Source organism: Arvicanthis niloticus, chromosome 19 (genome assembly GCF_011762505.2).
Source record: "Arvicanthis niloticus isolate mArvNil1 chromosome 19, mArvNil1.pat.X, whole genome shotgun sequence".
Lineage (NCBI taxonomy): Eukaryota > Metazoa > Chordata > Mammalia > Rodentia > Muridae > Arvicanthis > Arvicanthis niloticus.
The window spans coordinates 29,278,656-29,336,206 of record NC_047676.1 but is presented as its reverse complement, the minus strand read 5'-3'; the positions used below and the strand labels follow the sequence as shown (position 1 = coordinate 29,336,206).

The 57,551-nt window shown below is 39.3% G+C and overlaps 1 protein-coding gene across 1 annotated transcript; it reads left to right on the top strand.

Annotated features, from left to right (window-relative positions):
* Positions 1-1,111: 1,111 nt before the first annotated feature.
* Nup155 (nucleoporin 155) lies at positions 1,112-50,882 on the top strand. The gene is made up of 35 exons (XM_034523421.2): positions 1,112-1,674; positions 4,630-4,767; positions 7,097-7,193; positions 9,024-9,094; positions 9,711-9,803; positions 10,604-10,770; positions 11,430-11,535; positions 12,616-12,689; positions 13,505-13,596; positions 14,775-14,872; positions 15,309-15,461; positions 19,233-19,333; positions 21,747-21,917; positions 22,967-23,077; positions 24,105-24,199; positions 26,472-26,560; positions 27,154-27,216; positions 28,278-28,425; positions 30,714-30,780; positions 32,166-32,281; positions 33,527-33,624; positions 34,981-35,111; positions 36,670-36,861; positions 37,749-37,887; positions 38,777-38,912; positions 40,253-40,406; positions 40,511-40,615; positions 41,448-41,602; positions 43,751-43,880; positions 44,713-44,826; positions 45,920-46,040; positions 46,463-46,573; positions 47,451-47,587; positions 48,795-48,901; positions 49,733-50,882. The coding sequence occupies exons 1-35, from the start codon at positions 1,311-1,313 to the stop codon at positions 49,869-49,871; spliced, it is 4,383 nt and encodes a 1,460-aa protein (XP_034379312.1). The 5' UTR covers positions 1,112-1,310; the 3' UTR covers positions 49,872-50,882.
* The last annotated feature ends 6,669 nt before the right edge of the window (positions 50,883-57,551 follow it).

The following is a 57,551-nucleotide window of genomic DNA, read 5'->3' as shown; positions in this document are numbered from 1 at the left end:
CCTCCTGGCCATATAACCTTTTGAAACAAAGTAGGGTTGCAAGATGATTATAAACAACTTTTTGAAACAAAGATATGATTGCAATTCCTGGAACAGGTGGGACAGAACCATTTTTAGTTAAGGCTGGGGGCGGGGGAGGAAATGGAGCCTAGTGTAATCGTTGAGAAACTGAGGTTGGATCATAAATAGGAATGAACCTAATTTTTTAATTATTATTATGAGATGGCTTTTAAGCCTAAAATGGAGGCAGGCTGATTCTTCAAAAGGTCTCAGTACATAGACCAGCCTGGCTTCCAATTACAGGTGTGTGCCCTTATACCTGGACTTCATGATGCATTTATTTTGTCTCTGCAAAAGTGTATTCGTTTGATATTCCTAACAGTAGGCATGATGCCTGACAGTACATATTCGATCTCCTAGAATCAGATGATCTGTTGAATGCATACATTATTTAATATCAATCCTTGTGCTCTGAGATGAGAACAGATGAATTAGGTGAGTTTTCTCCCAAGGCAACAGGGGACAAAGGCATACCGCAAGAGCAAATACTTTTTTTCTTCTTTTTGAGACAGAGTCTCAAGTTTATTACAAACTTGCAACACAGCCGAGAATGATCTTCAGCGCCTTATCCTCCTGCCTCCACTTCCTAAATCCACAGGCAGGACCTATCACACACTATCTCCCTCCCTATCCCCAGTTTTGTTTTGTTTGAGACAGGATCACATTCTGTACCATGCTATCTAGAACTCACCAAGTGAACTCTTAGTAATCCTTTTTGCCGCAGCCTCCTAAGTATGAGTACTGACACCGCCCAACGCTCACCTCCAACACACACACACAAACACACACACAGTCCCAAAGATTAGCCACAAAGCCCATGACAGAGATACGCACATTGGAAAAATCCAGTGAATTTTTAATTCACCCCATTGTTTGAAATGCTGTGAAATTTTGGCCCACAGGTAACCTTTTTCTAGAACCAGGGATCAATTTCTAACTACTGTTAGAAGTCATTAGAGAACCACGGTAATGGATGTGTGCACTTTTAAGTAGAGGCAGTCGCCGTGTTCCAAATTGGGGGTGGGGCTCAAAGGCAAAGGATCAGCACGCGCGAGGTCACCATCGCACAGCCGACCGTAAGGGCCCCGCCACCCTACTCCTGCAACCTGAGTTCCTCCTCCCTTTCCCCTTCCTACCCCGCCCCGCCCTCTCCTCCCGTCCCTTCCCCTTTTCCCCTCCCCTCGCTCCTTCCCCTCCTCCCTTACCCAGGCAATCTACAAACTCTAGTCTCCTCCCTCACTCCTTCGCCAATGTCCAACCCTCAACTGCTTCCTCTTTCCGCTCCTGAAACGGCGTCTTCCAGGGCCCAGGGGGAGGAGCCGGAAGTGCGTCTTGATCCGGCGCCCAGTTATTCGTATTGCGCGCGCGTCCCCGGGAGCGGTTCTGGACTCTCTTCGTTTTTCTCACGGTTCTCCGCGGGTTTGGAGTATTTTTGTAACGCGCTGACCGCGATTGCCGACATGCCATCTGTGCTGGGCTCGATGATGGTGGCCTCTACGTCGGCCGCCTCCCTGCAGGAAGCTTTGGAAAATGCGGGGAGGCTTATCGACCGACAGTTGCAAGAAGACCGCATGTACCCGGACCTTTCTGAACTGCTCATGGTGTCGGCCCCAAGTGAGTGATCGGTCCATTGGACGCTCTGTTTCTCCGCCAAAGGATTCTAGTCTGATTCCCCTGTCTTAGTCCTTCTCTGCACATTGGTGCCCGCGTGGACATTCAGAGATTAGGTCTCGGTTTCTTGAAAATCTGACGAACCGCGACCACCTTTTAGGTTTTTAAAAAGACTTATTTATTTATTTGTTTAGTGTATACAATGTCACTCAGCTCTCATTACAGATGGTTGTGAGCCACCTTGTGGTTGCTGGGAATTGAACTCAGGACCTTTGGAAGAGCAGTCAGCGCTCTTAACCACTGAGCCATCTCTCCAGCCCCACCTTTTAGTTTTTATTGGTTATTTTTTCTCGTCTACCCTTTGTTCACTGTAAGATACTTGGAGAGGTAGGAGCAAGCTCACTGAGTCCAAATGAGAAGAATCTTCTGATCCAAATTCCATTTTTGTACATGTCTTGCGTCAGTTATGAGCCACGCAGAAACGAGTTAATTTGGAAATCTGGCGCGTTCTCTCAGAGTCATGTCACATGTGTAGCGTTAGTAAATTTGTAAGCAAAGAAATATAGGAGTCAGAACGTTGACTGACAGGGAGAGTAGAATCTTGAGGAGATGACTTGGAAGTTTTTGCCTTAACTTTTAAAACTTGTAACCAGCTAAAGGTTTGTGGAGTTGCATTATTTACTACAAAATGTTGCTTGTGAGATGAAAGTTGGAGGGAAATATACGATGCAGATGAGACTTGGTAAGCAAAAAATGGGGGGTAACGGGCCGGGCAGTGGTGTCGCACGCCTTTAATCCCAGCACTTGGGAGGCAGAGGCAGGTGGATTTCTGAGTTCTAGGACAGCCAGGGCTACACAGAGAAACCCTGTCTCAAAAAATCAAAAAAAAAAAAAAAAAAAAAAAAAAAAATGAGGGGTAACTTAAGCAGAATAATCAATGGAAAGTAGCCCAAAGTATATGAGTAATGACTTATAAATAAATCTATTAAGAGATTTTTAACCAGAAATACTAGAAGCAGCCAGGTAGTGGTGGTTCATTCCTTTAATCTCAGCACTCAGGAGGCAGAGGCAGGCGGATCTCTGTAAGTTCCAGGCTAGGCTGGTCTACAGAGAGAGCACCACAACAGCCAAACCTACACAGAAAAACTCTGTCGTGAAAAACAGAAAAGAAAAATCCCAAAAGCAAAGATATTGTTTGTACGTGACAACTAGTAGCAAATGAGCTTACCTTATAAAATTGTTTGACCTATTAGCCACTATTTTCTTCATTTGTCCCTCCATGCGATGCTCTCTGATACTCTTAAGTGTGTAATGTCTTTAATATACTTTACTCCTCACACTAATTCCTTTCCCAACTAACTTTTTTCCCCCTCTGCCTAACAGACTGCTCGCAGACAGGTTTTCTCTATGTAGCCCTGGCTGTCCTGAGACTCTGAGATCTGCCTGCCTCTGCCCCTGAAGTGCTGGCACCGACATCACAGCCTGGCTCCATCCAGTTCTTAGTGAAAGACTCCAGTTATAAGTCAAGCATGTTAGTACATGCCTTTAATTTCAGTACTTGGAAGGCAGAGGCAGGAGGATCTCTTTGAGTTTGAGGTCAGTCTGTACTACATAGTAAGTTCTAGCCTGACCAGAACAATAGTGAGACCCTGCTCCAAAAAAAAAAGAAAAGAAAAGAAAGTCTTTAGTTTCTTTGAAATTTTTCTTTTCTTTTTTTTTTTTCCCCCATGAGACTTGGGCGTAGACAACGGGACGGAGTGGGCAGATAGAGAGAGACTGCAGAGGGCCCTGCACCACCTCCGGTTTGCTTGAAATTTTTCTTGACCATTCACATTCTCATCCGTCAAAGAGTTATTCCTCCCTTTTGTATTTCTGCTTCATTTCCTATAGGCATTGTTCTATTGGAATTGTATTTTAGGATTAAGATTTATATTTAGAAAGGACCCAGGTGGAGAAGTGAACAGTGTTACATGAGTGAACCATGTTGGGGCAGGCATGCCATGGTAATCAGCCATGGTAATCAGTAATTTCTTTAAAGATTTATTATTTATTTATGTATTTATTTAATGTAGATGAGCATACTGTAGCTCACAGTTCTGGTGTGTCACACTGTAGACACACCAGAAGAGCACATTGGATCCCATTACAGATGGTTGTAAGCCATCATCTGGTTGTTGGGAATTGAACTCAGGACCTCTGGAAGAGCAGTCAGTGCTCTTAACCACTGAGCCATGTCTCCAGCACAGTAATCAATATTTAATGTCAGTTCCTCTAAGATTCATGTATTCTGAACTAGGCCCTGATAAGATGCCTGGGATAATTAGTTTGTTGGTCAGGTCTAGTGTTCAGTGTCCTGAAGGACAGGTCAAGTAGACCAGCCCACTCCTGCCCCTAGGATCTGAGTCATAAAGCAGGAGACAGGAAGCACAGGAAGAATTCTTTATTGAGAGCAGTGTGGATCCCCACCAACCTCCAGTGATGTGTTGTGTTTATCAGTATTTGTATGTGATGTATTGCTCTGGGGGAGAAATCTAAAGAGGAAAAATGGATTGTTTGGTGTGAACCTTGTTTTGTTGTTTTTAGGAAAGGATCTAATGTAACTGGGTCTGGTTTCTAATTGTAGTTAGGGATAACCTTGAATTTCAAATCCTCCCAAGAGCTATGAATTCAGGTGTGCACCACTCTGTTCTGTCTTATGCTCAGCTAGGAGTCACACCCAGGGATTCATGTCTGCTAGACAAAAACTGCTGAGCTATATCCCCACTCTTGATAACTTTCTCTCGTTTTTGAAAGCAGTAATTGTCTCATCCTGTAATAGTGAGATTTCTTAGGTCCAGTTTGTGATGGGTCAGAACTCAGAGACATCATAGGCACTGGGGTGGCTTGACTTGCTTGTCTATTCCTAGTTGATGAGTGGTACTTTATTGTTGTATATAAATGTTTTATCTTTTTTTGTAGACAGTCCTACTGTTTCTGGAATGTCCGATATGGATTACCCTCTGCAAGGACCAGGTTTACTGTCAGTACCCAGCCTTCCAGAGATCAGCACTATCCGAAGAGTTCCCCTCCCGCCTGAGCTGGTTGAACAGTTTGGACGTATCCTATTGCTTTGTATTTAGCTATTTGATAAATATTAAATTAGTCATTTTCTTTTTTCTTTTCTTTTTCTTTCTTTTTTTTTTTTTTTTTTTTTTTTTTTTTTTTTTTTGTTTTTCGAGACAGGGTTTCTCTGTATAGCCCTGGCTGTCCTGGAACTCACTCTGTAGACCAGGTTGGCCTCGAACTCAGAAATCCACCTGCCTCTGCCTCCCAAGTGCTGGGATTAAAGGCGTGCGCCACCACTGCCCTGCTAAATTAGTCATTTTCATTATTATAATTCTTGTTCTGTTCACATAATGTTTGTAAGTTATTTAAGAGTTTTCTATTTTAAGATTTATTTATTTTATTTACATACATACATATGAGTAAACTATAGCTGTCTTCAGACACATCAGAAGAGGGCATCAGATCCCATTATAGATGGTTGTGAACCACCATGTGGTTGCTGAGAATTGAACTCAGGTCCTCTGGAAGAGCAGCCAGTGCTCTTAACTGCTGAGCCATCTCACCAGACCAAGAGTTTTCTTATTAGCGCCACAGGTCAAGCTCAGTTGTCTAGCATGCCTGAGGTCCAGATGTTCAATCTTTAAATTTTTAGCCTTGAATGCTGGTATGTACCTGTAATGCCCATACTCCAGAGGACTTGGCACTCTTGTGGCCTACCTAGGCTATATAGTGAGTCCTTTCTTGAAAAGAAAAGTGCCAGGTGGAAGCAGAGAGGGGCCACCCAGAACCCAGAGGCTAAACACTGCAAGGGAATATAAATAAAAGTTAAAAATATGTTTCTGGGTTCCCTGAGGGACAAGCCTGACTGCATAGGAGTTGATGTCAAAAGTATCCCCCTCTCCAGGAAGAAGACATCGGGATGGGTATGGCCCTCGTGCCTCACTGGACAACGACAGGAGGACCGGAGCCATTACAAGGTCCCCTTTAATTACTGGAGGTCAGGCCTCTATCCCAACCTTGGCAAGATTAGAATCGCCACGGCTCTTCTATACTTGGAGAAGGGAAGAGATGTCAGGGGCAGCCCTGCTTATACACTGAAGGCCTAAAATCAGCCATAAGCCTAAAAACAGCAATAGGCCTGACATTCATGCCTGCTAACACAAAGTCTTGGGTCTCTGTGCAAAAACACTGAAACAGATGGCTATAAGCTATTGTAAACAGGCAGCTTTTGTGGAAATTTACCATCCTGAGTAGTTGTAGACCTTGTAAATAGGCAGCCATGGCAGATAGTACCAACTTAGATAAGGACAAGTGAATCTTAGGCAAAGTCATAGTGACCTGACCCCTGAACCTTCACCCAGCTGGTACCCTGTTCTGAAAGATATCTGTACTCCCCCTGAACACCTATGCTCCTGTGTCATCCTCTTCCCCATAGCCTGCATTTTTTGTTTATAACCCCTGTGTTTAAAAGTAAAAATTATGATTTGATTAAAATTATGATTTGGTGGCGCACGCCTTTAATCCCAGCACTTGGGAGGCAGAGGCAGGCGGATTTCTGAGTTCGAGGCCAGCCTGGTCTACAGAGTGAGTTCCAGGACAGCCAGGGCTACACAGAGGAACTCTGTCTCAAAAAAACAAACAAACAAAAAAAGAAAATAAGAGTGCCTGGGTAGTTTGTTTTCTTTCTGTTAGATAACACAGGGGCATGGTGGTGCGCACCTTTAATCCTAGCACTTCGGAGGCAGAGGCAGGTGGATCTTTATGAGGTCAAGCCCAGCCTGGTCTATATTAGTGAGTCCAGGACAGACAGACAGAGCTACATAGTGACACTGTGTCTCAAAAAAAAAAAAAAAAAAAAGGAAAAAGGAAAAAAAGAGAAAGGAATGAATAGATGATGGAATAGTTGGTGTGGGTAAATATGGTGGTACATGTGTGTCACCTCAAGTCATGAGGATGAGGCAAGAGGACTGCAGCTTCCAGGCCAGCCTGCGCTGACAATGAGACTGCCTCAAGAAAAAAGAAAGCCTGTTGGAAACTGGAGAAGATTGAGCAGTTAAGAGCATGAGCTGCTCTTGTAGAGGACTCAGATTATAGTCCCAGAACCTACTTGGTGGCTCACAACTGTCTGTAACTCCAGTTCCAGGGGCTCCAGTGCCCTTTTCTGACATCCACGGGCACCAGGCACGCAGATAGGCTTGAGGACAAAACACATAGTGTGTGTGTATATATATGTGTGTTTGTGGACAGAAGCTCTATATCACTGAGTGGTAAATCTAAAGCATCATTTTAAATCATAAGTTTTAAGTCAGAAGCTATTGAAAAAATTGAGGGAAAAAAAAAGTAATTAAACTTTTTGCACCTTACATCCGTGCTTCCTCAGATATGCAGTGTAACTGCATGATGGGTGTTTTTCCCCCTATCAGCAGAGCTTGGCTGACGATTGACAGTGACATATTCATGTGGAACTATGAAGATGGGTATGTATGGAAGGCTGGTTTGGCATTCTCCTAACCTCTAGTGCTTGTTGCATCTCGTGTTCTACTCACTAGAAGTCAGTGTTTGCCAGTACACACCAGTCATCTGGGGGCATTGAAGTGTGGGTTTGGGGGCTAGGGAGATGGCTCAGTGGCTAAGTGCTTGCTATATAAATGAGAGCCTGTGTTACTGGGCAGCTGGCTTAGCTGAAACAGCGAACTCCAGGTTCAGTGAGAAAAATTGTCTCCAAAGTAAAGTAGAGAGTGAAAAAAGACACCCAACATTGACTAACATGCATACAGACTAGCTCACCTATGCATTCTCATTCACACATGTGGATTCTGTTGGTAGCAATTTCTCAAACAATGTTCTTGGTCTCAGTACTGCTGGAGCCTTCTCATGGCCAGCACTCCACGGAGGGAGCTACATTCCCCAATACTAAATACTGCTCTTGGTTTTTTGTTTGTTACTGTTGGTTGGTTTGCATGTTTGCAGTCCTTGGGATTAAACCTAGTGTCTCATGCATGCTAGGTAAGTATTCTTTAATTGAGTAATATTCCCAGCTTCTGCAGTACTTCTCTTGAGAAGCAAGCATTAATTCCAAGTTTGTAGTCTGTGGAAAGATTATACACTGGTATTTTTGAGACTTTATTTGGCATTTTAATTTTTTTAATTATATTTAATTCTTTTGTGTACGTGAGGGGGAGGTGGGTTTAGGTGTGTGGGGATGTACCACAGTATGCATACATGTGAAGGTCTGAAATTCTCCCTTTCTACCATGTGGGTCCTGGTCATGGTCCCTTATTTGACATTTTAAAGCCTTTTTTTGCATTTCTATGGATTATGAATCTGATAATTAATGAAATGGATATTTGGTTATTTCTTGGTTTTTGACTTTGTGTGTAAATTAAATATTTAGAAAATATAAAAGCCACAGACAGTGTTCCTTAAATAGAGTAGTATGTTGATCTGGCTGCTCACTTGGCTTAGAGGTCATTTTTGTTTTACTTTGCACTTTATATTTCAGTTATTCAGTTCCCTATTTTGAGTCACCCATAGTATCCTTATTGAGATAGGAAATGTCATAAGAAGGGCCCATGTAGCTAAGCTGTTACTCTTGCATTGAATAACTGATGCTTTTTTTAGAATCATGCATGTGCACAGGAATGCACATTCAAAATACTTAATTACCTCACAGTTGATACCGTATGACCACTTACATTCTGTAGAAAAGATACTTCCAGTTAAAACTGTTTAGATGTTTCTGTGGCTGTTTTAGTTATAATAGCAATGGTCTGTGATTGGATTGCTCTAAAAGGTCTTCACATGTGTGGCGTTTTTACTTTTCAAATCTAACATAAATTGATTTCACAAATACTTCACTTGAGACGTGGCTATGTCTTGCCTCCCCTTTGGCTAGGGTACAATGGGTAAGCCTTTATTATAGCAACAGTTGGCTTTTGGATTTGTTGCTGTTGTAATCTCACTAGCTTGGGTTTCTTTAGAATTTCCCTGTGTTGGGATGGAGAATTAACAGTAAGCTTTCCGAGCTCCTTCCCAGAGTCTAGCCCCTGTGTTAGCAGGAGATTAGTGTTGACTTGATGGTCATTGCTGGCAGCCCTGTTGACAGTTGTTCAGAAGGCAGTATACCTTTTCCTGTTTCTCTAGCTTAGCCTTACACTGTATATGCCTGGGTACTAATTTTTCCCTAGTTTTGTTTGCTGTTGTAGGTTTTTAGTCTGTGTCTACATTTTTTTCAACTAATAAGGAGCATTGTAACTATGATTTAATATATTTATATATGTTAACATGTTTTCTTTACTTCTGGGCAGAGGCGACCTTGCCTATTTTGATGGACTCAGTGAGACAATTCTTGCTGTGGGGCTTGTGAAACCAAAAGCTGGTAAGAAGTAAAACTATCATGATGAAATTATGACTGTACAGTCAGTCTCACCATGTTTTAGAGCTGAATCAGAAAAATTCTTATTTTTCTAATGGCTGGCAGCAACCATTCTACTTTTATCTATATGAATAAGTTTTTCCCAGTAGTATTTGTCATTTTGTGTCCAACTCACTTCATTTAATATGAATCTTCACAGATACTATATGTATCTGTGATCTGAATTTCCTTTTTCAATTGGGTGTGGTGGCACATGCCTTCAATCTCAGCACTGAGTGGAGGTAGATTGCTTTTATCTTTTAGGCTTTTATGAAGTGTTCCTGTTACTAAAGGTATACAAATACAAATGTTTATAGTTCAATAAAACAAAATAAGTTAAGATACTTTTTAAAATGACAGTAACTGTTGAGCCAGTTATTTCCTGAGTTAGTTTTTCTTACTGTTTATGTACTTTAATACTTTAAACATAGTACTATTTAAACATCAGAATTTGCTGACCTGGATTCAGACTTTTACTGGTTAATTAGGAGGTCACTTTAATGGTAAAACCATATTTTATTCATGCCTAAATGCTAGGTGTTTTTCAGAAGAGAATTAGCTTTTGTCTGCTTTGCCATAGGCATCTTTCAACCTCATGTGAGACACTTGTTGGTTTTGGCAACCCCTGTGGATATAGTAATTCTTGGACTCAGCTATGCTAATGTACAAACAGGTATGGTAACCCACTCATATACTAGGTTTTAAAAATAACATTGTATTGAAAATTAGTATTACAATGCTTACAATACCAGATGCTCACACTAGTTTGAGTTTTTTTCTTGGATATTTTACTGTGTGATATATATATGTGTACTATAGGTACAGTTTAAGATTACCAAATTATGCCAGGCAGTGGTGGCACACGCCTTTAATCCCAGCACTTGGGAGGCAGAGGCAGGCGGATTTCTGAGTTCGAGGTCAGCCTGGTCTACAGAGTGAGTGCCAGGACGGCCAGGGCTACACAGAGAAACCCTGTCTCAAAAAACAAAAAACAAAACAAAACAAAAAAAAAGATTACCAAATTATCTTCAGTGAAGCTATGCGTGCATGAGTTGCTAGGAATTGAGTTCAGAGCCTTACATTTAGAATGCAAGCAATTTAAATATTCATTTGTATTTTATGTGTGTGAATGTTTTCTCTTTGTGTGTGTATCCATATGCATATGCATTATATATATGGAAGAGGAGGACAGATGACGTTAGCTCCCTTAGAATTTAGAGGTGTTTGCGAGCAGCCATGTGGGTGCTGAGAACTGAACCGAGGCCTTCTACAGTAGCATCAGGTGCTCTTTGACCACTGAGTCTGAGTCATCTCAGCCCCTCAAGCTTTTATGATAACTTTATGTATATAACTGATGTAATTTGGAATATTTTAGTAAGCATTTAGTAAAATTATCAGTTTTCAAGATAATGTTAAAATTATTTAATCTTTCCAAAAGCTAAGAAACTGGTTTTTCTTGTTGCAAACATACAGGTTCTGGCGTTCTTAATGACAGTATGTGTGGTGGCATGCAGCTGCTTCCAGATCCTTTATATTCTCTTCCCACGGACAACACTTACCTTTTAACAATCACTTCCACGGATAATGGCAGAATTTTTTTGGCTGGCAAGGACGGCTGTTTGTATGAAGTAGCATACCAAGTAAGCCTTAACGTTTACAAACTTGTTTTTGTCTTTTGCTCAGTAGCAAAGGAAAAGAAAACCTTTTCTTTTAATTTTCTAATTGCATAGCATATATTATTAGGGAGAATATTCGAGCATAAATTTAAAGTATAGTCTTCCTTCACTGCTCCACACTTACAGACCCAGTCCTTCCTAAATAAAAGCTGTTTTTCTTGGCGGGACAGTTGTCAGTGTTCTGGAACTCAGCTCAGACCGTTACAACTGTTAGATACACAGTGTGTCTCTGAGCTGCATCACCAGTGCTGTCACATGTTAACCTGACTGGTGTATGTTGTTAAAGGATTTCTTCATGATATATGTGTATACACATATAAATACCTGTGTACATGTGTTTGGATGTACATGCAAGCTGTACACTTTTGTAAATGTATGTTTTTACTTTGGCTACTGTTACTTATTTTTATAATTGGCTTTTCATTGAATTATGTGTCTTGAAAGTCATTTGTTGTATTTAGTAGTTCTAATAACAAAATAAAACTCCGTAGGTAGTTTTGCAAAGGATGTTTCAGTGTGGTCACAATCACTGGTGAAGCATGGAGACTTGCAGGCTTTAGTAAGCCTGCATACTCTTGTTATGCTATGTGGCATTACAAGTGTCGTGCTGTCTTTCCTTCAAGGCAGAAGCAGGCTGGTTCAGTCAAAGATGTAGGAAGATAAACCACTCCAAAAGCTCGCTCTCCTTCCTCGTGCCTTCCTTGCTGCAGTTCACATTCTCAGAAGATGGTAAGTAGGAAACACATTTGACTAGTAGAACAAAACTTTCATGCTTCAAGACTTAACGTTTTCTTCAAAACTTTTCAGTTTTAGATAAAATGCTTGTCATATTAAATTGCATTTGTTATATGTCTATGAAGTCACTTAAAGACCAGAGACATTATAAAATGGAAAAAACATGGATTTTATTCTCAAGTTAATTATTTCCTAAAAACTTGTCGTTCCTGGATCATATGTCCAAAATAGCTTCCCTACTTAAACCAAAAGGGGTGTATGTGTGTGTCTGTTTGTCGATCTGCATACATGAAAAAGTAAAAGACTAATTTGCATATGTCATAAAGGATCAAGGGCAAATTCCCTGTTAAGCTTTATATCCCTGAGTTTTAGTGAACATAGAAACATAAATTTGTAGGGATTAAGGCGTAACTCACCACGGCCTGGCTAAAATGTGCTCCTTACCACTGAGTTGTCCTACCTAGATGTCATGCTTTATTGAAAAATTAGGAGTGTAATAATCTTTATGTTTCTAGCATATAGTAAATAATTTGTTAAGTATTACTGAGTGAAGGAATAATCTAAACTGGGCATAGTGGCACATACCTCTAATTTCAGTTCTTGACAGGCAGAGACATGATAATTTTTGTACATTCAAGACTAGCCTAGGCTGCATAAAGAGTTAAAAATTCACTTAGAAGACAGAATAAGTCGTTTTTGTTTTAAGACAGAGTTTTGTTCTATAGCCCCGTCTGGCTTCGTAACTCTTAATAAACATATTTCTCAGACTCTAAGCAGTCCTTGTGCCATAGCCTGTTGCAAGCTCAGGTGGCTGGAGAGCAGCAATCAGTGTCTTGCCTCATAGTGTAAGTTGTTTCTGATACCCTTGACCCTGTCAGTATTTGACATCTCTGTCTAACCTAAATGTTCCTGGGTCAGCCCTTACTCATATATTGTAGCCTGTAACGAGCAAGCAAGAGAGCTGAAAGCCCCGAATACAAGTCCTAATGCAGCAGCTTTAATTTGTTGTGAATGGATCCTGTGTCTAATTGATAATCCTTAGGGCTGGATTTTCTTCTCTTGTTTTACTTTTAGATCCTATTGTTCAAATTGAAATTGATAATTCCAGAAATATTTTGTATACACGATCAGAGAAAGGAGTGATACAGGTAAATATGCATATTTGCTATCATTTAAGATTAGAAAGGCATTCCTGTTTTATTTTCTATTTTTTTAATGGTTATTTTATTTATTTACATATCAAATGTTGTCTCCCTTCCCAGTTTCCCCTCTGAAAACCCACTATCTCATTCCCCCTCCCCCTGTCTCACCTCCCCATCCACTCTCATTATTTTCTAATTTTTAAAAAATTATTATTTGTCTGTGTGTGTACAAATGTGTGTATGCACACCTATGTGACACAGCCCACATTCGGAGGGAGAGGATAACTTAGAGTCAGTTCTCTCTTTCTACTGTGAGATCCAGAGATAGAATTCAAGGTGTGAGGCTGGTAGTGGCCAGTACCATAGCTAGTGGAGTGCCTTACCTGCTCACATCCCTGTGTTACAAGGAAGACGTAAGTATTAAAACTTCCTGTGAACATTGTTGTTGTTTGAGACAAGTTTTCATGTAACTCAGACTGGCCTTAAGTTGGTTCTGTAGCCAAGGGTGACCTTAAACTCCTCTCCTGCCTCCACCTCCCAGTCATCTGGATTGCTCCTGTGTATCACCATGCTTGGCTTCATTTGTGTGCTTTTTCAACATTTCTTAAGCTATTTTTTATTATTTGCTTGTCTTAGTGAGATTTCAAACATTTTAATGTCTACTAAGTACCAACTTAACTCTTCTTTAAGAGGACAAGCTAAATTTAATATTTTGTATATACTATATAATTGTGTCTAAAGAATACTTTATTCTCAGGTTTAAATTTAATATTATGTATATACTATATAATTGTGTCTAAAGAAGAATACTTTATTCTCAGGTTTATGATTTAGGCCATGATGGACAGGGGATGAGTAGAGTTGCTTCAGTTTCACAGAATGCCATTGTCTCTGCTGCTGGAAACATTGCTAGGTATGTGTACTTTACTGTCAATGTTTCATTTGCAAACATTTATACTGTTTATGATTATTAATATATGTTCATTTTATAACATGTAATGTGTATATATTATATACTAAGAAGAGATTATTCCTTCAGACATCTCTAAAAGATTATGCGTGGTTAAGGAGCGTCACCATAAGCTGTGTTTGAAACCTTGTTGCTACAGACTGTTCTCATGTTGGTTGGAAACGTAAGATTTCTTACTGAGTGAAGTACTTGTTGTATTTTACCCTCTTGGACTTCTTTTCAAAGGCTCTGAATATCAAGTCCAAGGTCTCCCTCAGACTAGGCACTCGTTCTACCACTTGCTAGACCTCTAGCCTTTTTCCTTGAGACATTGATCTCAGGCTCTTTGCAGGAAATATTGTAAACATTATAACATGGTCCCCTACTCTCCCCTTCCAACAGGCCTACGTGATACAAGTGAGAATTTCCTAGGTGTAATATCCTCATATAATTCATGATAAAACTGAAACTAAAGGATATAATGGACTCCTTTGGATTCTTACAGGGCTAGAACCCAATGTGAAGTCTAAGGAATTTGGTATTGGAGGCTGAACTGATTGTTGCAAACTTCCTGAATTCCTTAGTGATCTGCAGACACTCTCCTCACTGTATAACTGAGGTTTCACATTTGCTAATGGTCTTTTTAGTGCTTTGTAAAGAGGGCTGGCTAGTCTTTTTTCCCCTTCCCTTCTCCCTCTCACTCCAGCCCAAAGGTTTTATTTATTTATTATATGTAGGCACACTGTAGCTGTCTTCAGACACCCATAAGAGAGCATCAGATCTCATAACGGATGGTTGTGAGCCATCATGTGATTGCTGGGTTTGAACTCATGACCTCCAGAAGAGCAGTTAGTGCTCTTAACCATTGAGCCATCTCACCAGTCGGAGGGCTTGTCTTAAAACTGTACATATACTGTAGTTTTGCTACTTCCTTCTGCTGCTATGTTGCTTTCTAAGGAATTAGTCTTATTTATTGAGACAGGGCCTATCTATTTGGCCATCCTGGAACTTACTACATAAATCAGGCTGGCCTCAAAACTCACAGAGATCCACCTGCCTCTCTAGGTCATGAGTCACCACACCTGCCTCAGAGTTGACTTTTTATAAATTAGGAATAAACTTTAGTGTTTTGTTTCTTAAAGGACTATTGATCGTTCCGTTTTTAAGCCAATTGTTCAGATAGCTGTGATCGAGAACTCTGAATCACTGGACTGTCAGTTGCTGGCTGTCACTCACGCAGGTATGCTTGTTTCTGTAGCTGCTGTTCTATGGGTTTTCATGATACTTGGATTGGAAAATTATGATTAGAACGGTTTCACTTCTTCATTAGTTATTAAGATAGGTTGAAAATTCTTTTTTAGTGGAGGATACTGTTTTCTCTCTTAATATTGTGAGGCATAGCCAGACCTGTAAAGTGAAGTGGCTTGTGTCTACTGACAGAACCTTAACTGAGACACAGGTCCCTTGGCTCGTCACAAGTTCCTGCTACAGAAATATACTGAGTCACTGCTCAATTCTAGACATTTTCTAGAAATTTGTTTAAGTGCCTAGTCTACCATTTTAGGCCAGTGAGAACATTGATTGTGCTTTTGCAGAAGTCTGTTTGTGTGTGGGATTTCTCCAGCACAGGTGTATTACTTCACATCCTTACTAATGCATGTTTACCGTCTCATCAGGTGTGAGGCTGTATTTCAGTACTTGTCCATTTAGACAGCCATTAGCTCGGCCCAACACACTGACACTGGTTCACGTCCGATTACCTCCTGGATTCTCAGCATCTTCAACAGTCGAAAAGCCCTCGAAAGTACATAAAGCACTTTATAGTAAAGGTAAGTTCTGAAATCCTGTAAGATTTAAGTTTTTTTTTTTTTTTTTTAATGTCTCTGAGTGTTTTTCTTGTGTATATCCTTGCACTGTGAACATGTCTGGTGCCACTGGTGGTCAGAAGAATGCACTAGATCAGGAACTACTGTTTACAGGTAACTTTGAGCTGCCACATGGGAGCTGGGAATTGAACCCAGGCTATCTGCAAGAGCAACAAGTGCTCTGAACTGCTGATTTTGAGACAAAGCCACACTGTATAGCCCTGGCTAGCCTGGACCTCTCTGTAGGCCAGGCTGTGCTTGAACTTTTAGAAACCTACCTGTCTCTACCTCCTAAGTGCTATGATTAAAGGTGTGTACCATCACACCAGGTGATTGTTCAATACCTAAACTTTTTCTTTGCAGGAAGAATTTTTTCAAATAACTAATACTGTGTATCATCACAATGCTCTTTAAATTATAACTTTATAGACATTACTCATAATTGAAATTTAGCCTTCTAAAGTTTAAAAATCGGTGTATGTTAGTTTAGTCAGTCTTATACAGTGATCACCACTGTCCAACTTGATAATATTTTCCTTACCCTGAAAAGGGCCATGTCCACTGACAATTGTTTTAGCCCTGGAAAACTTTGATATCCTTTTCTTAGTAATTTGTCCATTTTGGACATCTTATATAAATAGAAAAGTACATGATTGGTATTGAGTTGCACTAAGCACGGTGCTTTAAAGATTAATGATGGTATAATGGGTATTAGCACTGTGTCTCCAGTTTAAAAAACTTAGCATGTGTGTAGAGGTGGAGATAGTTGTTTGTGTGAATGAGAGGCAAAGGGTTAGGCTCTCTTGTTCAGCCCAGTGGGTTCCAGGAATCAAGTCAGGTTGTGAGGCTTGACAGCTGGTGCCTTTACCTGCTGAGCACTCACCCACCGTGCTGGGACTACAGAGAAGAGCTGCCATGCCCTGTGCTTCCTCTCTATTGTTAAATAATGCTTATTTCTGGAAACTATGTTGTCATCGTTCTACTTTGTATTGTGAATTATCCTGTTCCTGTAAATGTTTGTGTTCAAGCTTTTATAAGAACATCTGTTTTCTTTGGGATTAATTGTTGAATCATGTGGTCACTTTGGTTTACCTGTGATTGACTCTCAGACTGTCTTTCAAAGTAACTAGGACAGCCCATTGTGTAAGACATACCTGCTTTGGCTACATTCTTGCCAATACTTGTTTCTGGTTAATTTTCATCTTAGTGGAAGAGAAGTTGTTTTTTATCTGATGGCTAAAGATGTTGGGCAGCTTTCTAGATGCTGACCAACCACTTACCTTTCTCCTTTGCAAAACAAAAACAAAACAAAACAGTTCTAAGCCTTTACTTTTATTTCTCTTATTGAAGTGAGAAATCGTTGTATATTCTAGATACAGGTCCCTTATCCAAAGAAGTGACCTGCTGATATTTTTGGCATTTGTGGATTGTCATTTCATCTGAGTACCCTCTCTGTGTTTTATTATTTTTCTGTTAGGTTTAGTAGGGATTTTTTCCTTCTAATATAAAAAATGTATTTTGTGTTGGTCTATGTGTGTAGGCACATGCCTGTCATGGGGTGAAGTCAGAGGACAGCATCAAGGGGTTCATTCCTCCCTCCCCCAAGTAGGTTCTGGGATTAAACTCAGGTCAGTTGTCTTTGTGACAAGAGCTTTATTTGATGAGCCATCTGCCAGTTTTGTTAGTAATTTTTATGTATCATCTAAAGAAAGGTATTTCTTAGTCTTGTTTGTTTGTTTGTTTGTTTGTTTGTTTAATGGTGCCACAGGTCAAACCCAGAGCTTAATGCCTGCTGAGGAATCTCTGCCTGCCTCCAGCTACCTCCATGTTTAAACTCCAGGAAGGGGCTTTACTTTATTCTTTTTTTTTTTTTTTTTTTTTGGTTTTTCGAGACAGGGTTTTCTCTGTGAATCCCTGGCTGTCCTGGAACTCACTCTGTAGACCAGGCTGGCCTCGAACTCAGAAAACCGCCTGCCTCTGCCTCCCAAGTGCTGGGATTAAAGGCGTGCGCCACCACTGGCCGGCTACTTTATTCTTTTGCTTTGGATATTGTTTTGGGAGCACTGTTTGTTTTTAAAAAAAAAAATCTTTCACTATTGGATTGCCATAGTCTCAAGTGACTTACTTATAGATGTATGGTTTCTGGACTCAGTCCTGCCTATTGGCCTATATATTTATGCTTAAGCTAGTCATAGGTTTTTGCTTTTTTTTTTTTTTTTCATTTTTCAAGACAGGGTTTCTCTGTGTAGTCCTGGCTATGTCCCACCACTGCCCGGCGGCTAGTCACAGTTTTGGCCACTGTTGTTTTGTAGTAAGTTGTTTGTTTTGTTTGTTACAAGGTCTCATTGAATCAGGCAGGCTAATCTTGAAATCATGATCCTCCTGAGGATATAGAATAGTCATATACCACCACACCTTTTGTTTTCCTTTTAAGATTTATTTTTAATTATATTTCTCTCTCACGTCTGGAATGTGTATATGGGCCAGTGCCCTCCAAAACCTGAGGCATTGAAATCCCTTGAACTTGGAGTTACGGAGTGTTAGGAACTGAACTCAGGTCCTCTGCAAATCAGTATGAGTTCTGATCCCTGAGTCATTTTCAGTCCCCTGTTTTGGATTTTAAAGTTATGTCACTCTTCCAACTTTTGAAAATTGTCTTCTTTTTAAGTTCATGGTATTTGTATTCTCTTTTGAAGCCATTACAAATAAAATTAAGTTTCTGTGTTTTATCTCCCCCTTTGTCCTCTATCTCTAGAATTAAGTTTTAAACCCAGAAAAGATATTTTGGAAAAGAATGATATTGTTCTCAATTTGTATATCATGCAATGAATCCTGTAATCTTTCCTTTTTTAAACTAATTTATTATTTTATGTGTATTGACATTTTGCCTGCATGCATGTCTGTGCATCATGTGCATGTCTGGTGTTTAGAAGAGGGCACCAGATCCTCTGAACTAAAGTGAGAGTGTGAGCTCCCATGTGGATGCCGGGAGTGGAGCCCGGGTCCTCTGCACAGCCTGTACTCTAACCACTGTGTTAGAGTGTGAGCTCCCATGTGGATGCTGGGAGTGGAGCCCAGGTCCTCTGTACAGCCTGTACTCTTAACCATTGTGCCATATGTTTAGGCCCTGAAGATTGCAGGTTTTCAAAGTTGGACAAACTAGAATTTAAGAATTATCTTCTGCCACTTTAATATAAATTAGTGGCACTCAATATTTTACTGCCTAAACGTGGTCCTGGCCTACATATAGTGGACATTGATTGATGTCACTAAAGCTAGCTTTAATGTGACAGTTTATGTAGAGGAGCTGTAATCAAGCATAGGAAAGCATACACGGCACTTGTGTCTGTTTGAAACGTGATGCATTTAAATTCACTGGTACATAGACTATTTTGCCTACTGAAAAGTTATGGACTTTAAGAAAAATTTATATACTGAGTAAGCTTTTATAAGTTAATGAAATTGATAAGCCAGTCAATTACAAAATATATTTTAACCTCAGACACTCTTGTGAAAAAAATTGTGAAAAAATACATGTTCAATTTATTTGCAAACATTTTTAGATAGCTGATTTTTTTCCATGTACTGCTTATTTAAAAGCAAAGTCCTTTTCTTTCCCCATTAGATTGTTTCTGTTATTGTATAGATTGTATATATTGCTGAGAATTATTAAGGCTATTGGGAATGCAGATTATTTAGCATCCTGTAATAATATTCTGTGTGTTTAACTTTTAGGAATTTTACTGATGACAGCCTCAGAAAATGAAGATAATGACATCTTATGGTGTGTCAACCATGATACATTTCCTTTCCAGAAGCCAATGATGGAAACTCAGGTCAGTAGCTTTGAGACTTTTAGTAAAAGCTGTGTGGTGTTGGGGATCAGACTGAGAGTCTGCATGTTAGTCAAGCACTCACCTGCTTAGACACATCCCTACTCCAAGTATAAGCATTTTAAGTGGGAATGGAATGGTGAGTAACTTTGTCTTCCCAGTTATGGCTCCTTCTATAGTAATATATGATTAGCGTTAATATATGATTAGTAATATGTGATTATGGCTCTGGTGACATGGGCCCTAGGTTCAGAGCACTTAATGCTCAATCAGGAAGACTGGAATCCTGATCCCAGCATTCTCATCAGGTGCCTTGCAAACACCCGTAGCTTTAGCTATAAGGGATCTGATGCCCTCTTTTTGCTTCCTTGCACACTCACATACTAATAATGTGTACTTACACTTAACAGACACAAACCTGAGCACTTATGTACAAAAATATTTTTTATTTTTGTTTTAGGTTTTTAGATTTAATGTGTGTTAGTGCTTTTCCTGCATGTATGTATATATGTATGTATGCATGAACGTATGTATGTATGTTTGTATGTACGTACGTACACTATGTGCATGCCTAGTACCCACTAACGTTAGAAGAGGGTGAAGGGTTTTCTGCAACTGGAATTGCACCACCACATATAAATGCTGGGAATTAAAACTGGGTTCTTCCCAAGATTAGCATGTGTTCTTAACTCAGCCATCTCTCCAGCCCCAAAGAAGGCAGTCTTAGAGTAAAGAAATATATCTTGTTATTTTTAACTCTGTCAGACCAGAGGTGGTTATAGTAATCAGTAAACAATCAAAAATCTTTCTTTTTGGCAGGTGGCATTATGTAGCCCCAGATGGCTAGACCAGACTAACCTTGAACTCAGAGACCCACCGGCCTCTGCATCCCAAGTGCTAGGACTATAGTCATGTCATGTTTGGCTCTAAAAATGTGTATATGTGTGTATGGCAAATGGTGGTGGTGGTGGTGGTGGTGGTGGTGGTGGTGGTACAAGGTTTCTCTATGAAAGAGCCCTGGCTGTCCTAGACTTGCTTTGTAGACCAGGCTGCCCTTGAACTGACAGAAATCCACCTTCCTCTGCCTCCTAAGCACTAGGATTAAAGATGTGTGTCATCATGCCTGGAGAGAGTTAGTTTTAATGTATATAGAACTTGGAGTCGCACTACTATGAACCTACCAAGGCTGTCCTAAGATCAGTTCCTGGCCTATGGTGAGCTGAGGGTCAGCTCTTCCCCCCCCCTCCCCCCCCCCCCCAGTGTCCTCGGCCTACTCTGTCCTAGTCACCCTGCTCAGCTTTCATAAGTGCTTACCAGGTCCAGCTAAACCTGCTGTCTCCATTGATGGGATCTCTGCTTTTCGAGGCTTGGGACTTTATTTGTTTGGATGTTTTTATTTGCTTGTTTGTTTGTTGGCTCTCTATATCTGGTTTAGAACTAGATATTTAAGTCCAGGTTGGCCTGGAATTCATGGTAATCCTCCTGTGTCAGTCTTGTTAATTCTGGAATTAGAAGCTTCATCATCACACCTAGCTGAAGACTTACTTTTAAGTAAATCTTGTTTTCTACCCTCAGTTTGTTACTTTGTAGAAGTGAAGATATTAGTTACAGTAGTAACCAGAAGGTGGTTATGAAAATCAGGACTGTTGGCAGGTAGAGACCTAAAGACCACTCAGTACAACCAAATTCCAAATTGAGGGTCTGTATTGAACCAGCCAGCAGTTGTGTGGAATTGTGAGAGAAACGCTTTTTACAGAAAGCATTTTTACAGGGAGCACAGGCAAAGAACTGAAAAAACTACATTCTGGTTGGAAGTTGCAGGAGTTTATAAGCAAGCAAGCAAGCAAGCAAGCAGTTTATCAGAAGATAAAAACATTCAGTTAGCTGGGGCATTTTAACCCCCCAGTTTCTAAACAGTGTAGGGTGCTTCTCCAAAAGGCAGTGGGTAGAAAAGGAAGACCCAGTTTCATTTCTTCCAGAGGACCTGGGTTCAATTCACAGCACACATATGGCAGCCATCATCTTTCTGTTAGTTTGAGATCGGACACTCTCACACAGGCACGTACAGGCAAAATACCAGTGCACGTGAAATGAAAAGGAATCTCCCAGGCAGTGATATAGTCCCAGGCAGTGGTGTCCCACACCTTTAATCCTGGCACTAGGTAGGCTGACAGGCAGATCTCTGAGTGTGAGGCCAGCCTGATCTACAAGTCCAAGGACAGCCAGGGCCACACAGAGAAACCCTGTCTTTAAAAACAAAACAATGGGTAAAAAGCTAAGTATATACTGAATAATTCATGTTGCTGGAACTAGAGAAGTTTGGTTGTTTTATTTTTGTGTTTTGTTCTTGTTTTTTTAAAGCTTTGGCATGTGTATTTTCAACAAAATATGAAAACAGTATATTTCTCATTTCTAGATGACAACCCGTGTTGATGGTCATTCCTGGGCTCTTTCTGCAATAGATGAATTAAAAGTAGATAAAATAATCACGCCTTTAAACAAAGATCATATTCCAATAACTGACTCGCCGGTTGTTGTACAACAGCATATGTTGCCTCCAAAGAAATTTGTTCTCCTCTCTGCACAGGTATGTGCGTATCTCCTTACCACAGTGGAAAGAAGCTATAGCAAGTGTGCTAGCGTCTGTTTTTTTCATTGTAGTGCTGACAGTTGAACTCAGGAACTGCTGCATGCTTGGCAGACAGGACTGCTGAGCCGTTCCCCTCGTCTACTTACTTCATGTTTTTGTCAAATACTCTCAGATGTCACTTCACGGAATTATTTTTAAGTGCTTTATAAATGTCTATTCTTAACAGTATTTTTTAACAGTAGTGAATTGCCCTAGAAAGTATATAAATTAAGTCTCCTATCCAGATATCTGTTATCAATATCTATATATTTACAGATAAATTAAGAGAATATAATGTCAATATTTTTAAGTAAATGCTCACATTCTATAGTGTCCTACATCTTTACATTTCAAAAATATCCTTTTTAGATTTTTCTACCTATAATTTCTAATTTGTATTTGGCAGTAATTTTTTGTGTAAATGTGCCCTGTTTAACTATTTTTTCTTATTTCATGTGCATCCTAAATGCTGTGGTGCTATTCTGCTTATACTAAGTATATGTATGTCTATATATTTTAGATAGATGCTGCTAACTTTCTGAGTATATTTACTAGTCATTTCTGTGACTGTCCGTCCCTAATGATAACCATCCCTAATACATTTTAGTATCTAGTAAGATGAGTTTAACCACCTTTTCAAATGTTTATATTGCTGTATACTGTCAGTTCCATTTCTCTATAGTGATGCTTCCTTTTCTATGGTTTTGCTTTCCAGAGTTTTAGTTTCTTCTCTTTCCCTATCAAATGAAGTCTGAAAATTAAGGGAAACATTTGTATACACTAAACTGCAAGACACTCTGAGTAGCATAATGCATTGCCTAATGCTTGGCCCCTCTGACATCTCCCTGTGATGTGTGATGCTTCATTTATTCACTTAGTGCCTGTCTTGAGTGTCACACCTTTTGTCCTGGTATTATTGTTTATAGGATTTGGAAATGCAGTTTTGAGTACCTAAGGGTGGCTTGGTAATTGCTTTCTTATGTTATTTCTCCTTTTTGATTTCTTAGGGTAGTCTTATGTTTCACAAGCTTAGACCTGTAGACCAGCTGAGACATCTGCTTGTGAGTAACGTGGGAGGAGATGGAGAAGAGATTGAGAGATTCTTCAAATTACATCAGGTAACTGTGCACTGCAGGGAGGGGTTTTAAATAAAGCAGCTATAAAATATTAAAGTAGTTTGTAACTACTAGAAGTAAGACATTGCAATACACAGATTATTTGTTCTCTTTTGTACTCGAATCAACACGTATGCATTGGATATGAGAACAGTAATGTTACAAGACTCTTCCACATTTATTCTCTGATTTTGACACATTCTTATTAAGATATGTTATTCAGATATCTTATTAAGATAATAATAAGAATGTGATATTGAAGTTGTATAATAAATATACATTTTATTTAAAGCACCAGTCATTACTTTATGAACATGCACATGTGTGTATGTTCCCAATTACATAGAATAACCCTAAGGCAGTAACTTGAGGCAATTATGGCAGTATGGAAATATTAGTAGTTAATAGCCATATTAGAATGGATAGATTTAAAACTGAGAAGCCTTATTTAAAATTAGCACTTTCTCCTTAAAGCTAAGTGTACAGTTAAGGATTCAGACTATCTGCTAAAAACCCCAATGGAGTGAGATACTTGTATTCACCAAGCTTTAGTTGTATGTAAACTGTGTCCTACCGCAGCACTGCCTGCTGTAAGAACTATAAATACTGGGTTGGTTTGTTTGAGACAGGCTTCTCTATGTATCCCTGGCAGTCCAGGAACTCTGTAGACCAGGCTGACCCCCAACTCGGAGGTCCTCCCACCTCTGCCTCCTGAGTGCTGGGATTAAAGCACCATTGCCTGGCAATACTGGATTATTAAAATAGTGCCTAGCACATGATAGGCACTCAGTAAATGTTGGTTTTTACTGATAATTTCTAAAAGATAGAAAGAGTACAGGAATAAAATAGAATAACAGTTGATCAATATCTTAGAAAAGTATCTTTAATACATCAGTGTTAAAGCTAAACTTTACTTCTGGGCTGTTTGCTTTCTTCATGTCAGTTGATTTCATTCCATCAGCAAGTATGTATTGAGCACTTGCTTAAACTCTGGATTTATCTTTAATGTACAGGCTTTTTTCCCTTTCAGGAAGACCAAGCTTGTGCAACTTGCCTTATTCTTGCTTGTTCCACTGCTGCCTGTGACAGAGAAGTGTCTGCTTGGGCTACACGGGCATTCTTTAGGTATGTCAGGGTAGAGAGAGAAAGAGAGTGGCTTGATGTACTAAGCTACTTTTTGATTGGGGGGAGTTCTGAGAGTTAAACATAGGTTTGCTTTTGGTCTTTTTCTTTGTTTGTTTGTTTTGGTTGGTTGGTTTTTTGCTCATGCTATGTAAACACTAAGCACTGTACCACTGAGCTACATCCTTAGTCTAAAAGTGTTCATCAAGTACTTTAAAAATACTGTGAAATATTTATATATAGAAGACCTGCTTTTTGGTTGGTTGGTTGGTTGGTTGGTTGGTACTAGAAATTGAACCTAGGGTCTTATACATGCTAAGCTCAATCTCCAGGGCCACTAAAAAAATTATTCTGTGTGTAGAAATGTTTTCCTGCATGCAGCTATGCAGCTCATACATGCAGTACTGTTGGGAAGCAGAAGAGTGCAATGGATTCCCCGTGACTCCAGGTTTTGACAGTTATGAGCTTCTGTGTGGGTGCTGAATATAGAACCCAGGTCCTCTGCAAGTCTGCCCTGTGCTCTTAACTGCTGAACTCTCTATAGCCTGGGGGTTTCTGTTGGTGGTGGTGGTTATTTGTTTGTAGATAGGGACTCACCATTCAGCCTGTGTTGGCTGAGTGCTAGGATTAAAGAGACAACATTTTTAGGATACTGGCCACTTTTTGTTGACACCACTACGATAGTTTAAGGCTTCGCCAAATGAGAAGTAGGTAAATTATTAACCTTCTTTAGTAAGAGTAAAATCTAGGAAGATAGTGATGCCTATGGAACAGGCTAAGGAGCATAGTGTGTGCATCACTGTTCTGAGTTTTCTTTCCTTCTTTTGTCCTCTGTTTACACTTTTTACCATCATTACTCCTCCATCCTTACTTCCTCAAACAGCCGTTTCTAGAGCGTGGGCATCAATGGTGCTGAGGGATCTGAGTCACAGGAAGGAAACTTGGTGTCAAACTTGGTTTTTACAAATCTGCTTTCTTACTTGGTTGTTTTTTGTTGTTGTTTTTTTTGTTTGTTTGTTTTTTGTTTTTTGTTTTTTGTTTTTTGTTTTTTTGTTTTTGGTTTTTGCAGTACTGGGGATTCAGCCAGGACTCACTAGTTAAGCATTGTGCCATTAACCTATGCCTTAGCCTCCAGAGATTTTCTTTCTATAAAATATTTAGCCAGAAATTTGTTTCTATTTTATTTTATTTTATTTTATTTTAGTTTTAGTTTTTCTCGAGACAGGGTTTCTCTGTGTAGCCCTGGCTGTCCTGGAACTCACTTTGTAGACCAGGCTGGCCTAGAACTCAGAAATCCGCCTGCCTCTGCCTCCCAAGTGCTGGGATTAAAGGCGTGCGCCACCACTGCCTGGCTTAGCCAGAAATTTGAAGAATGCCTGTGCTATATCTTTAAATTTATCGGTCTTGAGTTAAGAACACTGGTTGCCCTTTTAGAGGACCCAGGTTCAAATTTTTACCACCCACATGGCAGCTGAGAACTGTCACTCTATTTCCTAGGGATCCAACACCCTCCTGTGGCCTCCATGAGTTACACAGACAAGACACCATACACATAAAGATAAATAAATCTTTAACATTGTTTTAAAATTTTGACTAATTATATTCTATTAGAAAGACTGTCATTTCTGCATTAAGCAAACTATCCATTACATGTTCTTTTTTAGACATTAGTAGCAATTTTGGAAGTTTGAGGTTTTTTGTTTTTTGGGTTTTTTTGCCACAGAAATATTATATGAATGTGTTTTCATTTTCATCCCAAGTGCGGGATATGGCACTGGTTCGGACTGTCCGGAGCAGCTGACTATGATTTGCCTTGTGCTCTAGCTGAGGTGTGCAGTGTTTGGGATTCTGGCAATTTTTCAGAGGTTGTATAAATTCTAGGGCCTCTAGAGGTGAGGTGGGTTGTTGATTGTTGTGGGGGTTGGTCACAATTTGTTAGTACTCATGCTCAAAGAAGAACAAGTTAGATTCAGGGATTTCTCCCTTTCCTCTCTCCCCATGGGACTGAAGGGATGGACAGAGGATGAAAGATAGAAGAAGAGAATCCATAAACCAAAAGAACCAGAAACACTCAGAAGACTCTCTTCTCATTTTCTGGTAGCAATTTGAGACTAATATTTGTTGAAGGATTATGCTAGATATATATTTATTTCACTGTGAGCACCACACACTAAAGTCTCTACTTAATTGTATAAAGGCTAAGCAAGAGCAGGGATTGTCCCAGGTTTACAAGATTGACAGTTTAATTGAACTCATACTCTTATCACACAAACAGGTATGGTGGTGAGGCACAGATGAGATTTCCAGCTACTCTTCCCACTCCAAGCAACGTTGGTCCCCTCCTGGGCTCTCCTATGTATTCTAGTGAGTACGAAATGATGTTCTAGTGGTACTTCTGTGCTACTAGTTCTACTCTAGAGAGTGACTCTTGAATCTTTGGGTTGTTTTGGGGGGGACGGGGGTGTTGATTTTTTTGTTTGTTTTGAGATAAAATTTTCCTGTGCAGCCTTGCCTGGCCTGGAATTTGCTATGTAGACCAGGCTGGCTTTGAACTCAGAGATTCTGCCCCCCCGCCCCCCGCGCCTCTGTCTTTCAATGCCAGAATTAAAGACGTGTGCTGTCACCACCCCTGGCAATATTGAATTTGTAACGAATACTAAGAAGCAAAATAATATGCAAGCAATAGTATTTACAGATTTTTAAAAAGAAAAGAAAGTGATGAATAGTCAAGTGATAAGCACATCTGTATCCATGTCCTCCAAATGGGAGAATGTCTAGTTGAGAATGTGAGTGTCTGCTTCTTGACTTGAGACGGCAGTGTCTGTCCTTCCTCAGTCACACTGATATGTAGCTTCTTTATATAAGCTTGATAAGATTCAAAGCATTGGGAAGGTATTTTACATGTCTCTCTCTCTTTTTTTTTTTTTTTTTTTTTTTTTTTTTTTTACCTTTTGCAGGTTCTCCTGTCCCTAGTGGGAGTCCCTATCCAAATCCATCCTCTTTGGGGACACCATCCCATGGTACCTCTTTTCTGTTCATTTTGAAGAACTAGCAGTAACTATTGTTCCTAATATTTAATGTTGAAAGGACTAACTTGCATGATTCCTTTAAAAAACAAAACAAAACAGAAGTTGAGGAAATAATAAGTTGACCACTAAGACCTGAGTTTGATCCTCACAATCAATGTAAAACAGCTGAGAAAGCCCATCCATGTCTATACTTCTTATCAAATAAAACCAAATGGGTATCTCTTCATTATCTTTAAATATTTCCCTTTTGTTTCAGGATACATCAAATGGATAATTGAAATTTCTAAACACTTACAATTTCTTTTTTCAACTATTTTTAATAATTTGAGAATTTCATACATGCATACAATATGTTTGAACATATTTACCCACAACTCCTTTCAGAGCCACTGTCCCAAACCCCAGTCCCTTTCAACCTTGTGTCCTGTTTGTTTAATACCACCCAATCCAATTTGTACTGTCCACACACCAGTGGACATGGCCGCCCACTGGAGCCTGCAAAGGCCATAACCACCCTTAGAACCCAGAAGCCATCAACTGCTCCTAGGTCCTCAGCCAGAGGCAGAGGCCTGTGAGCCTTTCTCTTTTCCTGCTGGAATGTTAACCTCTAGAGTGCAGCAGCCCTGTCATGTGCAGAAGGCCCTTCTCTCCTCCCATCCCCACCTCCACCCCTCGGCCCCCCAGGTCTTTCTGACCTATGGTTCTTGTAGGCTTTTCATACCCTCTCCCATGATGGTCCCTGTGTCTTCTGGTGGTGGGTTGGTGTTGGGCTGTGGTATAAATGTGCCATTTTTGACTAAAGCCTCCACAGAATCCTCATTCTCTGCATTTCAACCTCTTCTTTGTTAGCCACCATCTATGGCACAAAGAAGTTTGTCTGATGATGTTGAGAGCTGCACTGACCCCTGTATATAGAGATGTAAATTTAGAAGGCTGTTTGACAACTGTGTGTATTTAGCAAATTAGCAAAGCAGCAGTAGTAAGTTGGAGCTCTTGAGCCTTAGAGATGAGCCTAGGATCAACTAAGAGATTTTTTTCTTATATGTGCACAGGTGCTCAGCCTCCTACCATGTCCACCCCAATGTGTGCTGTTGCAAACCCAGCCATGCAGGCTGCAAGCATGAGTGGTTTGAGTGGACCAGAGATTGTGTACTCAGGAAAACACAATGGTATTTGCATTTACTTTTCTCGAATCATGGGGTAAGTACTTTGCAGTCTACCTAATTACTATTTACTTTGTCCTTTTGTAGTAGTGGAATATTCCTAAATCTATGTTTGGGACATTTACTGAATTTTACTTACAGTTCTTTGTGTGTTTTTTTTTTTTTTTTAATTATTATTAACTTTTTTATTCTTTTTACATCCCAACCAAAGCCCTCCCTGTTCCTGATCCTCCCCCACCCCCAGTTCCTCCCCTTATTCCCTCATTCCCTTCTCTGAGAAGTGGAAAGCCCCTCTGGGTACCATCCCACCCAGATACATCAAGTCACTGCAGGACTAGGTGCATCCTCTTCTGCTGAGGCCAGACACATTAGTTCTGTTAAGGGAATGGGATGTACAGGTAGGCAACACATTTAGGGATATCGCCTGTTCTAGTTGTTGGGGGGATCAGCATGAAGACAAAGCTGCATATCTGCTACATACGTGGTGGTGGTGGTGGTGGTGGCGGGGCTAGGTCCAGCCCACCTATGCTCTTTGGTTGGTGGTTCAGTCTCTGCGAGCACCCAAGACCCAGGTTAGTTGACTCGGTTGGTCTGTCTATGGATTTTCTTTTCCCTTTGGGGCCCTCAATTCTTCCACAAGATTCCCTGTGTTCCATCCAGTGTTTGGCTGTGGATCAGTCAACTGCTGGGTAGAGCCTCTCAAAGGATACTTATGCTAGGCTTTAATCTGCAAGCATAACAGCATATCATTAGTAGTGTCAGGAATTGCTGCTTTCCCATGAGATGAGTCTCAAGTTAGGCTGGTCTTTGGTTAGCCATCTCATCAGACTGCTCTATCTTTGTCTCTGTACCTCTTGTAGGCCAGACAAATTTTGGGTTGAAGGTTTTGTGAGTGGGTTGATGTCCTTATCCCCCTGCTATGGATCCTGCCTGGCTACAGGAGGTGGCCACTACAGGTTCCATATCCCCACTGCTAGGAGTTTGACCTAGAGTCACCCCCATAAATTCCTTGGAGCCTCCCCATTTACTTTTAGTTTTAAGTTCATCCATTGATACAATTTTTTGCATTGTTGAACCCTTTACCTGTATTCATTGTTTTATTTCTGTGCATATAGCCTGAGATTATATCTACATGCACATTAATAACTAGACTTATAAAACATCCTATCACTGAGTATGTATGTCTAGATTTCAGCTGGGCAGTTCTCGTCTTACTTGGCTCACTCATACATATGCAATCAAATGCTACAGTAGTAGAAAGAGGTTTATTTATCTTGACTGGACTGCTGTATCTCAAGGCCATACACTGGTGTGACATGGGCACACAGTTCTGTATGGTCTCACCCTTCAGTAGGACAGCCAAGAATCTGTTTCTTACTGGTGGTGGGACTGCATGTGAAGGTTGAAACTTCCAGAGCCCCTCAATGCCTCTGTTCACAATAGTGCTATTCTCTGTCCTGTTGTATCTGGTCAGCGTTAATTCAGAAGCTGGTGAGGAGACACCATTGCTGTAAAGGACAGGTGTGGAAATGATCCTGCAGAGGAAGTGGTAGAGGGAAGGATAAACCATGGCTGCCCCTACTTGTAGTCCTCCCATACTGTCTAATTAGCTGCCTTGTCCGTATATACTGATCTTACAGTTGGGATAAAGGCTTTCATTAGCGGCTGTGTGTGTGATGTATGTATATTCCCGTGATTTTTTTTTTTTTTTATGTATAAAATACTTTTCCTGCATGTATGTATGTGCACTGCATATATGCCTGGTACCCCTGGAGACCAGAAGAGGGCACCAGTTTCCCAGGAACTGAGATACAGGACTGCTGTTAGCTGTCCTGTGGGTACTGGGAACTGAACCTAGATCCTCTACAAGAGCAGTAAGTGCTCTTAACCAATGAGCTTTTTCTTTAGTGTACTTTCAATTTCTGGGGTAATAGGAATGTTATGTTGGAAATTTTTCCAGTTTTTCCAATTTCTTCTTTTCTTAAATCGTGTTTAGTATTGGTGTGTTTGCACAGTGGAGGAGAGGTAAATGTACCACAGTGTGCATGTGCGCATCAGAGGACACGTGTGAAATCAGTTCTTCCCTTCCACTTTGATGTGGGTTCTGGGCATGCCATTCAGGTCATTCAGGCTTCTACAAGTATCTTTTCTTGCTGAGCTGTCTCTCTAGACTCATTTTCTAGGAAACTTAAAAAATGTTAAATTAAGTCATTACTGTGTTTGAAAAAAATGAATAAAGCCTTCATGTTCCTATACACAAGTAACTGCATGTTATAGAAAGTTGTATTCGTTTACAGTGCAATAATTAAAACATTTTTGTTTCAGAAATATTTGGGATGCTAGCTTAGTTGTTGAAAGAGTATTCAAGAGTTCCAACAGGGAGATCACTGCAGTAAGTGTGTATAATGTTACCTTCTTGTTTGTATGTGACCAGTTGATGATGTTATTCAGTAGGAAGCGTTTCTCATGTCTTAATTGCTTTATGAAAATGTTTTGTGTTCTCATCCAGTAAACTGTTCTTTTTCTAGTTTATGTCTCTTTTGTTTGTTTTTTGTTTTTTTGTTTGTTTGTTTGTTTGTTTTGCTTTTCAAGACAGGGTTTCTCTGTGTAGTCCTGTCTGTCCTGGAACTCACTCTGTAGACCAGGCTGGCCTCAAACTCAGAAATCCGCCTGCCTCTGCCTCTCAAGCGCTGGGATTAAAGGCGTGCGCCACCACTGCCCGACTCTAGTTTATGTCTTGTCTCAGTCATTTAACCTAGTAAAGTTTTTAACATTTGATAGCCTGGCGATCCAGTGCAAAATGAAAATAGCCTGTCTCCTTTAGAAAGTTGCTGTGAGGTTGGAGAGCAGCGCTGACTTAGCCAACCCATCTGCTCTCATCTGTACTTGCCTTTTACCGCAGCGTGATGCTCTCACGGTCTCAGCAGTTAGTGCGAGCTCTTGTGCACTTCACAGTGCTGTAAAAAACGTATCACAGAGCTTTGTTTATAGAACAATTAGGCTTGCTTTATTCTCTCATGGTTTTTGTTTTTTGTTTTGTTTTTCTTTTTTTGCTGCCCTTTGTTTTCTTTGCTGTTCTGTTTTTCTGTCTTTTTTTTTGTTTTGTTTTTGTTTTTCATAAAATGTTCTTGCAATGTATTTTGAGCTGCCTTTGATCCTGTGGCCTTCCTTCCACGCCCTCTAAGTACTAGGATTGTACACACACACTGACATACACACACACTGATGTGCACTCTCACTGACACGCACTGATACATACAGCCCAACCCAAATTTTGATGCTCTTTTAGAGTTCACATTTCTAATAAGAAGAATACATTTTTATCTAATATAGTATTTGTATACACTTCAGAATGGGCTGAATCAATCCATAATGGTAGTAGTAAAGAAAGGTTTCCTTAAACTGATTGATTAATTGACAGATAAGGATATGAGGATGTAGGTGTTAACCATGCTGAACGGTAATCTGAATGATGACCATGGAACTATGGAAATTAATTAAGATGTCCACTTGCTATTTGTGCTCTCCATATAAATTTTATGTTAACTGTAAAAGAACAGGGGGAAGGACATGGGTAACCTTCAGTGCTCTTTATTTTGGCTAATCGGATGCTGAATGGAATTTAAAAAGAACTTTACATATTAATTATAAAGATAGCATAACTCAAAACTAAAATTGTATATATATTTACTGCAGACTCTTAAGGAGTAGTTTTTTATATAAACACTCTTTCTGTGTCTTCAAATGTTTGAAAACTTCTCATTTCCAATCTTACAGATTGAAAGCAGTGTGCCCATCCAGCTGCTGGAGTCAGTGCTACAGGAACTGAAGGGTTTGCAGGAATTTCTAGACAGAAATTCCCAGTTTTCAGGAGGACCACTAGGAAATCCAAAGTGAGAACCAGATCTATTTACTTACTTACTGACTTACTTACTTTTTTTCCTGTGTATAAAGGATGTTTTTGTTTTGTCTTATTACTTTGAGGTACTAGAATGAAAGGCAGGACCTTGCACATTGTAGGCAAGTTTACTCTACCACTGAACTACAGATCTAGCTATTCAGTTTTTCTTTCCATTGTATTTTGTCCAAACATTAGAGCTATACCATACAGTCTTTTGTTTAATATTCATTGGTGTTTGGCCTGTATGTATAGCTATGGAAGGGTGTCACAAACCCTGAAACTGGAGTTACAGACTGGTTTGAGCTGCCATGTGGTTGCTGGGAATTGAGCTGGAAGACAGGAATTCTTCTGGAAGACAGGATCTCACTATGTAGCCTTGGCTATCCTGGAATTCTCCAAGTAGACTAGGCTGGCCTCAACATCACAAATTTTTCTGCTTCCATCTCCTGAGTGCTAGGGAATAAAGGCTTGTGCCACCATACCCAGTCCAAGAGCTATCCTCGCAAACAGTCCTTTGCTATAAATGCAGTGTATTCACAAGGTTATCATCATCACTTTTGTTTCATCCTGGAATATTCTTTTTGTACCAGTAAGAAACTCTGTGCTTATTTTCAGTCCCTCTCCATTGACTGTCTTCCAGTTCCTGTGCCCTAGTGAATTTTCTACCACAGTGAATTGGCCTGTTATTTTACCTAAGTGAAAATATGCAATATTATGTTTTTGTGCATAGATTTATTTCTTTTTATACTGTTAGGAAAGAACCTATTTTTGTTTTATTCTCTTTCTCAAAATTACATTTCTTTGGAGTTGTGTGGGTAGGAGGTGTGTGTGCTGCAGCGTCTGTGTGGAGGTCAGAGCGTAAGTTACCTGAATTGGTTCTTTCCTCCACCATGTGGTTTCTGGGGATCCACCTCTGGTCATTAGACTTAGCAACAAGCACTGTTACCTAGGCTACTAGCTATTGTACCTGCCCAAACGTGCTATTTTTCTTCCTAGCCATATTATAAATCCACACACCATTTTTTTTTCATGTTGACCAGCACTTGCAATATGGTCTCACAATCCTATGAATAAACTCTTGGGTTAATTCTTATCTGACTAAAATAAGAAATTTAACTGCAAAAAAACCCAAAAAACAAAACAAAAAAACAAACCCAGTACTCCACACACCTGTATTTTCTAATGTCTGATCTATGCCCCAGTGAAACTCTCACTCACTCTGTAATGTCTGTTTCAGCACTACTGCCAAAGTGCAGCAGAGGCTGGTTGGATTCATGCGTCCTGAGAATGGAAACACCCAGCAAATGCAACAGGAGCTGCAGAGGAAGTTTCATGGTAACTTATTTCTTGTAACCTCACCAATGGAGTGTCTTAAAAACACGGGATTTTTTTTCTTTTTAATTACAGTGCCATCTTATGGTTGGGAAAATAGAGAGCAGCATGGAAATTATTTCTTTCCATACTTTTTCCCACCTAATATTTTGGCCTCTTTGTCCCCAGAAAGCATAATATATATTTTGTTTGATGAACTTTTTCTTTGTTTGGTAATATATCTATTCCTTAACGTTGACTGTTAGAGTTTTTGACATTTTTAATCATTCATATAGACTCTGGTTCCTTTCTCTCTCCGTCCACTCTCCCTCACTTCCACTACAGTAAAACCTCCCTCACTCCCGGGCCTTTTCCAGCTTCATGACTGGGTTTTCTTGTGTAATCCTTTGTTCCATCTGGGTGATCATTGGGCTAGGTCATTGAACTTGGTGGGGTCACCAGTGGGTATACAGCTGAGGAACTGCCCACCGTCTCTGAATTCATCGCTAGGGAGTGATCGGGTTTGAGCCCCTGAGCTCCTTAAGTATATAATTCAGCATATTCAGTGTATTCACGTTGTGTGACTGTTGAACTTTCTCATTAGTCCATAGTGAAATGGTCTCCTTTCCTTCTCTGTCTGTGTGACTCTGAGTACTTGGCATAGCACTTTATTTCATTGTGTTACTGGCTTACTTACTTAGCATACTCTTCCACGTACTCCAACCATGCTGTAGCATGTTAGAATTTCTAGTCTAAGACTGAATAACAGTCTTTTGTCTCATACACACACACACACAATATATATACATGTATGTTTATCCATTTTTGTTCCTCTTGATGTATTCTACTTACTTATAAGGCAAGTTATCATGACTGACCAAGTTGATTTAATAATGTACTAGGGTATGTTACACAAGGATTGAGAAACTCGGTCCTGGGAAACTTGGTGGTGCCTTCTAGAAAGCCCTCTAAGCTATTGTTTTAGGGGCACTGTGTTGGAAGCAGTCTAAATGTCTGTTGGGTGTTACTGTTGAATGTGGCATACTCAAGAAATGAGACAAAGCCACTACAGTGTTTTTATTTTCCATGTATGCACATGCAAATATTATATGTATATATATATGTATATATGCAAATATTATATGTATATATATGTACATATGCAAATATTATATGTGTATATATATATATATATATATATATATATATATGTATTCACGACAGTATATTTCATGACATGAGAACGTGAATGCCCCAGTTGGCTGTAGTGGAGGCAGGGGAGACACTGGGATGTTGCTCTTAGCTGTGCTATATTTGACATGAGGAAGCAGTCCCCCTGTGTCATTTGGTGAAATGTCATTACTTGTATTTTGTCATTAGAGGCTCAACTGAGTGAGAAGATTTCACTTCAGGCAATCCAGCAGCTGGTTAGGAAATCCTACCAAGCTCTGGCTCTGTGGAAACTCCTTTGTGAACATCAGTTTTCTGTCATTGTCGGAGAACTTCAAAAGGTGAGGTGGCTTTTGTCCTCTTGTGTTATTTAATACTCAAAATGCTTATTTCTTTTTTTACATTCATGTGTGCTATATGTGGTGACACATGCCTTTGAGTCAGGTGGATCTTTCTAAGTTATAGGCCAGCTTGATATTTGTAATGAATTAATCCCAGGACAGCCAGGGTTGTGTAGAGAAAACTCCACCTCAACAAAAATTAAATTAAAGATTGATGCATGTGTGTGTTCTGCCTATATGTATGTAAGACCATGAAATGCTTGCCTGGTGGTGCCCAAAGAAGCCATCAGATCCCCTTGGAACTGGAGTTACAGACGTTGTGATCTTCCATGTGGGTGCTGGGAACTGAGCCTGTGTCCTCTTTTAAGAGCGCCAGTGCTCCTGACTGCCAAGCTGCCTCTCCAGTCCCTACAGTTCTAGCTTTAAGCAACGTTTCAAAATGAAAAGGTGGTGTCCGGTTCTATTTCCTAGTGGCAGACAGAGAGTGGTTATGGTTGTTGTTGCAGTCTTTCTTGGTTTTTAAACTTACATAAACTTTTGTTTTCTCCCTTTTAAATGTGAAACTCCGCTATTTAGTGGATGGAAACTATATTATTTTCCATGCCAGGTAGGATTTCATTGGATTATAAACTTAGGGTAGGAACTTCTTAGTCACCTGTGATCTGCCTTCCATTACTCCGCATGTGCTCAAGGGATGCAAATAAGGATTTGCCCCAAAACTTGCGATATTTTGTAAATATTTTTGTTGAAATTAAAAAAAAAAAACATAACTATAAAAATACTTTCTGGACTACAGATGACCTTGCCCTGTAGAGCTGTAGCTTAGCAAGGAAATGTGTTCAAAATGCAGCTCAAATTCATGCATCTAACTTTGGAATTCCAACATTATTTAGGGAAAACAAAACGAAAGCAAAAGATTCTTTTGTGTCTGATCTTTGGAGACAGGACCTCACTATGTAGCTCTGTCTGTCCTGGAACTTCCTGTGTTCTCCAGACTAGCCTCCGTCTCACAAAGGTCTGCCTGCCTGAACCTCCAAGTGCAGAGATGCCACACCTCACTCCAGCCATGTTTTTTTTTTTACAAGTAGTGATTGTTTTTGCCAATGGCCAAAAGCAAAGTGGCCTGATACTAGTGCTGGCTGTACCTTGATTCGACTTTTTTTCATTCAAAGTCAGAGGTTTGAATTAAACCTACTATAGGCTCTGACTTTATATGATTTTATTGCTTTTTTTTTTTCAAAGCTGTGTCAATGTTTGGTATATTTTGTTTGTCAGTGCTGGGAATCGAACCTCAGTCCTATTCTTATTTAAATTAGAGTCTATTGGTAGAGTCTTTTATTACTAATGAAATTTCAGCATGGTGGCTTATACCTTTAATCCTAGTATTTGGGAGGCTGAGGCAGGTAGATCTCTGTTTAAAGCCAGCCAGGTCTACATAGTAAGTTCTAGGCCAGCAAGTGCTACCTAATAAGGCCCTGTCTCAAAAAACAAACATTCTACTTTGTGAGAAAATAAAGTATTCTTTGAGTTTGATGAAAGGTTTTCTCTCTCTTTCTAGGAATTTCAAGAGCAGCTGAAGATCACCACCTTTAAGGATCTAGTGATCAGGGACAAAGAGGTCACTGGAGCATTAATTGCTTCTCTTATCAACTGCTACATCAGAGACAATGCTGCTGTAGATGGCATTAGTTTACATCTGCAGGACACCTGTCCTCTTCTGTATAGCACAGATGATGCCGTTTGTTCTAAGGTATGATGTGTCACTGCTTCTTTAGTGTTTTATATGTGACGTTTCATAGTGATGAGTGGGAGTGGAGAATCATGGTTTTTCCATATATGACCTCAGGGTCATTTCTTAATATGCTCCACTGTCAGAATCCTCAACTAAGAAATGGGTTAAAATATATGGTTTCTTTAAAATACATGTATACTCTTTTAAGTGTTACATATAGAGTAGAGTATCTTTGGCAGTATTTTTAGGCCATGGTTTAAAAGACAAAGCTTATGGGACTGGACAGTGGTGTTTTTGGCTCAGTGGTTAAGAGCACTGACCTTGTCTGGAGGACCCAGGTTCAACTCCCAGCACCCATATGGCAGATCACTACTGTCTATATAAAACCAGACACCCATGGGCATCAGAACATGCTGCTCAGACATACATGCAAGCAAAACACCCACACACATAAATTTTAGAAAGGTAAAAGTTAGCAATTAAGGGAAAAAAAAACATTTAATTTAGTAATTAATTAAGATAATTGGAGTTTGTTTCCTTCCTTAGAAAGTAAGGAAAATCACTAAAACTTTAAGTAAATTTGGAGTGAATCAAAGTTAATGAGGCAATTCTTATTGATCCTTTCCTACAGGTGAAAAAAAAAACTTAAGTGTCACATGATGAACTGCCTGCTGACCAGTAATGTATTGACTAGGCAAGAGCATTCCCAGACAAGGCTATCTGGGAAAGACTAGCTAGGATTATTTTGGTCAAAAACTTTTCTGCCTAAAAGTAAGAAGTAAGTTTGTAGAATTTTTATTTATAATGATAATAAGCCACATGTAAATTTAGACAGACTAAACATATAAACAGCATCGTCTGCCTGCTTCAGTTCGCCTCTGTTTAAGCTTTTGTCCTCTCTTTAGGCAAATGAGCTTCTTCAGCGTTCCCGACAAGTTCAGAGTAAGAATGAGAGAGAGAGAATGTTAAGGGAGTCACTGAAGGAGTACCAGAAAATCAGCAACCAAGTAGACCTTCCCAGTGTTTGTGCTCAGTACAGGCAAGGTGAGACCACATCCATCTTGTGTCTTTTTTGTAGCTAAGAGGGCACAAGGCCATATGTGAATGCAGCAGAGTGATCTAGAGTCTCTTCTCAGAGGACACAAGGCCATGTGTGAGTGCAGCAGAGTGATCTAGAGTCTCTTCTCAGAGGACACAAGGCCATGTGTGAGTGCAGCAGAGTGATCTAGAGTCTCTTCTCAGAGGCAAAGCTTCTAGCATCTTTGGCTAAAGTGATACTTTGAATTGTGTAGTTTGCTTTTATTTATTTTGTTTCCCTTTTTCCTTTTCCAACTGGAGAGCAGACTAGCACCTGTACAAGTGAGGCAAGTGCTTACTTATTTTTTGGGACAATCTTACATGTAACTCAGGCTGGCCATGATCTGAACTGTCTGTAGTCAAGGATAGCCTTGAGCTTCTCATGCTTCCGCCTCCTTCTCCGAAGCCTGAGATTACACATGCCCCTCTCTTTCACACACTCCCCTCTCTTTCTGGCTGATATATTTTTGGCTTTTCAGTTCTTTTTAAGCTACACTACTAAATTATACTTAGTTTTAAAATGCCTAAAATTATTGACTAGTTTTAAAAGTAAAAACTATAACTATCAGCACAAATTTGAATCACAAGTTTTTCCCTCTGAAACTTGTTATTTTATATATGAAGGTTTTTTTCCCAAGGAGGGATCCATTAATATCTGCTTTCTAGCCATATTAGGTCTTTTCCTTTTATATAAATAAACACATCAGAACTATTTTGCAGTGCCATTACCAGAATAAGACAGAATAACTGTGTTTAATAGAAACATAGCGTTCTACCCTGTTTCCTTTTTATACCTGCCTAAGAGAGCATTTGCAGCTTAGTAGCTCTAAACCCTGGCCTTTGTCTTTCCCATTAGTGCGCTTTTATGAGGGTGTGGTGGAACTTTCTCTTACTGCTGCGGAGAAAAAAGATCCCCAGGGTCTTGGACTCCATTTCTATAAACATGGGGAACCAGAAGAGGATGTAGTTGGTCTTCAGACTTTCCAAGAGAGGTGAGTTCTCAACCCTCAGCTGATTATTTGGCTTTTAGAGACAGACTTTCTTTGTATAAAATTTTTATTGATAATATACGAAAAGAGCATGTCAAGTACAACCCTTGTGCTCTCAGATACAAAGAGTTGGGTTGTTACCAATTCCTGAATCCTGCTTATAATTCCTAGCTTATATGTAAGATTTTATTTAGTCTCATGAAAATTGAGAAAGCACATACAAGCGTTTTGTGTGTTTATGAATGTGTTATGTGCACGCTTGGAAGTCAAGTGAAGACATCAGGTGACCTGTTTTCTGTCACTCTCCAATGTGCTCTTTTACAGGGCTTCTCACTGAAGCTGCAGTTAGGCTGGCAGTCAGCAAGTCCAAGCAGTCCTTGGTCCCACAGTGCTGGAGTTCTTAACAGGGACAGTCACCCCTGCCTTTTTGCGTGGGTCCTGGAAAATTGTTCCCAAGTCCTCATGCTTGTAGAGCAACCAATTTCATCTGCTGAGCTGCCATCTCAGCCTGAAAAATGTTTTTGTTAGTATTTATTTATTTATTTATTTTGAAATATGTATCCCCAGTCAGTCCAGAAATCTTTGTAAGCCAATCTGGCCTCAAACTCAGTGATCAGTTTCTCTCTTCCTCCCAAATCCTAGGACTAAAGGCACCTGTACCTTATAAATGGTTTTGCTCCAGTACCTGTGGGATTGTTTTCCTTTTCTCTATTTATTTATGTTTACTTATTGTAGTTTTTGAGATGTCTGATTTGAGAACAAAACTGACTCCTCTCACACCTGGTTCCAGGTGAAAAAATAAGTTGTTTTTTTTTTTTTTTTCCAAAAGAAAAAGTCTTACATGGCCACAAATCTGTAGAGATTTAAAGAAATATGCTAATTTTTACAAATTTTTGGTATTTGTTTCACCAAATAGTTTTCAGATCTTTTGAAAAAAATATATTGGATTTTTTTTTGAGAGAAGGATAGAGGATATAGGGGCTTTGGTGTAAATTTTATCATCATCATTATTTATTTATGTATATAGCTGTTTTATCTGCATATGCGTACATCTTTTTTTGTAACTGATATCTCAGACTGCCTTGGAGATGCTGGAAATTGAACCCTAGTCATCTGGGAGTGTGGTGGGTTCTTAACCACTGAGCCATCTCTTCAATTCCAAACAAGCTTCAAACTCAATCCTGCCTCAGCCTCCTGAGTATTAGATTTAGATGCAGCTATATGACTGTCTGTTTGCTTGATTGTTTGAGATAGGGTTTTATGTATCCTGGCCTGATAGAAGATGAGAAAAGTATTTTAGTATTTTCTAGTTAAACAATGTGATTGACTCTCTTCTTTTTCAGATTAAACAGTTACAAGTGCATTACAGATACACTTCAAGAACTGGTAAATCAAAGTAAGGCAGCTCCTCAGTCTCCTAGTGTACCCAAAAAACCTGGTCCTCCAGTGTTGTCCTCTGATCCCAACATGCTGAGCAATGAAGAAGCAGGACATCACGTAAGGGCTGGTTTTGAAAGTGCTGTGGGGTAGTGGAGGTATAATCACTGGGAATGGTAGTTGCTCTTCAGCCACGCTAATTTTCACTGTTTTCTTTATTTTAGTTTGAACAAATGCTTAAATTGGCTCAGCGATCCAAGGATGAGCTCTTCAGTATAGCTCTTTATAACTGGCTAATACAAGCTGACCTTGCAGATAAACTACTACAGGTAAAAATATTGTTTGTGCAATATAGTTTATGTCAATTTATATTTCCAAGTTGTATAACAGTTTGTATAGATATAGGAAATTACTTTTTTATCCTATGTATAACGTTAGGTGTTAGCATATGGCTAAGTATATAATTTCCTTTTCTAAGAAGCAAAATACACTGTTTTAATGTTGTTTAGCGGCTGATTTGAATAGTAGCATTGTTGGGTAGAAGTCTTTGGAATAGTAATTAGGCTCTTTTTTAAGTCACTGGATGCCTGGCACGAGATCAGTAGACCAGGCTGCACTCAAACTCACAGAGATCGCCTACATCTGCCTCCTGAGTGCTGGTATGAAAGGCATGTGCCGTCACACTCAGCCAAACATTTTCCTTTCTAAGTCTTATTGTTCATTGATGTATAAACTTAAGACTTGTTAGTGCCAAGGGTGCCGTTTGAGCCAAGAGTCAGTAACTGTATTATCAAAGTTCATTAAAAGAATTAGAATTTTACAGCAAATTTATTTATTAGTATGTTACAGAAAGTTCTTCATTAGTATAATGAAAATCACTTGTACTGAGTAAATTTTCTGCTTCACCTATTGATGTTATATTCAGTTTTATATATACACGTGCCTGTATGTGTATGTGATGTGTATGTGTGTGTAAGTGCGCACACTCGCACTTATGTTCATTTGAACCCAGGAGGTTAGCCCAGGCAGTGGAGAGATCTTACATCAGAAGAATGGGTAAAGGCTGTGTGGGTAGCCCACTGGTAGAACACAAAACACTGGTTTCTACTTTAAAAGCACCTAGGTGATCGCAAACATTTTCTGTGCCACTGCAATTTCTAGATTGCGTCTCCATTTCTTGAGCCACATCTTGTCCGAATGGCCAAAGTGGATCAAAACCGAGTCCGCTATATGGATTTACTCTGGAGGTATTATGAGAAGAACAGGAGTTTCAGCAGTGCTGCTCGGGTCCTGTCCAAGTTGGCTGACATGCACAGGTAAGGAAGGCATCAGAGAGTCTCATTTTCAGAGTAGGATAGAGCTCTTTGTGTGTGTGTGTGTGTGTGTGTTTGCATCTGCCCAGAGGCTATAGAGCATCAGATCATCTAGAACTTGAGCTGTGGGCATTTGTGAGCTGCCTGACATGGAAGCTGAGACATCTCTTTAGGCCTTTATTTATTAACTTGTAAATTTTTAATTTAGGGGGCTAGAGAGATAGCTCAGTGGTTAAGAGCACTGACTGCTCTTCCAGAGGCTTTGAGATCAGTTCCCAGCAACCACATGGTGGCTCACAGCCATCTGTAACGGGATCTGATGCCCTCTTCTGGTGTGTCAGTGACAACGTGCTCATATCCATAAAATTATTTTTAAAAAGATTTTTAAAAAATGTTTAGTTTAATTGGAGTGGAGATAGTGACTACAGGGGGGGGAAAGGAAATCTCTTTTAGTCCCTAAATTCATGGAGCACTTTATGTGTAACTTCAAGTGGGAACAATTAAAGGAATGCATCACGCCTGCCACGTGAGGCCTTGAAAAGAAAGGAAGCTAGTTTTTCTCTGATGCAGATTAGACCTGGGTTTGCAGCCTATTTTCTATTATATTCCATTTGTGTATCAGTATGGGTGCATAGGTGCCACACCTCGTGTGAAGGTCAAAGGACAGCCTGAGGTACTCAGTCTCTCTTTCCACCCTAGGTCAAACTTGAGACGTGAGGCTAGGTAGAAATTGCCTGTGTCTGCTGAGTTAGCTTGTCAGCAGCCTGCAAAAGGTGGTTTAATACTGGTTGATCTGAGAGGTTCCCAATGAGTGAATCAGCTTATTTGTTTCCTTGCTGAAAGAGTTTCATGCATCTGCAGTTTCATCTGGTCTCTTAAGTAATTCTAGCATCTCAGATGTTCCGGGGGTGTTAAAGTAGTCTTGGGAGACCACTGAAGATGGATGTCAGGATTCTGTTGAGTCCCATTAAGGGAAAGTTGTGTCTGTCTTTTTTTTAAGATTGTATTTATTTTATTTTATTTTATTTTATTTTATATATGTGAGTACACTGTCACTGTCTTCAAACACACCAGAAGAGGGTACTAGACACTGTGGTTGCTGGGAATTGAACTCAGGACCTCTGGAACAGCAGTCAGTGCTTTTAACCTCTGAGCCATCTCCAGTCCCTAACTTGTTTCTTTTTCTGGCCAAGAAAGTCATGACATTCTGATTTGCTCCTAAGATGAAATATATACACTATTATGTGACAGTAAATGTTTTAATCCAGTTGTTCTGTTAGTCATCTGTCTATGAGTCTAGGCTATAGGAAAGCTAATTCACCTGAAGACATGCTAGGAACAGGGAGGATTAATTGTTTTCTTAATGAGACAATCCACTTATTTTTGAAGAAATCATTGCCTTGCTATAGTCACTTTTCTTGATTACTGTTTTTTTTTTTTAATCTATATTTTCCCAAAGCCTTGAATCCCCAATTCAAAAAAGCCTTTATCATTCTATCTGTGTCTAGCCTCCGTGTCACAGAGATCTACCTGTCTTTGCCTCTGACTCTCCTAGCTCCTCACATGACCACTTCTAAATAATACTGGTTTTCCTTTTATTTTCTTCATCTTCCTCCCCCAGGCAGCTGCCAGGGTTTGCAGCTTACCTGCTCTGTTGCTTTTCTCTTAAACAGTGATAAAATTGTCCTTGAGGCTTCTTTCTAATCCATATTTTAATTCTTTAATTAATGAAACCAGAAACACACAAAAGGGAACCCCAACTTTCCCAGTAACATGCTTCCCAATGTAGGATACCCAGTGATTCCAGTAACAGCAGAATTTCCTGGTTTTGACATAAGCATGAGTATTTGTTACCTAAAGTCATGAACTTATTACTAGAAAGCTAAAGTAATTGGCCAAACATGACAGTGAATGTAATTCCAGAACTTAGGAGGTGGAGGCAAGAAGATTAATGCCTGTTCCAGGCCAGTCAGGCAGTCTGTATAGTGAGGCCCGGTGTTGAAAAAAAAAATGATAATAACAACAACAATAATAATAATTTTTTGTATTTCTTCAAAAGCCTTTTGTATTCTGGTCTTAAAATAGTATGTCTTACTTGATATATTTGAATCTTAAGAAACTGTAGCTAAATTTACAAATTTTTCTTCCTAGCACAGAAATTTCACTTCAGCAGCGACTAGAATACATTGCTCGAGCCATTCTTAGTGCGAAGAGTTCCACTGCCATTTCTTCCATAGCTGCAGATGGTGAATTTCTGCATGAATTAGAAGAGAAAATGGAAGTAAGTACTAAATACTTAGGCTTCGTCATGTAGAAGAGTTACACTACGGTCTGCTCTTAACCATGACTCGAGTTCTGCTGAAGTCATTGTTAATTCTAAACGTGTCTGCCTATGAATGTGTACCTATGTCGTGTTTGGATGTAAATGTTAAGGAAACGGTGTTTAGGACATAAAGGCATAATTTGGAAGATTCTCCCTTGGCTTATCCGTAATTTTTATTTTTCATTTTCTCAACTGATGAGCAGCAGTTGGATCACGTGGCATTTATCACGTATTCTATCTAATAAGTAAATGTAAGGAGTAGACTGAGCAGCTTTAACTGAAATTTAAAAATCTTATTGTTGTCTAAACGAAAGAGGTTATTTCTTACAAAAATTAGGTAAATGTCCTGCTGGCTTTCCTTCTCATGTTCACATTCGGAATGCACTCTGTTATCTGGTGGAGGAAGAAAAGATAAACTTTACAAGATGCACATTTACTCTTTGAAAACCATAGCCCTGACATAAAAGATTGACTTCCCTTTCTCATTTCTGGAGTGACTTAGGTCCAGTGGCATTGGCAGCTGGAGATCCAGCCTAGAAATTTGTCAGTGGTCATTGAGTTACTAATGGCAGTGAGTTTGGGGAGCAGTATTCCTTGTCACATCTCATTTCCTGTGGCATTAGTTTCCTTGAAAGGATAGTCTCTTACAATATAAGTCTGTAGTATTAATAGACTCCCTTTACTTTAGCAACTTAAACTTTTGGACAAGAGATTATTTCTTATTTCTTCAAATACCTGTTGAGTACTATAAAGATATTAATACATTGTATTTATTTTCTGTTGATACTAGGTTGCTAGGATCCAACTTCAGATACAAGAGACACTACAAAGGCAGTACTCCCATCATTCTTCAGTGCAGGATGCAATTTCTCAGCTGGATTCTGAGCTCATGGACATTACTAAGGTAACAGAAATCCAGTGAAATTCCTGGGATAGTTACTTTGCTTTTAGAAATCCTGTGTGTGTGTGTGTGTGTGTGTGTGTGTGTGTGTGTGTGTGTGTGTGTGTGTGTGAGAGAGAGAGAGAGACAGACAGACAGACAGACAGACAGACAGACAGACAGAGACACTGGGGCGGGGGAGATTGATTTGCTTCATGGGTGCGTAACTGAGGTTCTCTTTGACAGCTTGTCACTGGCCCGATAAGTTCCAGCTGCTGCACATGACTTTAGTATGACTCCTAGAAAAGGCAGAGCTATTCCTGCCAGAACAGAAGACTTTTGTTGTTGCTGTTGTTGTTTGGTCGTTAAAGTTTGCTTTGGTGTTTGAAGACCCTGCTGGTGTTGAATTTGTGGCATTCCTGCCCCTGCTGGCATTTCAGGCTGCTTGTGCCATCACACGCAGCTTAGAGCCAGATCATTGATAGCTTCGTGGTTTATTTTTGTCTATCTAGTTGAGCGTCTTTTCCTCTTCATGGTTCTTACAGTGTCTTCTTCTACAGACACTCTTCTTGTACATGGTTCCAAGTGCTTTGTACATGGTTTCTCTGTGTGGCGTTGGTTGTCCTGGAACTTGCGCTGTAGACCAAGTTGGCCTCAAATTCCCAGATTTGCCTGCCTCTGCCTCCCGAGCTCCTAAAATAGCACGTGGCATGCTGAAACCTGATTGAGAGTACAAATGAAGACCCTGTCTCAAAAGAAAAGTTCCAAAGCTGAAACTTTGAGCACTAACTAGCACAACACTGCAAGTGGAAAATTCTACATGTGATCTTATGTACTGAGTCACCATTGAAACACTTGGTATTGTTAAAAATTTTGTGTAAAATTTCCCTTGGACTAAGTGTATTCACATTTAAACTGGGGTCCCATTCCTAGTGTATCTTGTGCGTGCATGCACATATTTTAAAATACTTGTTACTAAATATTTTGTATAATGGCTACTCATCTTGTAACATATTTTATATGTTTAATTGTTTTTAATTGAAAGGTATATTTCACTTAATATCTCTAAACACTATCCCGTAGTTGAATGTTTAATTTTGATATTTCTTTCCCACAGCTTTATGGGGAATTTGCTGACCCTTTTAAACTTGCAGAATGTAAACTTGCAATCATTCATTGCGCTGGTTATTCAGATCCCATATTGGTACACACACTTTGGCAAGATATCATAGAGAAAGGTAAGTTCAGTTAAAGGATACGTTATTATATATTTTCTAGGGATCCAGAAGAATATAAGCTGCTAGCATATATACCTACTAGAAAGGAGATGGAGAATGTGTGCATACAGTGAATACATGGTGCATACATGGTGCACAGATGATTGTACAGTATGACCCTGGTGAATATTTGTGATAGGGTATACAGCTTATAGGGTATATAGGGTATACCACCTCATAATTTACACATTTCACTCATAATCTTGTAACCAGTACCATTAACCATTACCAGTAACCAGTGATACCCAGAAGTACAGAATCTGTTATTTACATCAATGTAGACATCAGTCCTGAAGTATTTTGCATCTTTAAGGAATTAAGTAATCAATGTAAACATATCACATTTAAAGTAATCATGATTTCTATTGACACGTCTCTTCCAGAATTGAATGATAGCGTAGCGTTGAGCTCGTCAGATCGAATGCATGCTCTTAGCCTCAAGCTTGTCCTCCTTGGCAAAATCTATGCTGGCACACCCCGTTTTTTCCCTCTGGGTAAGCAGTGATCTTGCTATCTGATTTCCTGTTTAATAGTTTTTCTCCATTGGAAAACTTCATTGGCCTATAGAATTTCTTTTTGCTACTCATCTATTTAATTCTGACTCTACAGAAGAAAAATCCCTGGAGGATAACAGAATTTGTTAATGAACAGTTGACTATGAATTTTTTTTGAATAGCTCTTCAAGTTTCAGTATCATTTTGGAATTATGTTTACTGATAAACAATATACTTTAAGTGATTATACTGTTGGAAAACCAATGCTCTCATAGGTGTAGGTGCTCATACATGTTCACAGACATGAATATGGAGTATTCTCCTGGGGGGGGGGGGAGAGAGAGAAATTGGAGACTGAGTGAGGAGATAGCCTGGAGTGTTCCTAGTTCTGGTTCTTGATTGGTGAGCAGGCCACAGGAACCCACCTATCTTCAGCTCCTTGGTGCTAAAATTACAAGCTCATATGTTGTTAAAATCATGTTTTCATGCTTTAAAGAGAAACATTTTCCCAAATGACCTACCTTATTAGCCCTCAAATAGGTCTGAAATTCTTCAAATAGCCACTTGAAACTACTCATATTTATAAAACAATTGGACAGTTTACTATATCAAGAGTTAAAAGTCCAAATTTCTGGGACTTGGTAGCTGGCTTAGCAATAAGAACACTTGTTTTTGCTGAGGACCTGAGTTCATTTCCCAGCATCCTTATGTGTGCTCACAAAGGTATGTAACTGCAGTTCTAGGAGATGCTCATTTCTGGCCTCCACTAACACCAAGTATACATATGGCATATATGCATACATGCAGGCAAAGCACTCATAGTGTTAAGAAATAAAAGTAAACCTTTAATAATTCTTATTTCTGACTTTTCCCCCAGATTTTATTGTGCAGTTCTTGGAGCAGCAAGTTTGTACTTTAAACTGGGATGTGGGGTTTGTGATACAGACCATGAATGAAATCGGTGTGCCTTTACCTAGGCTACTAGAAGTTTATGATCAGCTCTTCAAATCACGGGTAAGGAAAGCAAACTGATCTTCCAAGATACAGAGTGAGGTACTGCATATGTAAATGTGTTATTATTTAGATTGAATGTTTTTAGTGGAGATACGCTTCAACAGTGCAAGTAAAATAAACTATGGACTCTTAACTGAGAGTTGTTTTGCTGTATATCATAACTAAAATGAAGTGCTAATATTTTATATTGGTAAGCATAATTATTTGTGTTTACTCTCATCTTCATAGATTATCCAAAGTAGGAACTATTTGGGGGGGATCAAATCCTATGGCCTTGCACATGTTTAACTAGTGCTGTAGCACCAGACGATAATTCTCAGCTACTTGACTTAAGCACACAAACAGCAGCACATTTATACGTGACCTCATTTTTAAAAACCTTTTGTAAGGGATAGGGCAGTACTCAGCCAATAAAGTGCTTCTCATCCCAAGTTTGATTCCTTGAGCCCTATAAAAACTAAATGCAATGGTGTATGTTTCTAATCCCTGTACTGGAAAGGCAGAGACAGGTGTCCTGGGGCTTTCTAGCTGTGCATTCAGTGGGACACCCTATACAGTATGAGAGAGCTGTGCATGTGTGAGTGCAATAATGTTATCTATCAGTGTTTTTTGGTTTCCTGAGACAGGGTCTTGCCATATATAGTCCAAGCTGGCTTTTTTGGGAGATGGGGGGGTTTGGGGGTTTTTTTGTTTTTGTTTTTGTTTTGAGACAGGGTTTCTCTGTATAGCCCTAGCTGTCCTGGAACTCACTCTGTAGACCAGGCTGGCCTCGAACTGCCTGCCTCTGCCTCCCTAGTGCTGGAATTAAAGGTGTGCCCTGCTAAACCCACTTCACAAATACGGTCTTTATTTCAAATGTTGACCTTAATCTAGTATATAATTTAGGAACTACATATCTGGGTGCAGGGGAGTGTTGGTTTTTTGAAACGGGATCTCACTATGTAGCTTTGGCTGATCTAGAAGTTGGGGTGATCTTAAACTCCCAGAGTCTGCTTGTCTCTGCCTCCAGGGTCTGGGGAATAAGGACATTGGGGATCAGAAGTATCACATGTTCAGCTTCTAATGCTTTTTAATAGAAATTAAAAATAGACTCCACAGACTTTAATTAATATAAATAATTAGGAAAAATACACACACATTTGATAAGTTATAAGAGAATCTCTGACTGTGTATACATACATACATACTTTTTTTTCTCTTTTCATAGGATCCATTCTGGAACAGAGTGAAAAGCCCACTGCACCTTTTGGATTGTATCCATGTACTGTTAACAAGATATGTTGAGAATCCTAGCCTAGTCTTAAATTGTGAGAGGTAACTAAAAATTAAATATTATATTGTGGAAAATTTTTAATTATTTCTACTGAGTACCTGTGTGAAAGTTTAGGAATGTATGTGGAATGCTCTAGAACTTTGGGGGCCATCTTAAGTACATTAGCAATACTATCTGAGTGATAACCTAACCATTAGCATTCACGAAAGACCAGAACAGTTTCTACTGTGATGCTAGATTTTCTAAAGTGAAAGTAGTTTATGAACTACTGCGTGTTCCTTTGCTTTTGGTGTAATGACATAGAACCAAGACATTTCAGTTTTACATTTGTGGTATGATTTCAAGGTATTTTTAGAAACCTGAGAGAATGTAAATGTTGTTAATAGGAATGGTCCTGACAGTCTTCAGTTGAAAATGATAGGTAGCCTGGGGGTAGCTGGCCTTGGGACGTTCCTCTTTCTGTTTTGAAGCACTCACTATTTACACACCATTTACTGAGTTATGGAATCCTTGCTTTTTACTGGGACTCTAAGAAAGTTAATCAAATCTTGATCTGAAACACCTCTTTGAAAGAAATGGGTTTAACTGTAGCTGGTTGAGGGTCTGAAGCAAGCAAGGTCTCAGTGATTAAGAATACTTTCTGCTTTTGCAGAGGTCCTGCATTCATGTCCCAGCAACCACATAGCAGCTCAGGACCATTCATAACAACAGTTGCAGGGTATCTGGTGCCCTCTTCTAGCTTCTGAGGGTGCTGGACAGATACATGGTGCACATACACACATGCAGGCAAAACACTCATACACATAAAAATAAATGAATACATAATAAGAAATCAAAAGTAAGTGAGTGACCTGATGTCTTTCTTGTTACAGGAGAAGGTTTACAAATCTCTGCCTGGATGCCGTCTGTGGTTATCTGGTTGAACTTCAGTCAATGAGTTCTTCAGTAGCAGTACAAGCCATCACTGGGAATTTTAAATCCCTCCAAGCCAAGTTGGAACGGCTCCATTGATTACTGTAGTATATTTTCTTGCTTGCATTTTGGTCTATAAAATAAAAGCTCAGCTGGGTCCGAAAATCAGGTGTTGTATCTAAGAATCTTGGTAGGAATTTTTTTTAATGAATGATAGTTATCTACAAATAGTACATTTGCCAAATGATTTGTTTTTTTATGACTAGTATTTTTTTTTTTTAATTGATAGGTTGGGCCCAGATCTGTAGCTCAGTGGTAAAATGTTTGTATACTATGTAAAAAGTCAGTACCACACACAAACACATCAGTTTATAAAAAGCTGAAATAAGATTATGTATGATTATGACACACAAAGATTTTGAATTTTACTAATGCTAACAATTTTGAATTTGTATTATTTATCTCCAGGTTTATGTAGGGTGTTAGAATTAAAACTTGTAGGCTATGCCAGGCTTGGTGGCACATGCCTTTGAATCCAACACTTGGGGAAGCAGTGGCAGGTGGATCTCTAGAACTCACTGAGATTTCCAGGCCCAGGGCTGCACAGGAAACATTGTTCTAAAACCAACAACAACAAGAACAATAAAAACACCTTATAGGCTGGGTCTGTTCCTATAGTGTTAGATTCTATAATAGTTCTTAATTATTCATTTTTAACTTAATTTTTTTAGAAATCTCCTTGAACCACTAATTTTACCAGTTAACAGCCCTTTATGTTCCCTCTCTTTTCCCCTCTCCCTCTCACCATAAATCTGTATGTTAGATTTTATGTATACATTTATACATGTGTGCACAGGATATGTATGTATGTTGATTGTATATACAGGATTGTTTGAGCATGTGATAAACTTGTAACACTTGTGTGTACTTGAAACCTTCATGATCAGCCAGCTGTGGTGGTGCTCGCCTTTAATGGCAGCACTTGGGAGGAGGGGAAGGGGAGACTCAGAGTTCACGACCAGTCTGGTCTCCATATGGAGTTACAATTCAGCCACACACAGCTATACAATGACTACTGTTTCCTTAGAACCCTCACTGTCAAATTGTATGCTTTAAGCAGCAAAAACTGTGGCATAAATGCCTGTCTTTGTGTTTTAATCATCTTTTCAGTGGATCCAGACTTACGTCTTACTGATCAACCCACTTGAACTCCTGTTTTCTATATGGATGAGTTCCCTCTCAATTTGATTTTTCCAACTCCCCTCCCCTCTTTTTTTTTTAACCAATAACCACAAGTTTTATCTAAGACATAGTGTATAAAGCAACATTGTTAGTAATCTAATTTGTTTTTGTTTTTTTAATACTGGTGGGTTGAATACAGGGTTTTCATGCTAAGCAGTGAGCTTTCACTGAAGGTATAGCCTCAACCCCTGAATTATTTTTAACATGTTAAAAGAGCTAACTAAACTAAGTGTTCCAAATTATTATCAAAGACAAAGGGAAAGACTGAGGACTAAGGCCAACCAAAAAAAAAAGAGAAAAAAAGAAAAAGAAAAAACAGCTGCTTTCTATTGTTTATTTTATTTTTGCAACAGATTCTGACATAGCCTAGGCTAGTGTCAAACTCTAACTGCCTAGAGTGATCTTGAATTTCTGATCCTCTGGCCTCCACCACCTGAGTGCTAAGACTGTAGTCATGCTTCACAGTGCCCACTTTTGTGGTGCAAGGTGGTAAACCTGGAGTTCCATAAGGTGAGCACCTTATCAACTGAGTTACGTTCCTAGTCCTTACCGCAACCCCCCCCCCTTTTTTTTTTTTTTTTTTTGTCTCATTATATAGCCCCGGCTAGCTGCAAACACACGATGATCCTCTGCCTCAGACTTCACAAGTACTGGAAATCCAAGCATGTGCCACCACACCCAGTTTCCACTCCTATTTATGCTATTGGGAGTATTCTCTTCTGTTTGTTGTCACTGATAGAAATTGGTTAGTTTTGTAAATATATCTTGAATATATTTCTACCTTTATCTTTTCCTGTGATGGATTTCTTTTTCCACAATACCTTAGAATTCAGCTCCACTTTCACTTACAGTCTTTGAATGTATATTTCATAAAAGATCAAAGTAATGCTGATTGGGTGTCACTACCTCATGTTTTTCAGCTTTTCATCTTAAGTAACTTTGTAGTCTATAAAATGAATGCATTTGATATTTTAATGTTTTATGCATTTAAATTTCTGTCATGCTTATTTTAAATGAAGGTCTTGTTTAAATGCTTTAATTTAGATGTGGATCCATTTCTGCTAGAAATACATGACACTATCTCGAGTTCTGTTGTAAGTGTGTTTACATATTAATATGTATGTTACATATACTTAATCATCTGGGTGAGGTAGCTCTTGCATCTAATGACTGCACTTAGGATGTGTAGGTAGGAGTATTGAAAATAGAGATGCAGCTATACACACATATGCTAGCACTCTTACAGGGAATGTTTGTAATGGCCTTCCTAAAAGAAAAGACACTGCTAGTTCATTGTCGCTAAAACTTGAACATTAATCAAATGAAATTATCTAAATGGCCTGTCCATTCAGACGTCTGATTTGACCCTCCAAAGGGATGCTGATCCTAGAAGTCTGTGGTCAGATGCAACAATGGCAGCGTTCTAGCATATTATCCACTATGTAAGAATATTTTGTTCTCAGACTTTGGTCAATGCCTAATCTTTATACTGTAAGTAGTGCATATATACAGTCAATGAGTGATTCATTGGTAGAACATCTTAGGAAAGTGTATTTATTGTGGATAGTTGGGTCACTGAAGGTGTTGTAATATATTTTTAGATAGTTTCAGTAAGGCATAATGGTTAGGGAAGAGAGAAACTATGAGTTTATGCAAGATACACATTGACCTGATTTGCGTGTAATATGGGTTTGACAGATTTTCAGTTATTAACTAGTGACTTCTTCGTTGAACATAAAATCACATAAGCCTTTCTTTATGTTTTATAGCTAGCTTAATCTCAGATAGATTGTTTATTTTCTTCCTTAGGATGTTTTGTGTGTCTGTGTTGCTCTTCTCCTTCACTGGTGGTGATACAGTCATAGCAAATAAATGAACCACAACCCTAAATCTGAGTTTTTGAAAGAGATTAGTGTTTATTTAATAGTCTTTATTAATATCTTTTCTTAAATTATCTTAATAATAAAAATTTTTAGACTATTCTACTAAACCTTTTTTAAACTCTTAAGAGTTTGGTTTTCTCCATCTATAAGTGAACTGGTTGAAGCTAAATGATAAAATTCTTAAAACTAAATTTTGTAAGAACTAACACTTTTTAAATTGCCTTATCTATTCTTTTTCTTCAGATAGTAAATGTTAACTGCTATTGGTTTTACTTTCTCATTTTAAATCATTTCCATAACACTAAACAGCATGTTTGAAATTAAGTATCTCACAGTTGCCATGATTTTTGTATTTTAAATTAATCCTACTATGTAGGATCCAGGATCCTGATAGCGAATCTCCAACCCATACAGTCTAGCATAGATTCATGGACTTGTAAAGCTTTCTGTGGAAGCCTGACCAAGCCTCTGTGTATTTCTTTCTCCCTGCACTCCGCCCTCTGTTTTGTTCCTTTATTTGCTACCTCAGTCTTGACTATCTGGTTTTGTAAATTAGGAATATATTATCTTGAACGTCTTCTCTCCCTCAAAATGTATTAGTCATCAATTTCTAAGCAAGTCTGTTTCCTACTATACACATATCTGTCCAGTTATTTCACTGGTTCAAAATTTGAGTGTCTATTCTGGTGTCATTTTAAAGCCTACAGTCATGTGAGCAGTAGTAGTCTTCCAGTCATTAGTTTGATCCCTTCTTTCATCTTTACCCTTAGAAGAAATGGTAGGGTAGCATGTAAGGATTAGAAGATTAACAATAAAAGTAACAAATATCTGGAGCTAAGCACGTGATGAATGGACTGTCAAAACTGAAAAGCTGGCTGGGCAGTGGTGGCACATGTCTTTAGTCCTAGCACTCGGGAGGCACAGGCAGGTACATCCCTATGAGTTTGAGGCCAGCCCAATCTCCAGAATGAGTTCCAGGACAACCAAGGCTACACAGAGAAACACTGTCCCAGAAACCAAACCAGACAAACCCTAAAAAGCTAAAGTCTGACTTTCCTCATGGTTAGACCTTGTTCATTCAAGTATCTGACTAAAAAGTTGCCTTAGTTTTCTACATGCTAGGATTACTGACATAAATCATCATGCCCTGTGGCTGCACTTTTCATGTTTATTCTTTGTCTCTTTGCCCCAGACTCCTGGAAGACTGTGGGTAGTGTTACTGGGTTAGCTCTTCCCTAGACGTGTGTTTGACAGAAAAAGATCTACAATGGGCTCAGATTTACTATCTCAAGTCATGGATTCAGTCTTAGAGTTAGAATTCTCACCTAACCATATGAAACTGGAAAAAATTACTTTGCCAACAGGATGCCAGGCATGCAAGATCTGTCTATCCACTTGCAAAAACCACTTGCTATATTTTATGAAAACCGCAAGCCTACAGATCCAAGAAATAGAAACCAGAGCTGTGTTGGGAGCCGACTTTTAGCAGAAAGCAGCTAGATCAACTTTGCAGCCATCTGGAACCATATACCCTGATGAAAGACTTAGTTTTCAAAAGCCTATAACGGCTGAAGCACACTCTGATAAGTATATTGTTTATCCCACATAGCTTGTTTTGCTGTTTACTGCCCCCAGCTGCCAGGCGCACGTGGTAGTCACGCCTGCAAGGCATTGCGGTGCACGTGCTGTCCACGCTATAGACGCCTGTAAGGATTACATCATATCAACACCTGCAAGGCACGTGGTAAAAGCGTATAAATAGCTCAGAATTCCCTTCAATAAACGAGACTTGATCAGACTTTCTGTCTTGTCTCCATTCTTCGCGTCTCTTCCCCTTTATCCTCTCTCTCTCTCTCTCTCTCTCTCTCTCTCTCTCTCTCTCTCTCTCTCTCTCTCTCTCTCGACCCTGACCCTCGGACCGGAGCGGCAGCTTGGGCAATGACACAGTGGCTGCCAAGCATGGAGCGGAGCAGGCCGAAACATTTTGGCCCACAAAGCCGGGCAGTGCGGGCCGCGACAGAGCTGGATGTACAAGACCACCCCAAGACGTATAGTCAAATTCCCAGCAAGCATTTGTGACACCTGTAACAAATAGTTAAAATCACAAGGAAGAAAAATTAAATGTTTCATTAGTGTTGCAGAAACAAACAACATAATGTCTTTGTCTTGCCAACACTTATATCATGGATAGTGAATTCTCAACCAGTGCTAATATGGCAGATGAAATATAAGGTAAGAGAATAAGAAAAGTGCTGGTATCTATCTAGAAAGTCCCATTTCATCTAGATTTTCCAGTTTTCTTGAGTATAGGCCTTTGTAATAGGATCTAATTTTTTTTTTAATTTCCTCCGTTTCTGTTGTTATGTCTCCCATTTATTGGAGGATTTTCTAGACATACCAGATACCAAAGTTAAATCAGGGTCAGATAAACCAACTAAACAGTCCCATGACCCCTAAGAAAATAGAAGCAGTCATTAAAAGTCTACCAACCAAAAAAGGCCTGGGGCTAGAATGTTTTTGTGTAGAATTCTATCAGACCTTCAAAGAAGACCGAATACTAATACCTCTCAAATTATTTCACAAAATAGAAGGAACACTACCCAATCCTTTCTGTGAAGCCACAGTTACTTACACCGATACCTAAACCACACAAAGACCAAACAGAAGTTCAGACCAATTTTTCTTATGAATATTGATGCAAAAATACTCAATAAAATTTTTGCAAACCGAATCCAAGAACACATCAAAAGAATCATTCACCATGATCAAGAAGGCTTCATCCCAGGGATGGGGTTATAGTTCAGTATATAGAAATCTATCAATGTAATCCACTATCTAAACAAACTCGGGGAAAAAAACCACATAATCATCCCATTAGATGCTGAAAAGGCCTTTGACAAAATACAACACCCCTTCATGAATTCAAGGTCCATACCTAAACATAAAAAGCAGTGTACAGCAAACCAATAGCCAACATTAAACTAAATGGAGAGAAACTTGAAGCAATCTCACTAAAATCGGACAAGATAAGGCTGCCCACTCTCCCCCTATCTATTCAATATAGTACTCTGAAGTTCTAGCCAGAGCAATTAGACAAAAAAAGGAGATCAAAGGGATACAAGTTGGAAAGGAAGAAGTCAAGGTATCACTATTTGCAGGTGATAATGATGGTATACATAAGCGACCCCCAAAATTCCATCAGGGAACTACATCTGATAAACAGCATCAGCAAACAGACTGGATTTAAAATTAAATCAGTTGCCTTCCTCTATTCAGAGGATAAACAGACTGAGAAAGTAATTAGGGAAATGACACCCTTCACAATAGTCACAAATAATACAAAATATTTTGGTGTGACTCTTAACCAAGCAAGTGAAAGATCTGTATGGCAAAGTCTCTGAAGAAAGAGATTGAAGAAGACCTCAGAAGATGAAAAGATTTCCCTTGCTGATGGATCAGCAGGATTAACAGTAAAAATGGCCATCTTCCCAAAAGCAATCTACTGATTCAATGCAAATCCCTATAAAAATTCAATTCTTCACAGAGATAGGGCAAGTCTCAAATTCATTTGGAATAACAAAAAAAAATCTAGGATAGTGAAAACCATTCTCAACTTCTGGAGGAATCACCATCAAGCTGTGCTAAGAGCAATAGTGATAAATTACATGGTATTGGTACAGAGACAGGCAGGTAGATCAATGGAATAGAATTGAAGACCCAGAAATAAACCCACACACCTATGGTCACTTGATCTTTGACAAAGAAGCCAAAACCATCCAGTGGAAAAAAAGTTTCAACAAATGGTGCTGGTTCAACTGGTGGTTAGCATATAGAATGCAAATTGATCCATTCTTATCTTCTTATACAAAGCTCAAGTCCAAGTGGATCAACTCCACATAAAACCAGATAATGATGAATCTAATAGAAGAGAAAGTAGGAAAGAATCTCAAACACATTGGCACAGCGGAAAATTTCCTGAACAACACCAATGGCTCAAGCTCTAAGATCAACAATTGACAAATGGGACCTCACAAAACTGAAGCTTCTGTAAGGCAAAGGACACTCTCAATGGGACAAAACAACTCATAGATTAGGAAAATATCTTTACCAACCTTACATCTTATAGAGGGCTGATATCCAAAATATACAAAGAACTCAAGAAGTTAGACTCCAGAGAACCAAATAAGCCTATTAAAAATGAGGTACAGAGCTAAACAAAGAATTCTCAACCAAGAAATTATGAATGCCTGAGAAGCACTTAATTGTTCAACATCCTTAGTCATCAGGGAAATGCAAATCAAAAGGACCCTGAGATTCCACCTCACACCAATCAGAATGGCTAAGATAAATGCAGGTGACAACAGATGCTGGCAAGGATGTGGAGAAAGAGGAACACTCCTCCATTGCTGGTGGGACTGAAAGCTGGTAAATCAATCTGGCTGTTCTTCAAAAAAATTACAAATAGTTCTATCTGAAGACCCAGCTATACCACTCTTGGGCATATACCCAAAAGGTCCTGCAACATATAACAAGGACACATGCTCCACTATGTTCATAGCAGTCTTATTTATAATAGCCAGAAGCTGAAAACAACCCAGATGTCCCTCAACAGAAGAATGGATACATGTGGTACATTTACACAACGGAGTAATAC

What these genes read in the sequence shown, in the direction of transcription:
- Nup155 (XM_034523421.2), top strand. Translation starts at nt 1,311, where the DNA reads ATGTCCAACCCTCAACTGCTTCCTCTTTCCGCTCCTGAAACGGCGTCT. An exon ending in GCTGCTGGAAACATTGCTAG is followed by an intron (nt 13,597 to 14,774) that starts GTATGTGTACTT and finishes TGTTTCTTAAAG; the next exon opens with GACTATTGATCGTTCCGTTT. An exon ending in ATCAGCTCTTCAAATCACGG is followed by an intron (nt 47,588 to 48,794) that starts GTAAGGAAAGCA and finishes CTCTTTTCATAG; the next exon opens with GATCCATTCTGGAACAGAGT.